Genomic DNA, 72,089 nt, shown 5'->3' with positions numbered 1-72,089 from the left:
TGTTCATGATCCATCAGCAAGAGGAGAGCGATTCTCCTCTCTATTCTTATCAGTTTGTCTAAAGCCATCTTATAGGTGTGTAATGAGATTGGAATGTTTATTTCCCTAATATTTGATGCAATGAGAGTAACTTTCCATTTTACATCGTTGAATGTGAGTCAGTCCAAATATAAACTTACTTTGTAAAACAGATTGCTAATGTCAAAAATGGAAACCTTTCTTTTTATACTAAAATGTTTATATTTTCTTTTTTAACGTGTAAATGGAAAGATTAACTAGAAAAAGCAGAAAAATAAACAGAACTGTTAAAGTCATACATGCGCAAAGAAACTCAAATCAATGTCAGGAAAAGAATATCTTTATTTTTATTTACTGTTTGTCAGATGATAACATGTGTATCTCACAGCCAGCTTCCAGTGCAACTCAACAGGACAGAAAGCACCCCCAGCAAGTCATTAACCTCACAGATAAAAACCTATACACAACTGTACAAAGCCAACTGCAGCTGGGCCTGCTTTTGGTCTCCCATAGTTCTTTCCAGCAAATACCCAGAGTAATATCTAATAATTGCCAGTATATTTAAGGTTGTTGTGCAGATTGCCTTTAATATCCCTGTGCCTGCCATCTGCTTTACCTCTGGGGGAAGAGGTACTGAACATTTGGGAATACTTTTTTTCATAAGCAATAATGTTTTATGGTTCATAAAATAGGAATGAAATAAACCCTTTTAATTTTAATTATGTTTGAAACATTCAACTTATGACAGTTCTGGGAGAAATAACTAAATGTGTCTTCGGGGAGATCAAAGTAGAGACCAAAGCAGGATATATAGGTACCCATAACCAACTATAGCACTTCCGAACATTTTGTACAGGGGTTGGGCTTTCCTCTGAATTTTGTTAAAGAACAAAATTACTTTTAAATCTATGTAACACCAATTCAGGCTGAAGGAAGACAGAATTCCAACTTCTTAGGCAGATGTCAAAAACATTTAAACAGCTGTCAGACCAGTTCAGACTGTCATCAGAAGTGACCTTAAACCGAGTTTGATTTTTAAATGTTATTTTAAAAAAGTGCAAAAAAGCAACACAGTGCCATTATGCAGCTGTCTGAAATATTAAATGAAAGAATGAACATCTGCTTAGTTGTTCTTCAAACATTAATGTTTTGGAAAGAAATTCTGTTGTCTTAGATCTTTAAGACCATCTGAGGCCTATATAGCTTCAACACCTGTGAAGGATCCTCTCAGAATACGGATGCTTCCACTTCAAAGCCCCTGTTATTCTTCTTTGCCAAACATATGGCACCAAACAACAAAAAAATATGAATATTCTTTATGATGTTTAAGATCACCTTTCACTGTATAGTTTAGAGGAAAATAAAAATTTTTGCACTTAAAGGTAAATTTGTTCACAAGAATATAGTTTATGTTATTTCTGACTGAACGCTGTGTTATTGAAGAGTTGATCAACCATTTTGCAAATCTGAATTCAGGTAAAGAGCCCTTACTTCTCTGAATTCATGTGAATATGGTGTAGTACTACTCAAATGCAACACTTGATGATGCTTTCTTCTTTTGTCATTAATGAAGTCATTCCTCAGAACTGCAAAAGAATCTCATAGAGAAGAGTATCAATAATGAAGTAATATTGCTACTTTGCTAGTTTGTGTATATAAAAAGAGTGCTTACAAATATGTGCTTTATGGTGAAAAATGACCTTCATTTCATGTCTTTCCCCATGTGTTTACAAGAGTGAGATTCACTCTAATGAGTCTGCATATAAAAACTTCTGTGAGTGGATAATTCAACAAAAGAAGTTACAAATTTGTACCATGGCTTGGTGCAGTGGATTCAGAACCCCTCTTGTGTGTGCGAGCATGCAGGGATGAGTTAATATAACCCACTGATTTCTGTGTCTTCAAAAAGAGGTTAAGATTAAAATTTAAAATAGAGGGGTTGGGGATTTAGCTCAGTGGTAGAGCGCTTGCCTAGGAAGCGCAAGGCCCTGGGTTCGGACCCCAGCTCCGAAAAAAAGAACCAAAAAAAAAATAGAAATTAATATTTGAATCTTGAAATGTTTTTAAAGATAAGTTTATGTATTGGACTACAACTACACGTAAGTGTTCTAACCGGTAACTAGATCAGCCACATGATATGAAGAATGTATATATTGTATTGTTTCTTTCACTTCATAAATTCTAGATAAGACAAGGGAGGCTTTATGTAGAAACTATTCTAAATTCTGACACTACGTAGATACAATACTTGTGCACACTGAAGTAGAGCAAAACATTAGAGTCCTTCATGTTCAATAAATATCCATCACTGATTTTCAGTCCTAGTTTCATAACAAAAATATCAGGAAAGGTTTTAATTCCTAGCTACATATATTGTGCTCTATATGAATGAATGTCTAGAGTATCTAAGTCCTGAGACAGCCTACGTTATATTAATCTTCCTACAATTCAGGACCTACTGAAAGCATTCTTAAACCTAAATACAAGTTCATTTTATTTTGTTTGGTTATAATCTATGTTCAGCTTATATGTCCTTTTATAACTCTATATGTACAATTTTTACTGCCACTTTTTAATTCTATCCTGTCAGCCAATGAAGTATCAAAATGTTTATAAGATAGCATCACTACTAGTAGCTCCATATTTAAATACAACGATTAGATGATTTGATCAAATTTAAAAACAATATGAACCTGAATGTATATACTGAAAGCATATCTATATTTCACCCATGTACTGTTATGTATATTCATTAATAATACTGCAGTACTCATGGAGTTTAATTTTCAAACATGATTTCCTTCATATCATGTGACTACTCTAGTTTCTGGTTAGAACACTTACACGTAGCTGTAGCCAAATACCTAAGTTTATCTTTAAAAAACATTTTAAGATTTAAATATTAATTTCTATTTTAAATTCTAATCTTAGCTTCCTTTTGAAGATGCAGAAATCAGTGGGGTGTCTTAACTCATCCCTGCATGCTTGTCCATAAAACAGAGGTGTTCTGAACCCACTGCCCCAAGGCAAGATACAAACTCTTAGCTCTTCTTATTCATTGACCCAATCGGTTAAATCAGTTATGTAAGCTTTGATATATAGAATCTTTACACTGAATCCTACACATGTAGACATATGTTGAAAGACACAGGACATTTAGCTATGTATAGGACCTATGTGTGAATGCACAACATGTTGAAATAAATATAAATAAAGGCCAAATTTGTGGGTAAGTCTTCATATCTTTATTTCAGAAGAAAAACTCAATGGTTATTTTAATATATTTAAGTACAGTTTTTAAATTTTAAAATACCTTAAACGTTGGGCATTTTAAAACTTAAAACCTGCAGGTTTTAGTAGATTGAAATCTTGAGTATCAGTTAATGCTGGCAATTTTATTATTGTTTCCAGCATGTAAGGTCATTTAAAAACAGCAAAGGTAAATCACAGATTTATCTCATCCTTTTTTCTGACGTGGATAAAAAGGTTCATTTTATCCACAGTGAAACCGAACAAAGTTCTGGCTTCTATATGACGTTATGGAACAATTTGATGATGGTTAAATATACATTAAATACAAGGCTAGTGTGGGTAGCAACACTATATCTTCCTAAGTAAGTAGAAGATTGCCTTAGTACTGTACAGGGTACTAATGGATGCACAGAAAAGCATTGTCATTACCTTGCCCTTTCGGAACCAGTCAACTTAGGAAAGCAGAAACGACACAAAATGAACTTATTATATACCATATTTGGTTTCTGGTTTGAAAATAATTTTTCTTAAAAATATATTCATGACAATAATGTATAGATTCAAACTTGGGTTATGTTTTACAATAAAATATAATGTGGGAACTGATATCTAGAAGCTGTGACTTTTCTCCACAAATATCTTTAATCCTAAATGCCAATATATTTCAGGGTTTTTCCTATGAGTACTGCAACCAAAACGGTCCTACATCTTAAAAAATAATAATTTATGAAAACTTAAAATATTATGAAATAATTTTCATAATTTTATTTAAGATAATCTGCATAGATATTAAACAAACTAGTTTTCTGATGCTGGAGAGATGGCTTCATGGGTAACATCCCTGTTTTCCCTTTCAGAGTTTCTCGGTTCAGTTGACAGCATATAAGTGTTGGCTCATATTGGCATGTACCAATAACTTAATTTTATTTTCTTCTTGACATCCATGTTAGGAGATCATGTGTGTTAAGCACATATTCTATTATTTACCAAGCTATACAATCAGCTCACCAATTAATTTTCAATTCTAATATTTAAAGTTTAAAATGGGCTTATGATAATGCAACTCAATTATAAATTAGAAAGCATTGCATGTATACATATGTGTGCATGTTTAAATAAAATGCAACAACACACACAACACATGCATAGTTACAAGCAGTCATATGTCATCTGTTGATGGATGTAAACTATTAGGGAAATCTTTATCTCTGAGCATTATAGACTCTACCTAGATAAAGTTAAATAACCATGATGCTAATAAGTAAAATAACATTAAAAGAATAGTGTTATATATGATATAAAACATTTGACATGCATTAATATGGATATATACGGACATACCTTTCATATATATATTCTATATCTGTAATATGCATAATGAATCTCTTATGTAGTAGATTAGTGTGTAAATATTAAAACGTTTTTCATCTCAATCATTTTCTGAAATTCATATGTGTATACTTGTTTGTGTGTTTTCCTATATTTTATTGCTCTCTGAAGATAAATATTTTTGAATGGTACAGGGCTTCCAATTATGGTCATATATATGAAAATGTACATGTAAAAAGAGAAATTTTCTGGGTTCGATCCCCAGCTCCAAAAAAAAAAAAAAGAAAGAAAAGAAAAGAAAAAAGAAAGAGAAATTTTCTTTTCTAACAGAATCACATGTATAATATTTTCAGAAGTGAACACAATAAATACCCTTTTAATTTCATTAATCTCTGTATCTTTGACGAATCCTCTTGAAATATAGAACATTCCCATTATTATTCCTAGTTAAGTTTTTATTTACAGAGCTATTTAAGTAGTTAGAACTGTGATAGCTCATTAGTTGATGATTAACTGTCTGCACATATAAGCCTGGATGGATTTGTTCTTGGCATCTATGATTAAATGCCATTTGGAAGACATTATCACAAGGACACCTTAGAGGAAATGGTCTTGTGTAAATTAAATTCCTGCACAGCTTAAAGAATGTTATGAATTGGAAACATGGGGTGGATGTACAAAAATATGTGGTAATTATTTACAATCTCTGCAAATGTTGTTTAGTTGAAGCCAGGAGAATTTGGCTCTGTGTGTTGTCAGCTATTCTTGTCACTTCATAATTTCTTGGCATATTTTAAGTTTTGAGAGGAAAAACAATGTACAAAACTGTCACATCAAATTGTCCAAACATGATCTAGTGAGAGCAAAAAGTGATGCACTGACTGAACAGTGTAAGAGTCAGCAGCATGGCTTTCCGTCAGTAGAGTTTTACTGTGACCTCAGGCTTGCTCTAAAACCCCATCCACCTCTCACTAGGAAGAGGGGATTTCAGTACAATGTGTACAGGAAGTGAGGCGGAGTGGTCAAGTGATGTAACTATGGGCTGAAGAAATTGCTCTGTGGTAGAGAACTTATATTATTTTGCAGAGGACATTGCCAAGCTGCTTGCAATTTCTGGTAACTGCATTTTAAGAGAATCTGTCTTCCTATTTACATTTAGAGTACCTTCATAAATGTGATTGCATAGACACGTGTAGGCTCACATAAATATAAATAAAAAAAATTGAAAAAATATATAACACTAATATAGCATTTCAGTTTTAAAACAAAGGGATGTAATTGATTAATAATATTCTAGGAACTTTTTGCTATGGAAGTAGACAGGGAGAGGCATATAAACTCATTTATATCATTCTGGAATAAAAATGAGATAATAGCTGTGAGTAGGAAATATTGTGAGCCTTGAGTCATTCACAGAAAAGGGAACTGAGAGGAGTCTGGAGAGTACACTTTTATCTTCAGATAAGAATTCTTATGAAAGATGACTTGAACCCAGCCTTGAAGTTTGCAGGTGATTTTCCAAGATATTCTGTATGAATCTGCTGAGAGAGAATACACAGAATCTTGGATGAAGAATGAGGGCAATAGTTTTAAATGAGAACAAGGATCAGCTCCCAAAATCAAAAAGTTAATTTTGTCAGCTAAGGTATACTGAAAGAGAATTCCTTCACAACAGCTTTCAAATTCAGTGGAGGGAAAAAAATCAAAAGAAAGATGAAAGAAAACAAAACAGTGAACAGCAAAACCAACCCAGATGGGTGGGTGCGGCGGGGTAGACCTGTACTTCTAGCAACAAAAGACTGAAGTGGGAAAACATGAAGACTAAGCCAGACTGAGGTACCCTGGTATACCTTGTTTGAGAATCAGTCTCAAAAAATGGAGTACAAGCTAATCTCCTGGCAGCAGTACAGAGTTTTATTTATTGTCTTTATTACATTTTTGATTCAGTTCAAGCAATGATCTAAAATATGACCTCGCATGAATGTGTCTTCAATAAATGGGTTGAAAAAGACAAGGAACATTCTAATTTGGTCCTACAATATTTATATTTGTCAATTTTTTATTATATTTATAGACATTTTATGTCTATAATAATTAGCTATTTTGTTGCACTATTTAGAGACATTTTCTGTGTCAGGATAAAGGTGACTTGCACATATATTTGTGTTTTCTCTGTTTAGGCATGTATGTATTGGACCAAATGTGATATTTAATATTCTTTTGGAGTATTGCTATTATGGACACTCGTAACTCAACAATATTGGCTCAGATATTTGCTGGCAAATTCCCAGAAATTTTTATTAATTCACATATGTAGTTCCTAGTTTTAGATTCCATTATTAAAATACTTTTCTCATTTCAAAAAAAAACATAAATTCAGTGGAAGAATTTGGAAGGTCTGGAAGAGTGAGAGGAAATTGGCAGTTTCAAGGTCATCACTTAGGTTTTAGTAGAGATGATTAGACACAAGCATTGGGGATGTCACACATAAGCTTATAAGAGGAAGAGAATTGCTTCAGAAAATTGATCACATAAATGCATGAAGGTTTATGGTCACTTAATATAAATAAGGAAAAAGACCACATCTACAAGTATAAATCAGTATTAGACATGAGTCTGAGGAGAAAAAATATAAATTTGTTAGGCTTCTGTTAATTTTTAAAATTGAACACAAGAAATCAGAGTATCAAACACAGACAGATTGTTTATACAGAGAAAGGGCAAATACCCTGACATTGTGTAAAACAGTCAAGGAAAAAAAATAAAGCACAATACCAATGGAGAGAAGGGTAACAATATTTTAAGTGAGATCAGCTTCAATGTAGAGGAAAACAAATCACAAATTCAAATATTCGTGACAATTTACATATCTATTACATATCTTTTATTACAGCCAGTAAATCTGGGACAATGTGAAAAGTGAGAACTTAAGAATAATAGGAAAACGAGAAGATTTCTAGTTCAAATGTACAAAAATATTTTCAAATAGTCATAGAAAAATATTTCCTAACACAGAGAAAAGGATGCTTATAAAAATCCAAGAAACTTAGAGAATTCTAAAGAGTTTGGTACAAAGTACTCAAGCTTTAGAAAAGACCTATTACCGCAGCTTAAATCAAGTATCAATTCTCATTCATTAACAGTGGGAGACTTTAATATTCCATTGTCTATAAAGGGACATATCATCCAAACTAAAACTAAACAAAGAAATAACTGAGCTTATAGATATTATGACTCAAATGGACCTAAGAAATATATAAAGAACATTTTCCTCAAACATAAAAAAAAAATATTCCTTCTAAGCATCTCACAGAACTTACTTGCAAAATTGGCCATGTACTTAGTAACAAAGCCATCTCAACAGATAAATAGCATTATGCCACCTGTTAACCTTAAGACCTAAAGATGGATTTCAACAATGGAAACAACCAAAAGCCTACAAACTCAGGGAAACTGAAAAACATGATTAAGACTACTAGATTAAGACAGAAATTAAAAAAAAAACAAATTGAAGACTACCTCTAAATTCAATAAAACCCAGTACACAACATACCCAGACTTAAGGGACATGATGAAAGTTCTGAGAAGAGGAAAGTTCTTAGCATTAAGAGCCACTTACCAGAACACTTGAAAACTCTAGAACAAAAAGAAGCAAACATCCCCAAGAGGAGGAAACAGTAGGAAATAATCACATTTTGGTCTGAATTCATCAAACTATGTGGAAAAGGAAAGAACAATACAAAACATCATAGAATTGTTGTTAGTTCTTAGAAAAAGTTCATAGAGTTAGTTCTTAGAAAAAAATCAACAGTATAGACATACTTATCTCAGCAAAAAGAAAATGGGAGAATACACAATCACAAACAAAATAGGGACCTGTAATACAGACACAGAGGAAATCCAAGGAATCTTTAGAAAATCTTAATCTGCAAACTTAAAATAAGTAGACAATGTTCTCAATCGATACCATTTTTCAAAGTTAAATCAAGATCATATAAACCTATAAATATAACTGTTCAGAAGTGGAAGGAGTCATTAAAAGTCTACCAAACAAGAAATGCCCAGAACCAAATGCTTTTCTTGCAGAATTCCATGAGACTTTCAAAAGCTCATGGCAATACTGTTCAAATTATTTACAAAATAGAAACAAAAGGAGCAATTACAAATTATTCTTATGAGGCCCCAAGTCATTCTAATACCCAAACCATACACAGACTCAACAAAGAGAGTTACAGACCAATTACCTTCATGAACATTGATACAAAATTACTCCATAAAATATTTCAAAACTGTATCTAAAATCCAAAACTGAATCAAAAATATCAAACACTGTGATCGAGTTGGCTTTATCCTAGAGATGCAGTAATAGTTCAACACAGGAAACGATGCTCACCAAACCAAAAAAAAAAAAAAATGAACAAACTAATACACATACAATCTTCTCAGTAGATGCTGAAAAGACTAATAAAATACAAAAATCCCTTCATTATAAAAGCCATGGAGGGATCAAGGATACAAGGGGTATACTTAAATAGAATAATAAACATAAATTTAAATCAAAAGACAATCAAAACAATTCTATTAAAATCAAGAATAAGACAAGGCTGCCCACTCACCCCATACCTATTCATTATAGTACTTCGACTTTTAGCTAAAGCAATAAAGTACTAAAGGAGATTAAGAGAATATCAATTAAAACGGAAGAATTCAATGCATCATTATTTACAAATGATAAGAAAGTATGTGTAAGTGACCCCAAATTCTACTATGGAATACCTACAGCTGGTAAACACCTTCAGCAGAATGTCTGAGTACAAGATTAACCCAAAAACATCAGTAGCCCTCCTGTAAAAACAGGACTCAATGGAATTGATAAGAAATCAGAGAAATATTTGAAATGTAAATAAAGAACTATATCCCATAAGAGAGAGAGAGAGAGAGAGAGAGAGAGAGAGAGAGAGAGAGAGAGAGAGAGAGAGGAGAGGAGAGAGGAGAGAGATGGGGCGGGGGAGAAAGAAAATGGAAGGAAAGAGAGATAGAAATGGACTGATAATGACTACTGGACGCTCACTAATTCCATGCTTCCTCAGAGGTCAGAAATAGGAATGTGCATTCGAACCTCTTAGTCTTCAGTCTGCAATGCACACTATTTTTTTTTATTTTTTATTTTATTAACTTGAGTATTTCTTTTTTTTTTTTTTTTTGTTAACTTGAGTATTTCTTATATACATTTCAAGTGTTATTCCCTTTCCCGGTTTCCGGGCAAACATCCCCCTCCCCCCTCCCCTTCCTTATGGGTGTTCCCCTCCCAACACTCCCCCCATTGCCGCCCTCCTCCCATAGTCTAGTTCACTGGGGGTTCAGTCTTAGCAGGACCCAGGGCTTCCCCTTCCACTGGTGCTCTTACTAGGATATTCATTGCTACCTATGGGGTCAGAGTCCAGGGTCAGTCCATGTATAGTATTTAGGTAGTGGCTTAGTCCCTGGAAGCTCTGGTTGCTTGACATTGTTGTACTTTTGGGGTCTCGAGCCCCTTCAAGCTCTTCCAGTTCTTTCTCTGATTCCTTCAACGGGGGACCTATTCTCAGTTCAGTGGTTTGCTGCTGGCATTCGCCTCTGTGTTTGCTGTATTCTGGCTGTGTCTCTCAGGAGCGATCTACATCCGGCTCCTGTTGGTCTGCACTTCTTTGCTTCATCCATCTTGTCTAATTGGGTGGCTGTATATGTATGGGCCACTTGTGGGGCAGGCTCTGAATGGGTGTTCCTTCAGTCTCTGTTTTAATCTTTCCTCTCCCTTCCCTGCCAAGGGTATTCTTTTTCCTCATTTAAAGAAGGAGTGAAGCATTCACATTTTAATCATCCATCTTGAGTTTCGTTTGTTCTAGGGATCTAGGGTAATTCAAGCATTTGGGCTAATAGCCACTTATCAATGAGTGCATACCATGTATGTCTTTCTGTGATTGGGTTAGCTCACTCAGGATGATATTTTCCAGTTCCAACCATTTGCCTACGAATTTCATAAAGTCGTTATTGTGATAGCTGAGTAATATTCCATTGTGTAGATGTACCACATTTTCTGTATCCATTCCTCTGTTGAAGGGCATCTGGGTTCTTTCCAGCTTCTGGCTATTATAAATAAGGCTGTGATGAACATAGTGGAGCACGTGTCTCTTTTATATGCTGAGGCATCTTTTGGGTATATGCCCAAGAGAGGTATAGCTGGATCCTCAGGCAGTTCAATGTCCAATTTTCTGAGGAACCTCCAGACTGATTTCCAGAATGGTTTTACCAGTCTGCAATCCCACCAACAATGGAGGAGTGTTCCTCTTTCTCTACATCCTCACCAGCATCTGCTGTCACCTGAGTTTTTGATCTTAGCCATTCTCACTGGTGTGAGGTGAAATCTCAGTGTTGTTTTGATTTGCATTTCTCTTATGACTAAAAATTTTGAACATTTCTTTAGGTGTTTCTCAGCCATTCGGCATTCCTCAGCTGTGAATTCTTTGTTTAGCTCTGAACCCCATTTTTTAATAGGGTTATTTGTTTCCCTGCGGTCTAACTTCTTGAGTTCTTTGTATATTTTGGATATAAGGCCTCTATCTGTTGTAGGATTGGTAAAGATCTTTTCCCAATCTGTTGGTTGCCGTTTTGTCCTAACCACTGTGTCCTTTGCCTTACAGAAGCTTTGCAGTTTTATGAGATCCCATTTGTCGATTCTTGATCTTAGAGCATAAGCCATTGGTGTTTTGTTGAGGAAATTTTTTCCAGTGCCCATGTGTTCCAGATGCTTCCCTAGTTTTTCTTCTATTAGTTTGAGTGTGTCTGGTTTGATGTGGAGGTCCTTGATCCACTTGGACTTCAGCTTTGTACAGGGTGATAAGGATGGATCGATCTGCATTCTTCTACATGTTGCCCTCCAGTTGAACCACCACCATTTGCTGAAAATGCTATCTTTTTTCCATTGGATGGTTTTGGCTCCTTTGTCAAAAATCAAGTGACCATAGGTGTGAGGGTTCATTTCTGGGTCTTCAATTCTATTCCATTGGTCTATCTGTCTGTCTTTGTACCAATACCATGAAGTTTTTATCACTATTGCTCTGTAATACTGCTTGAGTTCAGGGATAGAGATTCCCCCCTGAAGTCCTTTTATTGCTGAGGATAGTTTTAGCTATACTGGGTTTTTTGTTATTCCAGATGAATTTGCAAATTGTTCTGTCTAACTCTTTGAAGAATTGGACTGGTATTTTGATGGGGATTGCATTGAATCTCTAGATCGCTTTTGGTAAAATGGCCATTTTTACTATATTAATCCTGCCAATCCATGAGCATGGGAGATCTTTCCATCTTCTGAGGTCTTCTTCAATTTCTTTCCTCAGTGTCTTGAAGTTCTTATTGTACAGATCTTTTACTTGCTTGGTTAAAGTCACACCGAGGTACTTTATATTATTTGGGTCTATTATCAAGGGTGTCGTTTCCCTAATTTCTTTCTCGGCTTGTTTCTCTTTTGTATAGAGGAAGGCAACTGATTTATTTGAGTTAATTTTATACCCAGCCACTTTGCTGAATTTGTCTATCAGCTTTAGTAGTTCTCTGGTGGAACTTTTCGGATCACTTGAATATACTATCATATCATCTGCAAATTGTGATATTTTGACTTCTTCTTTTCCGATCTGTATCCCCTTGAACTCCTTTTGTTGTCTGATTGCTCTGGCTAGAACTTCAAGAACTATATTGAGTAAGTAGGGAGAGAATGGGCAGCCTTGTCTAGTCCCTGATTTTAGTGGGATTGCTTCAAGTTTCTCTCCATTTTGTTAAGGGAACTCCAAACTTTCTCAAGTTCATCTCTTCTTCCTCAGTTTATCAATCACTGCTATGTTCAGGTATAATAGATTGTTTGTTGCTAATCATATCTGTTTGGGATTTCTCCTTATCCTGGAATATTTTTTGACTAAGTAAAAGACTGTATGCATGATTCTAGAAGTCAGACTATACAAAGGCACTTATATACCTTTATGTACAACAGAGGATCTCATTCCCTCCTTCTCTATTATTTCCATCCCCTTCTTCTCTCTCTCCCATGTACCGATCTCATCCATCCTGTGCTATGCATCTGTATGTTGTGAATCTGTACCTGTTATTTGCATATCTTTGTTACATGAAATATGCCCATACAGTAAAAAACAAACAAACAAACAAATAAAAACAAATAAAAAAACTACATACACTGAACCTGATAGAAGAGAACTTGGGAAATAAGCTTGAATGTATTGGCACAGGCAACAACTTTCTTAATAGAACACCAATTGTCCAGACTCTAACAGCAGCAATTAATAAATGGAACCTCTGCATGGCCTTTCCTTCAGTCTCTGCTCAAACTTTGGATCCAGCCCCTATACAGTCACCAAACCCAGACAATATTGCTGATGCCAATGAATATAAGCTCACAGGAGCCCAACATAGCTGTCTTCTGAGAGACTCTGCCAGAACAAGACAAATATGGAGGCAGATGGTTGCAGCCAACCATTGAACTGAGAAGGGATTCTCAATAGAGGAGTTAGAGAAAGGACTGAAGGAGCTGAAGGGGTTTGCCACCCCATAAGAACAACAATGCCAACAAATCAGAGCTCCCAGGGACAAAACAACCATCCAAAGTCTACACATAGACAGATCCATTGCTCCAGCTTCATGTGTAGCAGAGGATGGCCTTGTTGGGCACCAATGGGAGGAAAACCCTTTGGCCCTGCCAAGGCTCAATACCCCAATGTAGGAACATGTCAGGGCGAAGAGACAGGAAGGATTGGGCGAGTGGGTGGGAGAACACTCTCATAGAAACAGAGGAAGGGGGGATGGGATAGAGAATTTATGGACATGGACGGGAAGTCTGGAAAGGGGATAACATTTGAAATGTAAATAAAAACATATCCAATAAAAAATGGGACCTCACGTATTCATGCAACTAAAATAAATTGTACAAGGCACAGGACAACATCAGTAGGACAGAATGGCAACCTAAAGAATGGGAAATGATTTTTACCCAATCTACATCTTGTCCAAAGCTAGTTTGCAAAATATATATCTTAAACAACTGAAGAAACTAGATATAAACAAACTGCATAATCCAGATGCAGACCTCAACAAAGAATTCTCAACAGAGGAATTTCTAAAGGCCAAGAAGCACTTGATTAAATGTTCAGCATTCTTAGCCATCAGAAAAATGCAAATCAAAATAACTCTTAGATTCCATCTCATACCTGTCAGAATGGCTACAATCAAAAGCTCAGGGACAGTTCATATTGGTGAGAATGTAAAGCAGGGGAGCATTCTTCTTTTATGGTGTGAGTACAAATTCGGGCAAAAAATCCATCAGGCAGTTTCTCATAAAACTGTAAATTTTTGTCACTCTTAAGGTCCATCTCTACCACTCCTAGGTACATACCCAAAATATGCTCCTTCCTACTACAAAGACAGTTGTTCAACTGTGTTCATGACATCTTGGAACAACTGAGATGTCCCTTAACTGAAAGATTGATAAAGAGAAAAAGGAATGCAGTATATTTACACAATAGGTTATTACTCAGCTGTTTAAAAAAACAAAGAACTTTGAATGTTTTTACTGAGCTGCAGAGCTAAGGATACCCTTTTCTGTTTTAGAGCCATGATAGAACAACTCTATAATGCTCATCTCTTCACAAAGATACTTAGTTAAGATTTATTTAGTTGTGAAAAAAGATTTACTGTTTCATGAAATTGTCATTCCTCCACGATGGAGAGAGAAATGAATAAATATGAAGCTGAAGAAGTTTTGGTAAATTTGACCCAAGATGTTTTATAATTGCACTACCACTGAAATTTTTTTCAAAATAAACTACTCATTCAAAATACCAACCAGATCACCCTTCTGGGGACTAAGTTGCCAACCAAAGAGTACACATGGGGTGACCCATGGCTCCAGTTGCATATGTAGCAGATGATGGCATTGTCTGGTGTCAATAGGAGAAGACCATGGTCCTATGAAAGCTCCTTTCCCCAGGTAAGGAAAATGCTAGGGTGTTGAAGTGGGAGTGGGTGGGTGAGAAAGGGAGCCTCTTCATAGAAGTTGGGGAAAGGGGAAGGGGATGGAAGAGAGATAAGGGATAAGATTTGAAGTGTAAATACATTAAATATCACATATGAAAAAACATACTAACAAAAATGAAAGCAAAGATATAAAATTGGAGGTTGACCATGTATTTTTAATATATTTATTCAAATCCTTCTGTCTGAAAATAGCCTGATATATCTATTGCATATGAATTGAATTCATTTTTAATTAATGGTATTATTTTGAATGTAACTGTTATTATATAAAGGGCAGAAATTGAACTGGCAAGCCGAAAAGCTAGTTTTGAGACTTGAATAAAAGTGCTACCCATATGCTCATTAGCTATGAATGAATCAGCTGGTGAATGCTGCCTAGTTGTTGGCCCAGTGTCTGAGAGATCTCCACAGCTCCCTCAAGCTTTTCCCTAATTCAACCATAGGGGTCAGAGTCTACATGACCTCTGACCAGGCTCTTCTGGCTTTCATACTCTCTGTTGAGAAGTCTGGTGTAATTCTGATAGGTCTATCTTTGAATGTTACTTGACCCTTTTCTCTTGCAGCTTTTAATATTCTTTCTTTGTTCTGTGCGTTTAGTGTTTTGATTATTATGTGACAAGAAGATTTTTTCTTGGTCCCATTTACTTGGTGTTCTATAGACTTTTTGTACTTTTATGGCCATCACTCTATTTAGGTTGGGGACATTTTCTTCTTTGATTATGTTGAAGACATATTCAGGTCCTTTAAGCTGGGAATCTTCATTCTCCCCTATTCCAATTATTCCTAGATTTGGTCTTTATTGTGTCCTGAATTTTCCTGAATTTTTTAAGTAAGGTACTTTTAAATTTTACATTGAAGTAAAAATTTACCTCCTGGTTCTTTTGCTACCACAGTGAAATCAATTTGAATTTCAAGTCAGAGTCTGATATCATAATTGAATGAGGCTTTAGGAGGAGACAACTTTGTGGAAGAACTGTTTTTATTACATGTGTGATAGGTATGCAAATGTCATTCAGAAGATTTCATCTTTCCTAGAAATAAAAGCAGTATTTATTTCTCAAACTATTGCCCTGAGAATTAACACTTTATTATTTAGAACTAGAGAAGAAATCATCTTCCCTTGATCCTAAATGGACATTTGTGAGAACAGTAACAAAGAAACCATGAGAGAATTTTATAATGTGGCATTTAAGGTGAGACAAAAATAAGAAAATGAACCATAGATTTGCTGCATTCTCATAAAATGTGGATGCTGGTGTTTAGACTTGGATGCTATAACTTTTATAAATGTGTGTACCCTAGAAAGTCAAATTTAAATTATTGTCACCTATTTCTGGCTCAAACTTCAAGTGGAAATGTTAGCACAAATTTCTTACACACTGCAAGTTCCAGGGTAAGTCAGGTCAGTTTCGCACCATCCACATCAGGCACACCTGCCACGCTATCCCAGAGAGCCTGGGACACTGAAAATGCCCAACAATTTGCTTGATTAACCTTTGAAATCTACTTACTGTTCTCAGGTTTTACATATTCTTTTTCATTTTTAGTGATATCATATCCAACAAATTTATATTCATTTAATATGTACTATATAACATAATATAAATGTAAACATTATATATAATATAGTAGCCAGATAACCCTCTCTCTGTCTCTGTCTCTGTCTCTGTCTCTCTCTCTCTGTCTCTCTCTCTCTGTCTCTCTCTCTCTCTTAATTCTTGGAACTTTGTAAGTTTTATAGAAAAGCTCAGTTTAAATGAATATATTAACAATACTAAAGAAACATAACTACATATTAAATTTTCAGAGAGTAAGATATTCATATTTAACCATACTATGTGAGGCTAGAAAGCATGATGTCCAATGCTGTATAATTTAAAGGTCATTATTTAATATCTAGATTCTATTATCTGGAAAATAATCTAAGACTTTCATTCAATTTGCTCAGAAAAAACAAGTATGCTTATACCATTCGTGATTGAAATACCTAGGAAAATATCTCTGATATGTTTCCCAGTATGTGACAAAATATATATGCAAACTCAAAATAAAATCCTCCAAAATGTGCATGGAAGTTTCAAAATTACAATTGTAAACTTGTCTTTCCAATATATTTAAATGAACATAAAGTAAAAGGAAATTTAAAATATCTGGTGTAGGATGATGCCTCAGTATTCAAAAGCACTTGTTGACCACAGTTCAGTTTCCTGAGCAGACATTGTTGTCTGCATTCATTAGTTCCAGGGTATCAGATAGACTTTTCTGACCATGATAGACACTCAACATACAGATTTCACTCAGGTAAAATTTGTACACACAGTAAACAACAAATAAATGATTTCTTAAAAGTTAGCATAAGCACTTTTACTGAAACTGTACTAGTACATATTACTGTAAAATGACTTTTAAAAATAAGTATAGTATAGGCTTAGAAATTATTTATAACTCATTGATTTGCATTTGCCAGAATATACAGAATTGGATATTTTCAAGGTATCATCTAGGAGCATCTATCTTTCTATTTCTTTGAACAGAGAAAATTGGAGTTTTATAATTCTGTGTTTTAAATTAAAGGGAAGTCCCCATTTCACATGAACTCCAATCATATGGACTATGCAAACAGTATATTTTTACATATTTTATTATTGGCCTGTAAGCCACAAAACTATAATTTTACTTAATAAAACAAAATACAGTGTTGCTAAAATGCAGCGGGTGGTTGCGCTGAGCTGTCTTGCTAAGTGTCATGTACGTGACAGCTGTAGACTCTGTTGACAGGCTACCCGTGATTACAATCAGAGCTCTGGTTCTTATTTTAACTTGCTACATCTGTCTTGGCAAATGCATTTCTGATCTCCTATCACTTTTGATATCAACGCAAACTAGTCTATAATTCTGAAAAAAGATTAGCTTATCCACAGATTAACTCGATATAAATGACTCACAGAATTAACCATATCCTATTTTGGAAGGATTGGGGTGCATTTACTGCTCACATTCTCTGAAGTATTTTATGAAAATTTTTCAAAAAAATATAGCTTCTACAGTTAGAGGCTAGTGGACGTATGAACTGTTCCTGCTGATGGTACATCTATACTTAATGCATCATTATTTTCTATTTTGATATTTTGACACCTAATACAAGAGATATTTGACACCTTTACTTAAGAGATGTTTATTTAGTTTTGTTCTATGAAAGTATTGTGAAATAAACAGGTCCATATTCTAATTCCTTTATTCTGTTAGTTGTCACTGTACAATCATGTAGACAAAGAATGTGGCTTCTAATCAATCATTGCTGTATACAACACTAATTCTTTTTAAAGCTCATTTGATCATTGAATGCCAACATCTGAACTTCACCATTCAAGAATTACCTTGTTCTCAAAACAAATAAAGGTTATATAAATGGCTGTCAAATTCAAAATCTGTCTTTCTGAAATAATGTATTATGTACCTACTAAAAATACACTGTTGGAAATAAATTCATCTTTGTAATCATGGAATGAAAAGCTTTGAAAGGAGTAATTTGGCATGAGAGATGATGACTAGTAGTTCAAGAGATCAGGCATGAGTTTCCACTTCCCATAACTGGACAATTCAGTCTAGAACAACCACATGCTTATATAAATGGGACCCCTCTCCACTTGTAAAAGGACAATTAGCTAAACTTGTGGTTAAGTGGTCAATACATAGCCTCTTCCAGCTTGTAAAATGACATTACCCAAGCTTACAGCCAAGGGATCAAGAACCATCCCTCCTTGACAAGAAACAATAGATTTAGTCGGAATTATAGCATCACCCAGACCCCAGAGATAGAACCCACCAATCAAGATATAGATCACTCACACCTCCCTAATATTCCGCTTAAAACCAAATATGAGAATCCAGTCTGGGTACTTCTATCCTAATGGAATTGGGCCCCTACATGCAGAAATAAATGTGTTGCTTTTGCATTCTACTTGAGTCCAGGGTACTGGAGTATTATTCTTCAGTGATTCTTGAACCCTAACAGCTTTACCTTGACAAAACTGTGAAAAAGGGAATGTCAACATACAGCTTCCAGAAGATAAACCTTAAATGTAAACACTCTCTATAAACATAATTTCAAAACAGAAAGCCCTTTGGAGTGCTGGATTCATATAGAAAGGTGGAGTTTGATGTGTTTTTACATTGGTGCTGCCAGAAACATAAATGTGTGTATCTTATTTAAATGATCAACATATAAACATTCCACTAATATTTAAAACACTAAAATATTGTTCTAAAATATGAAGTAAAATATTTCATAAATATTTTCAGCTTCTCGTGGATATTAGAAATCTTGTGTACCTATTCTTAGATTCTCCTGGATAGCTAAGGCTCTACTAATCCAAAGTCAGGGCAATTTCCATGGACAAAGTCATTAGTATCCTCAATATAGCAAATTGTGTTTTCTTTCATGATTGTCACAAGTCATCAAATGATCACAACATGTAAACTAAGGTTCAAGGCCCACTATGTTATCCACTATACCATCCCCCATATACAATGTTCTGCCTTGTACTGACATGCTAGAGTTTCACATTACCTAAGACATGACAAACACGTCTTCATATCACAGCCTATAACACTGATTATCTTTTAAAGCTGTTTCTGAAATTATAATTGCAATATATTCTTTTTCTTTCCTTCCTCCTAACATTCTCCCATTCCTTTGGTCTGACTTGTTTTCCAATTTCTGTCCTCTATTTTCTTTAATTGTTTGATACAGACACAGACAGACAGACAGACACATAGCATCTCATCACACAGATATACTCCTATAAAAATATTGTACCATCAGAATCAAATGAATATTCAAATAAAACATAATACCTTCATCATGTAGTTATATATAAGACACTTTCCAATAAAACATTAGCAACTTAGAGTATAAGTATGTAATTAGAATTTTCACTATTGTTATAGTTACATATTTCTTAGCATTTTTATTATTGACATTTTCCATTATGTAAGCTAGTATGCAACATTAAAATTTTTAGCTCCTTTGTCAAAGATCAAGTGACCATAAGTACATGGGTTCATTTTTGGGTCTTCTATTCCATTGATCAACCTGCCTGTCTCTGTTCCATATAGATTTTATCACTATTGCTTTGTAATACAGCTTGAGGTCAAGGACGGTGATTCCTCAGGAGTTCTTTTATTGTTGAGGATACTTTTTGATATCCTGGTTTTAGGATATTCCAAATGAATTTGCAAATTGCTCTTTCTAACTCTATGAAGAATGCAATTGGAATTCTGGTGGGGATTGCAATGAATTTGTAGATTGCTTTTGGCAAGACGGCCATTTTTACAATATTAATCCCGCCAATCCATGAGCATGGAACATCTTTCCATCTTCTGCAATCTTCACTTTCTTTCTTCAGAGACTTGAAGTTCTTTTCATACAGATTTTTACTTCCTTTGTTAGAGTCATACCAAGGTATTTTATATTATTTGTGATTATTGTGAAGGGCGTCATTTCCTAATTTTTTTCTCAGCCTTTGAGTAGAGGAAGGATCCTGATTTCTTTGACTTAATTTTATATTCAACCACTTTGCTGAAGTTGTTTATCAGGTTTAGGAGTTCATTGGTGGAATCTTTGGGGTCACTCAAGTATACTAGCATATCATCTGCAAACAGTGGTATTTTGAGTTCTTCCTTTGTAATTTGTATCCCTTTGACCTCCTTTTATTGTCTAATTTTTCTGATTAAGACTTCGAGTACTATATTGAATAGGTAGGGAGAGAGTGGGGATCCTTGTCTAGTCTCTGATTTTAGTGGGATTGCTTCAAATTTCTGTCCATTTAGTTTGATGTTTGCTACTGGTTTGCTGTATATTGCTTTCACTATGTTTAGTTATGGTCCTTGAATTCCTGATATTTCCAAGACTTTTAGCTCCCAGAGACTAAACCGTCATTTATAGAGTATACACGGACAGCCCCATTGCTTCAGCTACATATGTAGTCGAGGATGGCCTTGTTGGGCACCAACGGGAAGAGAGCCTTGTTTCTGCCAAGATTCGACCCCCAAATGAAGGAGAATGTCACAGCGAGGAGGCAGGAAGGGTTGGGTGAATGGGTTGGGGAACGCCTTTGTAGAAGAAGGGGGTGGGGAGACAGGATAGGGTGGTTTTAGATGGGAAACGGGGAAAGGGGATAATTTGGAAATGTAAATAAAAATATTCGATTAAAAAAAAAGAAAATCGAAAAATGGAAGAAATTTAAATATCAGGTTTATAATTAATTTTAAAACAAATTCTTAAGCTGTGTGTGTGTGTGTGTGTGTGTGTGTGTGCATATCTATGTATAATGTGTATTGTGAGACAGAGTGAGGTAAAGAAAAGAGAGAGATTGAGATGGAGACAGAAACAGAGAATTAGTAATGGTACTCTGTTATCCTTGCAGACAGGAGCATGTTGTCCTCTGACAGGTTTCACCCAACAGCTGACTCAAACAGATAAAGACATCCATAGTGGATGTTGCTTGGGACTCCTAATCACAAATAAGAGGAAGGATTGTGGGCCCATAAGGGGATAGGAACCCCACACAAGGCCAATAGTTTCAACTATCCTGGACCCTTGGGGCTCTCAGAATCTGAAGCACCAACCAAAGAACACACACAGGCTGGAACTAGGGGTCCACATAGTTATGTAGCAGATGTACAGTTTGACCATCAGGTTGATTCTGACAACTCGAGCAAAGGCTATCCCAAAAGCTGTTGTCAGTTTGTGGGATATGTTCTTCTAGCTGGGCTGCCTTGTCTGGCCTAAGTGGGAGTGATAGGAACTAGCACAGCAGAGATTAGAAGAGCCAGGGTGATGGGCATACTGGGAAGGGGTGTCATCAGGTCAGATGAGAAGGGAAAGGGAAATGGTGAAAGGATTGTGGGAAGGAGTAACTTGGAAGGAGGCAGTGAACTGAATGTAAAATGAATAAGTAAAAAAATAAATTAACCAAACAAGACTGGAAGAAGGAAGGAGAGAGGAAGAGGGGGAGAGAGGGAGAGAGGAAGAGAAGGAGAGAGGGAGAGAGGGAGAGAAAGAGAGAATGCAACCATCAATAAAACATTATAGAAACTTATACTTGCAATCTTATAGAAGATAAAATACCCCTTAAAATTAGCATGAAAGTTATATAATAAATAATTTTGAAAGAGATTCTTTTGAAAATGTGGGGTTATTTTACCTGATTATATAACATTTGAGTATGAACCATGACATATGTTTTCATTTATATTTTATATATTTCAGATATATAGGAATACATTTGTATAATATGTATGGAGTGTTTGCATATATGACTGCATTCAGTTTAATTTTTTCACATATTAGCTTGATTCTGATGTGTTTATATAAGTATATTTTATATATGTATATTATATAAATATATTCATATAAATTTATACAAACAATAAATACATAATGAATACAAATTAGATTATATATATGTATATATGGAGAGAGAGAGAGAGAGAGAGCAACAGAGAGAGATCATTTTGCCCTCTCTCTTTGTATGATTTTGTCTGTGTTACTATAGATTGAATACTGTCTGTAGCACTTCCTGGACCATATTTTATCATCGAATGAAGCTTCAAATTAGTTTCTATATATATTTTGTAGTAGTGAGTTTCTAACCCACCTTTGACCATTTAGTTCCAGGATTAAAGGCACATACAACCTTTATATTTATTATAAGCCTTAATCTGTACTAAAGGTAGGCAGATATCTACCATCTATGCTATTCAAATCTATTTCCTCTAAATAGTCCCAGTTTATTACTTAGTATCTGAGCTGCTCTTAAATTCAGCTAGCCAGCCCTCAGGGCTATGTTTTCTTGACTTCTAACCATGGAGACTTTCTCTTCCTCCTAAGCTTTTTTATCTCCTGAAAACCCTGAGGATGGGGAACACTAATACCTGCCTTTTTCCAGCTATTTGCTGTTGGCATCTTTATTCACCACTCAGAAATAATTTAGATGTAAAGACACATAGCGTACTTGAGTCTATATTCTCGAGTCTCTGGGGCAACCAGGTTTTAGGGGCCTATAATTATCATTAAAATACACAGCAAAAGACCAAACCTCAACAGAGGAGAGCAAATGCAATGCATACTGTATCCTAAAATTGAAGTAAGCTTTCAATTTTAAAATAATGTTTATAATTAATTCCTCATCATAATCCTAACGAATTTAAAAATTAAAGCCTCAATTTTCATTGTAAGTACATATATAATCGTTTACATGTATTTATATGTATATTTGTGTTTAAGTATAAAATGTTCTTGATTTTTATACTGTCCATATGTTTATGTAAAAATGAAATAACTGTGATTCAGACAATTGTATTCATCCATCCCCATTTTCTCTTAATTTATAATAATAACTGCAAGGTTGTTTGATGTATTTAGTATTTTTACCATTTACCAGAATAGATAAAAGAAGTAATCAATTTACTCTCTTTTAACTTATATAAAATATGGTGTATTTAAAATGCAGTAGTAGCAAGTAAAAATTATAATAATTTCTCATTACTTTTAACACATTTTTAATGATTATGTTATATAAATTAGCATTTTAATTATTTCATTTTTACTGGAAATATGTACCATACTGTATTTAAGATTAAATTATACTTAAGTTTAATTTCCTCATTTAAATGAATAAAACTTTTACTAAAGTATAACAAATTCATAAATATGTTTAAGAAAGAGCAGAAATTTCCAGCCTTTGGTCTTTGAATGCCTCTCTTGTCAGAGCACAATTATTACCTGTAGTACAAATACATGTTTCTACCAATCAGAACAACAAACACCATCATCATGTTAGACACAGTAAGACATCACACTTACTAAACAAAGTACATTATCGTAGTCAACTAAGCAAATGTTAAATTTTAAAATCGAAGTGTTTATCTAAAAATGATCATCATAAATAAAATCGTTGTGAATTTTATTAGTTGAGTTGGAATTTTCTGAAGGGTAACATATTTCTATAATAAATATTCAATACAAATTAGAAAAGACAGAAAATAAAATTCTGTCTTCTTTCTAATATATGATAATCATTCATTAAAATGGAAACTTTGTAATCCTACAGTATTTGTAACATTTTGTCTTCTAAAATAAATTCTTGGGACTGTTGTCCTGGTATGTTTCTACAGTTGGGGATTCCAGGAATAAAATTATATCTATATCTATATCTATATCTATATATCTAGATATATTTCTCATATATATTTCTCATATAGCAGATAAAGTCATGTGTAAAAACATTTTGAGAAAAAGAAGCCATGAGATTGAAATTGAAGGAGTACATTGAACTGTTTGGAGGAAGAAAATGAGAAAATGATGTAATTACTTTATAATCTAAACAGCATGAAAATACTTTTAGAAAATAATAAAAATTATTTTAAATGACTATCACTATGTTGAAAGATATGTCTGTGAAACATTTGTTTTTCAATATTTATTATTTAAGATTTGTTTATATTTCTAGGCAAATAAACACAGAACACTCAACAAAATGGACATAATAGCTTTTTTTTTCAGCTTTGATTACATGGTATACTTTGACGTCAGGCAAAATGAAAAAAATATGATAAAAAAATTGTGCTTAGATATTGAAGTTGGTCATGTATCTATAATTCACATGGAGAGAAGTGGAGAGTATCTAAGGTGAAGTGACATTGCTTAGTTTATATGCACTCATTTAAGGGAAGAAACATAACCACTGAAGACCCAGACATTAAAATAAAGATACACAATTAAAATAAGTAGTAAGAATATTCAAATACATACTCCACGTTTAAGCACATTCTAGTGATTCTTTCTTTTCTTTTTAATTCATTTTTAAAGATTTATTTACTTATTATATATAAGTACACTCTAGCTGTCATCAGACACACGAGAAGAGGGCATCAGATCTCATTACAGATGGTTGTGAGCCACCATGTGGTTGCTGGGATTTGAACTCAGGATCTCTGCAAGAGCAGTCAGTGCTCTTAACCACTGAGTCATCTCTCTAGCCCCTATTCATTTCATTTATATGTTTCTTATTTGGTAGTGAACAGGTATGCATTATTCCCTCTCATGTTTTTTCCACTTATAGCACCTGATTAGCAACAGAGTCTATATCAAATCAAATTTTCATAGTTTTCTTTAAAGCCTGTATTTATAACACTTCAATTTTAATCTTTATATAGTACATAAAAATATATGCTCAAGAATAATAAAAATATGTCACATATTGTTTTATTTGTATACATTGTACAATGTCTATGACTTTTGCAAACATTCAGACATAATTATTTAAATATGTACTTCAGTGTCCACAAAGAAAATTTATTTTAATACTCTTGCTTCTTAATTAAAGAAACCACACACACACACACACACACACACACACACACACACACACACACACCCCATACATTTCCTCTTTGGTGAGAGATTCTTCCTGTGAAGAAAGAGCAAGCATCCAGCCACACCTGTGCTCACCACTGTTGACCGCATTTCATGATTTCTTGGATCACGTCCTTACTTGTTACTTTTGTTGTAACTTTGATAAAGTTCATCTGTTTGAATTAAAACTACTTTTGGGACCCGCGGATCCCGGCCCGCAGCAGCTCTCTGCTCCCAGACCCGGTGAGAGAGAGACCCAACCGCCTGGTCAGGTGGGCACTCCTGAGGCTGCAGAGCGGAAGAGACCACCAACACTGCTCACCCCTGCCCACATCCCTGGCCCAAGAGGAAACTGTATAAGGCCTCTGGGCTCCCGTGGGGGAGGGCCCAGGGGCGGGAGGACCCCTGCCTGAGACACCACCGGAACCTGATAGAAACAGAAGGGATAAACAGTTCTCTGCACCCAAATCCCGTGGGAGGGAGAGCTAAACCTACAGAGAGGCAGACAAGCCTGGGAAACCAGAAGAGACTGCTCCCTGCACACACATCTCAGACGCCAGAGGAAAAAGCCAAAGACCATCTGGAACCCTGGTGCACTGAAGCTCCCGGAAGGGGCAGCACAGGTCTTCCTGGTTGCTGCCGCTGCAGAGAGCCCCTGGGCAGCACCCCACGAGTGAACTTGAGCCTCAGGACCACAGGTAAGACCAAATTTTCTGCTGCAAGAAAGCTGCCTGGAAAACTCAAGACACAGGCCCACAGGAACAGCTGAAGACCTGTAGAGAGGAAAAACTACACGCCCGAAAGCAGAACACTCTGTCCCCATAACTGACTGAAAGAGAGGAAAACAGGTCTACAGCACTCCTGACACACAGGCTTACAGGACAGTCTAGCCACTGTCAGAAATAGCAGAACAAAGTAACACTAGAGATAATCTGATGGCGAGAGGCAAGCACAGGAACACAAGCAACAGAAACCAAGACTACATGGCACCATCAGAGCCCAATTCTCCCATCAAAACAAACATGGAATATCCAAACACACCAGAAAAGCAAGATCTAGTTGCAAAATCATTTTTGATCATGATGCTGGAGGACTTCAAGAAAGACATGAAGAACTCCCTTAGAGAAAAAGTAGAAGCCTACAGAGAGGAACCGCAAAAATGCCTGAAAGAATCGCAAAAATCCCTGAAAGAATTCCAGGAAAACACAATCAAACAGTTGAAGGAATTAAAAATGGAAATAGAAGCAATCAAGAAAGAACACATGGAAACAACCCTGGATATAGAAAACCAAAAGAAGAGACAAGGAGCTGTAGATACAAGCTTCACCAACAGAATACAAGAGATGGAAGAGAGAATCTCAGGAGCAGAAGATTCCATAGAAATCATCGACTCAACTATCAAAGATAATGTAAAGCGGAAAAAGCTACTGGTCCAAAACATACAGGAAATCCAGGACTCAATGAGAAGATCAAACCTAAGGATAATAGGCATAGAAGAGAGTGAAGACTCCCAGCTCAAAGGACCAGTAAATATCTTCAACAAAATCATAGAAGAAAACTTCCCTAACCTAAAAAAAGAGATACCCATAGACATACAAGAAGCCTACAGAACTCCAAATAGATTGGACCAGAAAAGAAACACCTCATGTCACCACCAAATTGACCAATTGTCAAAACACCAAACGCACAAAATAAAGAAAGAATATTAAAAGCAGTAAGGGAAAAAGGTCAAGTAACATATAAAGTGAGACCTATCAGAATCACACCAGACTTCTCGCCAGAAACTATGAAGGCCAGAAGATCCTGGACTGATGTCATACAGACCCTAAGAGAACACAAATGCCAGCCCAGGTTACTGTATCCAGCAAAACTCTCAATTAACATTGATGGAGAAACCAAGATATTCCATGACAAAACCAAATTTACACAATATCTTTCTACAAATCCAGCACTACAAAGGATAATAAATGGTAAAGCCCAACATAAGGAGGCAAGCTATACCCTAGAAGAAGCAAGAAACTAATTGTCTTGGCAACAAAACAAAGAGAACGAAAGCACACAAACATAACCTCACATCCAAATATGAATATAAAGGGAAACAATAATCACTATTCCTTAATATCTCTCAATATCAATGGCCTCAACTCCCCAATAAAAAGACATAGATTAACAAACTGGATACGCAACGAGGACCCTGCATTCTGCTGCCTACAGGAAACACACCTCAGAGACAAAGACAGACACTACCTCAGAGTGAAAGGCTGGAAAACAACTTTCCAAGCAAATGGTCAGAAGAAGCAAGCTGGAGTAGCCATTCTAATATCAAATAAAATCAATTTCCAACTAAAAGTCATCAAAAAAGATAAGGAAGGACACTTCATATTCATCAAAGGAAAAATCCACCAAGATGAACTCTCAATCCTAAATATCTATGCCCCAAATACAAGGGCACCTACATACGTAAAAGAAACCTTACTAAAGCTCAAAACACACATTGCACCTCACACAATAATAGTGGGAGATTTCAACACCCCACTCTCATCAATGGACAGATCATGGAAACAGAAATTAAACAGTGATGTCGACAGACTAAGAGAAGTCATGAGCCAAATGGACTTAACGGATATTTATAGAACATTCTATCCTAAAGCAAAAAGATATAACTTCTTCTCAGCTCCTCATGGTACTTTCTCCAAAATTGACCATATAATTGGTCAAAAAACGGGCCTCAACAGGTACAGAAAGATAGAAATTATCCCATGCGTGCTATCGGACCACCACGGCCTAAAACTGGTCTTCAATAACAGTAAGGGAAGAATGCCCACATATACGTGGAAATTGAACAATGCTCTACTCAATGATAACGTGGTCAAGGAAGAAATAAAGAAAGAAATTAAAAACTTTTTAGAATTTAATGAAAATGAAGATACAAAATACCCAAACTTATGGGACACAATGAAAGCTGTGCTAAGAGGAAAACTCATAGTGCTGAGTGCCTGCAGAAAGAAACAGGAAAGAGCATATGTCAGCAGCTTGACAGCACACTTAAAAGCTCTAGAACAAAAAGAAGCAAATACACCCAGGAGGAGTAGAAGGCAGGAAATAATCAAACTCAGAGCTGAAATCAACCAAGTAGAAACAAAAAGGACCATAGAAAGAATCAACAGAACCAAAAGTTGGTTCTTTGAGAAGATCAACAAGATAGATAAACCCTTAGCCAGACAAACGAGAGGACACAGAGAGTGTGTCCAAATTAACAAAATCAGAAATGAAAAGGGAGACATAACAACAGATTCAGAGGAAATTAAAAAAATCATCAGATCTTACTATAAAAACCTATATTCAACAAAACTTGAAAATCTTCAGGAAATGGACAATTTCCTAGACAGATACCAGGTATCGAAGTTAAATCAGGAACAGATAAACCAGTTAAACAACCCCATAACTGCTAAGGAAATAGAAGCAGTCATTAAAGGTCTCCCAACCAAAAAGAGCCCAGGTCCAGACGGGTTTAGTGCAGAATTCTATCAAACCTTCATAGAAGACCTCATACCAATATTATCCAAACTATTCCACAAAATTGAAACAGATGGAGCCCTACCGAATTCCTTCTATGAAGCCACAATTACTCTTATACCTAAACCACACAAAGACACAACAAAGAAAGAGAACTTCAGACCAATTTCCCTTATGAATATCGACGCAAAAATACTCAATAAAATTCTGGCAAACCGAATTCAAGAGCACATCAAAACAATCATCCACCATGATCAAGTAGGCTTCATTCCAGGCATGCAGGGATGGTTTAATATACGGAAAGCCATCAATGTGATCCATTATATAAACAAACTGAAAGAACAGAACCACATGATCATTTTATTAGATGCTGAGAAAGCGTTTGACAAAATTCAACACCCCTTCATGATAAAAGTCCTGGAAAGAATAGGAATTCAAGGCCCATACCTAAACATAGTAAAAGCCATATACAGCAAACCAGTTGCTAACATTAAAATGAAATGGAGAGAAACTTGAAGCAATCCCACTAAAATCAGGGACTAGACAAGGCTGCCCACTCTCTCCCTACTTATTCAATATAGTTCTTGAAGTTCTAGCCAGAGCAATCAGACAACAAAAGGAGATCAAGGGGATACAGATCAGAAAAGAAGAGGTCAAAATATCACTATTTGCAGATGACATGATAGTATATTTAAGTGATCCCAAAAGTTCCACCAGAGAACTACTAAAGCTGATAAACAACTTCAGCAAAGTGGCTGGGTATAAAATTAACTCAAATAAATCAGTTGCCTTCCTCTATACAAAAGAGAAACAAGCCGAGAAAGAAATTAGGAAAACGACACCCTTCATAATAGACCCAAATAATATAAAGTACCTCGGTGTGACTTTAACCAAGCAAGTAAAAGATCTGTAAAATAAGAACTTCAAGACACTGAGGAAAGAAATTGAAAAAGACCTCAGAAGATGGAAAGATCTCCCATGCTCATGGATTGGCAGGATTAATATAGTAAAAATGGCCATTTTACCAAAAGCAATCTACAGATTCAATGCAATCCCCATCAAAATACCATTCCAATTCTTCAAAGAGTTAGACAGAACAATTTGCAAATTCATCTGGAATAACAAAAAACCCAGGATAGCTAAAGCTATCCTCAACAATAAAAGGACTTCAGGGGGAATCACTATCCCTGAAATCAAGCAGTATTACAGAGCAATAGTGATAAAAACTGCATGGTATTGGTACAGAGACAGACAGAAAGACCAATGGAATAGAATTGAAGACCCAGAAATGAACCCACACACCTATGGGCACTTGATTTTTGACAAAGGAGCCAAAACCATCCAATGGAAAAAAGATAGCATTTTCAGCAAATGGTGCTGGTTCAACTGGAGGGCAACATGTAGAAGAATGCAGTTCGATCCATGCTTATCACCCTGTACAAAGCTTAAGTCCAAGTGGATCAAGGACCTCCACATCAAACCAGACACACTCAAACTAATAGAAGAAAAACTAGGGAAGCATCTGGAACACATAGGCACTGGAAAAAATTTCCTGAACAAAACACCAATGGCTTATGCTCTAAGATCAAGAATCGACAAATGGGATCTCATAAAACTCCAAAGCTTCTGTAAGGCAAAGGACACTGTGGTTAGGACAAAAAGGCAACCAACAGATTGGAAAAAGATCTTTACCAATCCTACAACAGATAGAGGCCTTATATCCAAAATATACAAAGAAGTCAAGAAGTTAGACCGCAAGGAAACAAAACACCCTATTAAAAAATGGGGTTCAGAGCTAAACAAAGAATTCACAATTGAGGAATGCCGAATGGCTGAGAAACACCTAAAGAAATGTTCAACATCTTTAGTCATAAGGGAAATGCAAATCAAAACAACCCTGAGATTTCACCTCACACCAGTGAGAATGGCTAAGATCAAAAACTCAGGTGACAGCAGATGCTGGCGAGGATGTGGAGAAAGAGGAACACTCCTCCATTGTTGGTGGGATTGCAGACTGGTAAAACCATTCTGGAAATCAGTCTGGAGGTTCCTCAGAAAATTGGACATTGAACTGCCTGAGGATCCAGCTATACCTCTCTTGGGCATATACCCAAAAGATGCCTCAACATATAAAAGAGACACGTGCTCCACTATGTTCATCGCAGCCTTATTTATAATAGCCAGAAAATGGAAAGAACCCAGATGCCCTTCAACAGAGGAATGGATACAGAAAATGTGGTACATCTACACAATGGAATATTACTCAGCTATCAAAAACAACGAGTTTATGAAATTCGTAGGCAAATGGTTGGAACTGGAAAATATCATCCTGAGTGAGCTAACCCAATCACAGAAAGACATACATGGTATGCACTCATTGATAAGTGGCTATTAGCCCAAATGCTTGAGTTACCCTAGATCCCTAGAACAAACGAAACTCAAGACGGATGATCAAAATGTGAATGCTTCACTCCTTCTCCAAATGAGGAAAAAGAATACCCTTGGCAGGGAAGGGAGAGGCAAAGATTAAAACAGAGACTGAAGGAACACCCATTCAGAGCCTGCCCCACATGTGGCCCATACATGTACAGCCACCCAATTAGACAAGATGGATGAAGCAAAGAAGTGCAGACCGACAGGAGCCGGATGTAGATCGCTCCTGAGAGACACAGCCAGAATACAGCAAATATAGAGGCGAATGCCAGCAGCAAACCACTGAACTGAGAATAGGTCCCCTGTTGAAGGAATCAGAGAAAGAACTGGAAGAGCTTGAAGGTGCTCGAGACCCCAAAAGTACTACAATGCCAAGCAACCAGAGCTTCCAGGGACTAAGCCACTACCTAAAGACTATACTGGACTGACCCTGGACTCTGACCCCATAGGTAGCAATGAATATCCTAGTAAGAGCACCAGTGGAAAGGGAAGCCCTGGGTCCTGCTAAGACTGAACCCCCAGTGAACTAGTCTATGGGGGGAGGGCGGCAATGGGGGGAGGGTTGGGAAGGGAACACCCATAAGGAAGGGGAGGGGGGAGGGGGATGTTTGCCCGGAAACCGGGAAAGGGAATAACATTCGAAATGTATATAAGAAATACTCAAGTTAATAAAAAAAAACTACTTTTGGTATGTTTATTAAAGATTTATATACTTTAATCTTCAATTCACAAAAGAGAATTAATAAACATCAATTCTTTAATTCTATTTAAGATTAAGGAAAATCAGAAGAAAATTGGATTATGAGCTGTTAGGAAACCAGTACTCACTGACCTTGGACTTGCATTACCTGAATTGGCATTCCTTAATTTCCTGGAAGATGTGTGAAGGTCATTTAATTCTTCTCATTTTAACCTTTCTATGCAATTGACTTTGATGCTTGCCTTGAGAGCGTCCATGATCCCCCAACCTTCCACTCAACTTCATGACGCTGTGAGGAAATTACAATGTTTTTCTGCAGCTCACAGATCTTTCTGACTAATTTTCAAAATTTACCAAGGCAAAATGTAAAATTTAATGACATTTCTAAGTAAGGAACATACAACAAAGCTCATACTCCTCATAGTTTGCTGATTTTTCTTCTTATACTTTTAAATTCAATAAATATGTAACTAGTATTTGCAATTCTAATGTTTACTCTGATAAATTATGCTGTAAAAACACAAATATATTTCATAGATGAGTAGAACCAAGCTTCGACTAATTAGACACGTTCCCTTTATTGAAGGTTTTCTTTTGTATTTATGTATTATTTTTCTCTCACACATTACATTTCTACTTCAATTTCCTCCTTCTCCACTACTATGGGTGGACTCCAGCGAGTGGAAATAGAAACAGGAGGGATCAGGCAGGGAATAGGAAGGACAGAGAGAGTACTAAGAGAGATGTTCTATTTTCAAGTTGTACCTTTCTGATATTTTTAATTGTTCTTTACTTGCTAATGTAATTACACACTTAGTTTTTTCCCTTTATTATATTGTATAATTTATAATTATTTGGCCTTCATATAAGAATATGTGCTGTGTGCATAACTAATACCTGTGGAAGTCAGAAGAATACAAAAGATCATGACAACTATATTTATAGATGGTTGTAAGCCACCATGTGGATACTTGGAACTAAACTCAGACCCTCTGTCAGAAAAGAAAGTTCTCTTATCTATCTATCCATCCATCTATCTATCTATCTATCTATCTATCTATCTATCTATCTATCTATCTATCTATCTATCTATCTATCTACATCCCAATGGCTGCCCCATCCAGGTCTCATCTTCACAAAGTCCCTCCCACCATCTCCCCTCTCCTTCTCCTCTGAGAGGGTGAAGCCCCCCCCCTTTTTGGTATCTCCCAATGACAACCTTAGCCCATCAAGTCTGCATAGGATTAGGCACATCCTCTCTCACTAAAGCCAGACAACTCAGTCTTGCTGGGGATTCCACAGTCAGGTTACAGCTTTAGAGACAGCCCCTATTCTGCTGTTGGGGTAGCCACATGAAGACCAAACTGCATATTTGTTACATATGTGCCAGGAGTTCTGGCATAGCCCTTATATGCTCTTTGGTTGGTGGCTGAATCTCTGAGAGCTCACAGGGATCTAGGTTAGTTGATTCTGTTGGTCTCCTTGAAAAGTCCCATCTCCTTCAGTGCCTTCAAGCCTTCTGCCAACTCTTCCATAAGACTGCTAATTTTTTCAATCCCAAATATTTACTTTTTTGCAGTTCATTCATCTTGTCAAACATCCTCACATTTTCTCCAATCCTTATGTAAGCTTTACATACATTAAATAAGCACAGTTTCTCATTAAATCACAGCAGTATACATTCTATTAAGATATTAAAAATGCAATAACCTGAGATTTCAAAGATCACACATTCTGAGTAATTTGTATAAACGGTATAATCAAATATATATGCATATATGTAAAATCAAATTTGGAGAAAAATATACCAAAATATTTGATCTTACATGGATAAAAATTCAGTATGTATGCATATGTATTGCCGTTTTCTTCTGTTACAAATAGCATATTCAGTAAAGACTACTGTAAAAGAGAATTTCAATTATCTCCACAGAAAATGAATCAATTCCAAAGCTCAAATTTTAATAAAGTGAAATAAACTGTGAAAGTTTTATTGGACCAGAAATTCTGATTTTCTGCCTTCCTATTATGTCTGACATGTACATTAGTTTTATATCAACAATATTTTACTTTTCATGGTTCCTGCTTTATGTATCCAATCTGATCACATGCTAGAGAACTAATCAGAGTCTACTTTTAAAAGGACTGGGCATATACATCCAAGTGTTACGTAGTTGACAGTTTGAGATGTTTTGATCAGATAGGTGGATGAAATTTCCCATTTCAAGGAAAATAGTCAAAAGAATGTTTAGATTTATTCACATGAGAAAATATGTGCTCACACTGAGATTTCTCTTTTATGCCTGTCTGTGCTGTCTAATAATTGAAACAAACCATTTTAGCTTCAATTATTCAATGTTTTACTTTTTAACATTTTACTCTTCTTAAATATATCACAAAAATTATAGATTATCTGCATTACTTGTAGAATATATCTTTTATAAGAATATACCTTTAAAAATCTTTTTTCATCAGAAAGTTTGTTTAACATAGGCACTTACTAATGTTTCCTGAGCACTTGTTTCATAAATTAGGACAGGACCGAACTCCTTCTCCAATCTCTAAAACTATCCTACCCCTATTTTTCAACAATCTTCAATTCAAATTTCTTTTAATAAACTATCCCACTGAAAGAATTGTTAAGAATTTCATTTAAAATTTTGTATTGTCCTGAGTGATGTGTGTACATATATAATTAGAGAAACCTATTTAGTGTTTGTAGTCATTTATTCATCTTATACGATTTTATCTTTTTTTCTTTTATTGTGTAGTTTATATATTTACATTTGAAATGTTATCCTCTTTCCTTGTTCTCCCTCTCCCATCCACCTCCCTATGCTTCTATGAGGATGCTCTGGCTCCCATCCACTCACTCCCACCTATCCACCCTGGAAAAGAGAGGCCTCACAGGACCAATGACTTCTCCTCCAATTGATACCAGAAAATGCCATCCTCTGCTACATATGCAGAGTACATATGTGTACTCTTTTGTTGGTGCTTTAGTCCTTGGGAGCTCTGTGGTATCTGCTTAGTTGATATTGTTGGTCTTCCTGTGGAGTTGCAAAACCCTTCAGCTCCTTCAGACCTTTCTCTAACTCCTCCATAGAGGTACCCGTGATAGTTAGCTGCAAGCATCCTCATTTGGATTAGTAATGATCTGGCAGAGCCTCTCAGGAGAAATTCATATCAGGCTTCTGACAGCAAGCACTTCTTGGCATGAGCAATTGTGACTGGGTTTGGTGACTGTATATGGGATGGATCCCCAGGTGGATCAGTCTCTGGATGTCCTTTTCTTCCGTCTCTGTTCCACTCATTGTCCCTGTATTTCCTCCCATGAGTATTTGTTTCCCCTTCTAAGAAGGACTGATGCACACATATTGTGGTCTTGCTTCTTGTTGAGCTTAATATGGTCTGTGAATTGTATCCTGGGAATCCAAGATTTGGGGGTAAGTATTCTACTTACCAGTGCTTGCATACCATGCCTGTTCTTTTGTGCCTGGGTTACTTTACTCAGGATATTATTTTCTAGCTCCATCCATTTGTCTAAGAATTTCATGAAGTCATTGTTTTTTTAATTTTTTATTAGATATAATTTTTACTTATATTCAAACATTATTTCCCTTCAAAGTTTCTTGTCTATAAACCCCCATTCCCTTACAACCCCCTCCCCCATAGGGGTATTCCCCCTATACATACCCCTTATTCCCCCCCCCAATTCCCCTGCACTGGGAGTCCAACCTTGGCAGGACCAAGGGCTTCCCCTTCACCGGTGCCCTAACAAGGCTACTCTCTGCTATGCATGCAGTTGGAGCCCTGGGTTAGTCCACGTATAGTCTTTCGGTAGTGGTTTAGTCCCTGGAAGATCTGTTTGGTTGAAACTGTTGTTTTTAATCGGGTTTCAAGCTCCTTTAATTCTTTCAATTCTTCCTCTAAGTCCTCCAAAGAGAGTCCTATTCTCAGTTCGGTGGTTTGCTGTTAGCATTGAACTCTGTATTGGACATGCTCTGGATGTGTCTCTCAGTAGAGATCTATATCCGATCCCTTTCAGAATGCATTTTATAGCGTCATTAGTCTTATCTAATTTTGGTATATATATATATATATATATATATATATATATATATATATATATATATATATATATATGGGCCACATGTGGGTCAGACTCTGAGTGGCCATTCTTTGAGTCACTCCTCTAAACTTTGTTCCCATATCCCCTTCTATGGATATTTCCCCCACCCCTTTTAAGAAGAAGTGGGAACATCTGCATTTTGGCCATCCTTCTTCTTGAGCTTCCTGTATCTGTGGATTGCATCTTGGGTAATTTGAGCTTTTTGGCAAATATCCACTTATCAATGAGTGCATACAAAGTGTGTTTTTCTGTGATTGAGTAACCTCACTCAGGATGATATTTTCTAGTTCATTCAATTTGCCTATGAATTTCATGAAGTCATTGTTTTTGACAGCTGAGTAGTACTCCATTTTGTAGATGTACCACATTTTTTTGAATCCATTCCTCTATTGAAGGGCATCTGGGTTCTTTCCAGCATCTGGCTATTATAACTAAGGCTGCTATGAACATAGTGGAGCATGTGTCTTTGTTATATGTTGGAGCATCTTTTGGGTATATGCCCTGGAGAGGTATAGCTGGGTCTTCAGGCAGTACAATGTCCACTTTTCTTAGGAAGCACCAGACTGATTTCCAGAGTGGTTGTAACAGTTTACAATCCCACCAACAATAGAGGAGTGTTCCTCTTTCTCCACATCCTCGCCTGCATCTAATGTCACCTGAGTTTTTTATCTTAGCTATTCTGACTGGTGTGAGTTGAAATCTCAGGGTTGTTTAGATTTGCATTTCCCTGATGACTAGGGATGTTGAACATTTCCTTAGATGCTTTTTTGGCCATTCAATAATCCTCAGCTGAGAATGTTATGTTTAGCTCTGTACCCCATTTTTAATAGGGCTATTTGGCTCTCTGGAGTCTAACTTCCTGAGTTCTTTGTATATTTTGGATATTATCCCTCTATCAGATATAGGATTAATAAAAAAACTTTTCCCAATCTGTTGGTTGCGATTTTGTCCTAATGACAGTGTCTTTTGCTTTCCAAAAGCTTTGCAGTTTTATGAGGTCCCATTTGTTGATTATTGACGTTAGAGCATGAGCCATTTGTGTTTTGTTCAGGAAATGTTCCCCAGTGCCAATGTGTTCGAGACACTTCCCCACTTTTTTTTCTATCAGTTTGAGTGTATCTGGTTTGATGTGGAGGTCCTTGACCCACTTGAACTTAAGCTTTGTACATGGTGATAAGAATGGATCAATTAGCATTCTTCTACATGCTGACTTCCAGTTGAACCAGCACCAATTTTTGAAAATGCTATCTTTGTTCTATTGGATGGTTTTAGCTCATTTGTCAAAGTTCAAGTGACCATAGTGTGTGGGTTCAATTTCTGGGTCTTCAATTCTGTTCCACTGATCTATCTCCCTGTCTCTATACAAATACTATACAGCTTTGATGACTATTGCTCTGTAATACTGCTTGAAGTCAGGGGTGGTGATTCCCCCAGAAGTCCTTTTATTGTTGAGTATAGTTTTCGCTATCCTAGGTTTTTTTTTGTTATTCCAAATGAATTTGCAAATTGCTCTTTCTATATCTATAAAGAATCGAGTAGGAATTTTGCATTGAATCTGTAGATCGCCTTTGGTAAAATGCCATCTTTACTATATAAATCCTGCCAATCCATGAGCATGGAAGATCTTTCAATCTTCTGAGATCTTCCTCAATTTCTTTGTTCATAGACTTTAATTTCCTGTCATACAGATCTTTCACTTACTTGGTTAACGTCACACCTAAATATTTTATATTATTTTGGACTATTGTGAAGTGTGTCATTTCCTTAATTTCCTTCTCAGAATGTTCATCTTTTGAGTAGAGGAAGGTACTGATTTGTTTGAGTTAATTTTATACCAAGACAGACACTTTGCTGAAGTTGTTTATCAGGGTACGTAGTTCTCTGGTGGAACTTTTGGGGTCACTTAAGTACACTATCATATCATCTTCAAATAGTGATATTTTGATTTCTTCCTTTCCAATTTGTATCCCTTTGACTTCCTTTTGCTGTCTGATTGCTCTGACTATGACTCCAAGTACTATCTTGAATAAACAGGGAGAGAGTGGGCAGCCTTGTCTAGTCCCTGATGTTAGTGGGATTGTTTCACGTTTCTCTCCATTTATTTTGATGTTAGCTATTGGTTTGCTGTGTATTGCTTTTACTATGTTTAGATATGGGCCTCGAATTTCTGATCTTTCCAGGACGTTTATAATGAAGGGGTGTTAAATTTTGTCAAATGCTTTCGCAACATCTAGTGAAATGACCATGTTGTTCTTATATTTGAGTTGTTTATATAGTGAATTAAATTGATTGATTTTCATATATTAAACCATCCCTGCATCCCTAGGATGAAGCATACTTGATCATGATGGATGATCATTTTGATGTGTTCTTGGATTTGACTTGCAGGAATATTTTTGAGTGTTTTTGCGTCAATATTCATATGAGAAATTGGTCTGAAGTTCTCTTTCTTTGTTGGGCCTTTGTGTTGTTTCGGTATAAGAGTAATTGTGGCTTCATAGAAGGTATTCGGTAGTGCTCCATCTGTTTCTATTTTGTGGAATAGTTTGGAAAATATTTGTATGAGGCCTTCTATGAAGGTCTGATAGAATTCTTCATTGAATCCATCTGGACCTGAGCTCTTTTTGGTTGGGAGATATTTAATAACTGCTTCTATTTCTTTAGGAGTTATGGGGTTGTTTAGATTGTTTATTTTTTTTCCTGATTTAACTTTGTTACCTGGTATCTGTCTAGGAAATTGTCCATTTCCTCCAGATTTTCCAGTTTTGTTCAATATAGGCTTTAGTGGAAGGATCAGATGATTTTTTTTAATTTCTTCAGATTCTCTTGTTATGTCTTCCTTTTATTTTCTGATTTTGTTAATTTGGATACACACTCAGTGACCTCTGGTTAATCTGACTAAGGGTTTATGTATCTTGCTAATTTTCTCAAAGAACCAGCTCCTGGTTTTATTGATTCTTTGTATAGTCCTTTTCATTTCTACTCAGTTGATTTCAGCTCTGAGTTTGATTATTTCCTGCCTTTTACTCCTCCTGGGTTTATTTATTTCTTTTTGCTCTAGAGCTTTTAGGTGTGCTGTCAAGCTACTGACATATGCTCTCTCCTGTTTCTTTTGCAGGCACTCAGAGCTATGAGTTTTCCTCTTAGTACAGCTTTCATTGTGTCCTATGAGTTTGGGAATGTTGTATCTTCATTTTCATTAAATTAAAGAAGTCTTTAATTTCTTTCTTTATTTCTTCTTTGACCAAGTTGTCATTGAGTAGAGCATTGTTGAACTTCCTGTATATGTGTGCTTTCTGTCATTATTGTTGTTATTGAAGACCAGTCTTAGTGCATGGTGATCTGACAGGATGTATGGGATTATTTCTATCTTCCTGTATCTGTTGAGGCCTGTTTTGTGACCGATTATATGGTCAATTTTGGAGAAGGTTCCAAGAGGTGCTAAGAAGAAGGTATATCCTTTTGTTTTAGGTTGGAATGTTCTATAAAAATCTGTTAAATCCATATTATTCATAACTTCTGTGAGTTTCACTACATCTCTTTAATTTCTGTTTCCATGATCTGTCCACTGACGACAGTTGGGTGTTGAAATCTCCTACTATTATCATGTGAGGTGCAATGTGTTCTTTGAACTTTATTAAGGTTTCTTTTATGAATATAGGTGCCCTTGCATTTGAGGCATAGATATTTAGGATTCAGAGTTCATCTTGGTAGATTTTTTCTTGAATGTATATGAAGTGTCCTTCCTTATCTTTTTTAATAAAATCAATTTTATTTGATATTATAATGGCAACTCCAGCTTGTTTTTTCAGGCGATTTGTTGGAAAGTTGTTTTCCAGCCATTTACTCTGAGGTAGTGTATGTCTTTGTCTCTGAGGTGTGTTTCCTGAATGCAGCAAAATGCTGGGTCCTCTTTACGTATCCATTTTGTTAGTCTGTGTTTTTTATTGGGGAATTGACTGTTGACGTTAAGAGATATTAAGGAATTGTGATTGTCGCTTCCTATTTTTTTCGTTGTCACAGGTGGAATTATGTTTGTTTGCCTCTCTTTTTGTTTCACTGCAAGAAAATTATAGTCTTGCTTTCTCTTCGGTGTAGTTTCTCTCCTTATGTTGGAGTTTTCCATCTATTATCCTTTGTAGGGCTGGATTGGTAGAAAGATATTGCAAAATTTGGTTTTGTCATGGAATATCTTGGTCTCTCCATCTATGTTAATTGAAAGTTTTGCTGGATACAGCAACTTGGACTGGCATTTGCGTTATCTTAGGCTCTGTATGACATGTGTCCAGGATCTTCTGGCTTTCATAGTCTCTGTTGAAAAGCCTGGTGTAATTCTTACAGGTCTGCCTTTGTATGTCATTTGACATTTCTCCCTTACTGCTTTTAATATTCTTTCTTTCTTTTGTGCACTTGGTGTTTTAACTATTATGTGACAGGAGGAAATTCTCTTCTGCTTGCATCTATTTGGAGTTCTGTAGGCTTCTTGTATGTTTATGGGCATCTTTTTCTTTAGGTCAGGAATTTTCTTATATAATTTTGTTGAATATATTTACTGGCCCTTTAAGTTGGGAATCTTCACTTTCTCCTATACTTATTAGCCTTAGGTTTGATCTTCTCATTATGTCCTGGATTTCCTGTATGTGTTGGGCTAGGAGTTTTTTGCATTTTACATTATCTTTTACAGTTGTTTCATTGTTTTCTATGGTATCTTCTGACCCTGAGATTCTCTCTTCTATCTCTTGTATTCTGTTGATGATGCTTGCATTTACCACTTCTTGTCTCTTCCTTTGGTTTTCTATATCCAGGGTTGTCTCCCTTTGTGCTTTCTTTATTGTTTCTATTTCCATTTTCAATTCCTTCCCTTGTTTGATTGTATTTTCCTCTAATTCTTTCAGGGATTTCTGTGTTTCCTCTCTAAGGGCTTCTACTTGTTTACTTGTATTTTCCTGCATTTCTCTTAGGGAGTTCTTTATGTCTTTCTTAAAGTCCTCCATAATTATAAAAAATGTGATTTTAAATATAAATCTTGCTTTTCTGGTGTGTTTGGATATCCAGTATTTCCTTTGGTGGGAGAACTGGGCTCTGATGATACCATGTTGTCTTGGTTTCTGTTGCTTAGGTTCCTGCACTTGCCTCTAGCCATTGGGTTGTCTCTGGTGTTTGCTTGTCTTGCTGTTTCTGAGAGTGACTTGATCCTGCTATATGCCTCTGTGTCAGCACTCCTGTAGAACTGTTTTCCTGCTTTCTTTCAGCCTTTCCCGAGAACAGGTGCTCTGATTTCAGGTCTGTTGGTGTTTCTGGAAACTGTCTTCCAGCTCTAGGTGCAGGCAGGAATCAAAGGTTCCTGCCCGTGATTGCTCATGTAGGTCCTTTCCCCCCACAGGCCCAGTTGGCACTATGCAATTCTCTCTTGAGTTTGGACTGTGGGCAGAGGGTAGTCTCCTCTGACTTCTCAGGAGTATCCACATTTCTGCGGGTCCAGCTCTCTCCCCCTCGGATTTGGGTGCAGGGAGCTATCTGGCTGGTTCAGTTTGGTCCTGGGCGTAGACTAGAACTGCAGGTACAGGTGGCTCTGTGTTCCTATATCCCTGTGTCCAGAGGCACTGTGCAGTTTCCTCTTGGACCAGGGATGTGGACCCAGATGTGCAGAGGTGGCAGTCTGTCCTGAGGTCTCAGGATATCTGCACTCCTGGGTAGTCTGCTCTTTTCCCCACAGGATTTCGGTGCAGGGAACCAGAAGTCATTGTTTTTATAGCTGAGTAGTATGCTCCATTGTCTAAATGTACTAAATTTTTCTGTATCTATTCCTCTGTTGAAGGACATCTGAGTTATTTCTAGCTTCTGGCTATTATAAATAAGGCTACTATGAACACATTGGAGCATGTGTCCTTGTTATTTGTGGGGCATCTTTTGGGTATATGCTGAAGAGTTGTATAGTTTGGTCCTCTGGTAGCAGTATGTCCAGTTTTCTGAGAAACCTCTAGATTGATATCCAGAGTTGTTGTATCAGCTTGCAATCCCATCAACAATGGAGGAGTGTTCATCTTTCTCTACATCCTTGCCAACGTCTGCTGTCACTTGTGTTTTTGATCTTTGCCTTTCTGACTGGTGTGAGGTGGAATATAAGGGCTGTTTTGATTTGCATTTCCCTGATGACTAAGGATGTTGAACATTTCTTTAGGTGCTTCTTGGCCATTCAATAACCTTCAGTTGAGAATTCTTTTGATCTCTGTAATCCCAGTTTTTAATAGGATTATTTTCTTTTCTGGAGTCTAATTTCTTGAGTTCTTTGTATATATTAGATATTAGCCCTTTATTGGATGTAGGATTAGTAAAGATCTTTTTCCAATATACTCATTGCTATTTTGTCCTATTGAGAGTATCCTTTGCCTTACAGAAGCTTTGCAATTTTATGAGGTCCCATTTAGTGATTATTGTTCTAAGGATCGCATAAACCTTCTAAACTACCACATAACTCCTAAAGAAATTGAAACAGTCATAAAAAGTCTCACAACAACAACAACAACAACAGAAAAGCCCAGGTCAAGCTGGGTTTACTACAGAATTCTATCAGACATTTAAAGAAGACCTAATACCAATACTCTTCAACCTATTCCACAAATAGAAACAGATAGAGCACTACTCAATTGGCTCTTTGAAATCACAATGACACTTACGCCTAAACCACAGAAAGATTCTACAAAGAAAGAGTCCTTCGAACCAATTTCCCCAATGAATATCAATGCAAATAAATTCAATAAAATTCTCACATATTGAATCCAAGAACACAACAAAATGACCATTCACCATGATCAAGTAGGCTTCAGCAATGGTTCAATATATGGAAATCCATCAAGATAATCCACTACATAAACAAACTCAAAAAAAAAGACCACATGGTCCTCTCAGCTTATACTCTTTACTGTTCTGTTTCCACCTGGTTCCCTGAGCAATTGAGGGGATTTGATGTTGGTCAATAAGCCCTTTATGGCTAAGAGTTCTTATGTCTTGCCTTGATAGATACTGTCTGGTTGTTAGTCTCTGTCTTTCTTCTCATTTGCTGCAGGAGAAATATTTTTCTGAGGATTGCTGAGAAAGGCATTAATCTATAAGTATATCAATGTCATTAAGAGTCACTTTATTGCTAAGCTGCTGTTATTGTTACTGTTGCTAATTTGTTTATTTTAAAACAATATTATTTGACATTATCCAAAGTCCCTGGACTACCCATTCTTAGGTTCTTCATTCCATAAACAGTATTGGATATGGGTTCTATATCCTGCAGTGGGGTCTAATTCAAATCAGAGATGGTCAGTTACTTCCACAAGCTTTGTGCGACCATTGGGCTAATACATCTTATTAGCCATACACCAAGGTAAACCAAAGATTTTGTGGCTGTGTTGTTGTTCACATTTCTTCTTTGGTTGAATGGAGAGTACCTTCCTATATGAAAGACACAATTATACATGGGTGAGGTTCTGTGTAGATATGAGCTCAATTTCTCTAGGCTAAATGAGTTTTATATGTATTGTCATCAGCAATGGACCCTTGCTTTAAGTTTGAGAAGAAGAAACCTATGGCAACAGTCTGCATGTGTGTGTGTGTGTGTGTGTGTGTGTGTTTGTGTTTTGTTGTTTGTTTGTTTTTGTTTTTGTGATGCCTATGGATATTATTTGGACAAGAACTCCATTAGATGTAGCCAAATCCTAGGTCAGAGAGCATCCTGTGGAAGAAAAAGAGGTCTAATACTAGATATTCTTCTGGGATCATGATAGGCATGACCACATGTAGTTCCTGTAAAATGTTATTCTAGGGGTGGGAGCAGACAATTTGGAATGAGAATTGACTAAAAATAATAGGGGGTGAGAGTATGTCACAGACAAGGTATTATACCAGGATCAACTGTGTACCCCAAGAATCAGATCGGGGAGTGAGGAGATGTCATAGCAGTTGTTCTGCTACCAGACCTAGAAGAAGAGCAGATGATTTCATTTGAAAGATAAGAGGGAAAGATACAGATCTGAGGTTTTCTTCCATATTTCCCTGGCAGAATATGCCAGTTTATCCCAGGAAATGCCTGTCAGGGTTAGGGGCTTAGATAATACAATCATCTGAGGGGTGGGAAGGTGAAGTCCTGTATGATTGGGTAGAAATGGTGGTTAGGAGGAGTGTAATACTGCAGTGAGTGGTCTGCTACAGAAGTAGAGATGAGACTTGCTAGTTGATTTGGAGAAGGGAGAAAACAGGCCAAAATCTGCTGTCAGTCTTATCTGCTTCCCTGGCTACAGTGGTCTTTGACTTCTCAAGGAATCTTGTGTTTCTTTCTTTAAAAACTTTTGCTTCATCGCTTCTCGGCCTTTTGGCTAAGATCAAGTGTAAAAACTTTTGCTTCTAATGTACATGTAGTACTTTCTTCCACATCCTTTGCTGGAGACATGCTTCACAATACATTAACGCTGGGGGAAGTAGTAGAAATATGTGCATGACCATGGCAGAGATACTGGCACGTATTACTACAAACTGCTAGGAATTGTGTTAGAAAGTACCAGACTAAGAGAAATAGTGTAAGAAAAAACTAGGTTCTCCAATGACCAGATATCAGATATCAAGGATTTTTGAACAACTATACTTCATCTGAAGGCATACATATTTGAATGTTAGCACTTAATTGTGTCTGCCCCCTTTAAAACTATTTTACCTTCATTAATTATTATACATATTTATTTGTAAAAAATGTACAATTTTCAATTTGTTTGTATAAGGATCAGAATTTGGTAATAGAAAGGCAAAGTATTTTCCCATAATGTAGGAAAAAATAAATTCCAATGATAAAATTAAAGTTACCACTTGTTAGAAGAATTACCTAAACGCTAACTTAAGTGCTGCTGCTTCTTTTGACCCTGTACTTTCTAGTGTTTTCTTCCCTTTTTCTCATGATTAACCTCCTTGCTCACCTACCTAAAGGTTTAAGCAAGTGCTAATTACTTCTAACAGTGGCTAAAACAATTTTTCCTTTCTTGCTTCTCAAATAATAGAGAGTATAGCTTTATTTCATAAAGAATAAAATCTGGCTTACTTTGAATCATTTATAAAAGTTAAATAACGCTACACAAAATAGAATCTCTTCTAAACAAGCAGACATGCATATTTATGAATTAAAATGTCATTCTATTTAGATACATAACAACACTGTCTTAAAATGCGAGCATCTTAGTCATGCTTTATGAACAGTATGATTAAAGGCTTTTAAAGTGCTCATTACTTCATTAAAATATGTATCTCCTTATGAAGCTATTCGTTTCAGAAACAGTATTTCATCATTTCAATGAGTTAAAATATTTTTCACTTTCAATTTCAATAATAGATATCTCCCAATGAATTTAAAGAATTAGCCAGAGTGATCAAATCTTCTTGGACTGTAACAAAATTTACATTTTCCAAATGTTATGAAGGACTGCTGTCTTTAGTATATTCATTCAGTATGGTATATTCCGTGTGACACTCTTCAAGTTACTACTTTTATTAACTTATAATGTGTAAATTGTATATAGGTACTGTAGTCTTTGATATAAGAAATGTCCATAAGTAAAATCATAGTTTAGATTTTTTTCAAGAAACAGTTAAAACACAAAAGTGCCATTAATAAAAATGCCATCCAACTTTAGTACAGTGTCCAGTAAAGTTAAATTTGTGAATTAAATTTTTCCATATGACTACTGTGAGGCTTCTCCCAGACCACAGAGAATTATTAGAAACAGGAATATCATGAAAAAAATGTCTTTGACAATTTTAAGACCACGAAGTGACTGAGGATAGTGGATTGTCATACCTGGTCATAGCAAACATGGTGGGAGAAAGGGTATTTAAAGAGCTGGGGAAATTAACATTAGTAGTATATGCTGGGGACACAAGATTCCTTATTTTATATCCACCATTTCTTTGTGACTTTTCCCTCTGCCTTCCTTTGTAGGAGACTACGAGAGACAAACATCAGGTGAAGTTAAAATTTGTAGCAGTAGGGGTTTGAAAGAAAATGGCTTTGAAGGCTCATATTTTGAATGTTTGCCCCACTAGTGGATCTATTTAGGAAGCATTAGGCAGTGTCATACTTTTGGAGGAAATGTATTATTGGGGGATTCTTTGAGGTTTCAAAAGCACAGCCCACGACCATTCTTTATCCATGCCTGAAAATTGCAGATCAGATTTAATCTGTTTGGTCCTGCACATTTTTCCTACCATGATCCCCGCCATGATTATCATGGACTAACCCTCTGAAAATATAGTTAAGCCCCAAATTAAATGCTGCATTTTATAAGTTGTCTTGGACACTGTGTTCATCACAGTAATTAAACAGGAACAAAGATGCCAGCACATCATGTCCTCTTCACTGATTCCAAATAAAGACATAACATTATTCATTTCTTCCATCCTTTTCGGAGGGCATCAGACTATACATGCTTTTGCAACATCTACCTTTCTGTGTTAAGAACCATCCTATACATGGAAGAGACTAGATAACTTTGTTCAGAAAGAACATCTCATGGGTGTAACTGTGGAATCCACATGGGAATGTTAGGACACAGGGTCTGTTTCCAGGAGAGCATTCTACCTTGATCATCTTCATACGAGGCATTATCATTCTTGTTGAGCTCTATCAGGAAAGATTTTCCTGAAAAGGGGGATATAGTTTACTAATAATAAAAGAAGGAAGATGGCAACTATAGTAACATGACTTTCCATAACCTTCTGCATCCTAGGGATATAGAACAATTGAAGAAATATCTTGGACTACCAGCAACTGAAAAAGCAAGAAATACACTGCTCTAGAACCTTCAGGGAAAATTGGCCCAGCTGAATGTCCTAACTTCTAATATCTAGTTTTTGCAATGTTATAGGATCATTTGAAATGGTTTTAACACAAATATTTTGAGTAAGCTTGTGACAATAATATTAAAGAAGGTAGCAGGAAAATTTAATTTAAATTAAGTTTGACTTTGGAAATAATTCATTAAATTTTTGGAAACACATTATAATGTATGCATTTTGTTATTCCTAAGCAGTAAAATATAAATGTGTGCAATGTACATGATATAATAAGTAGAAATTAAATAGTATATGACTGCAAAAATGAAGTCAAACGTCTCTAACATTTGTTTAAAAGCTGGGATATAAATAGTATAATTTATCAAACATAGCTGATATACTGATCATGTTTCCACTTTATTGCTAGACCAGTTATGATGATCCACTATCATCGTTCACTTCATGGTCTTAGAATCATTATAGAGACTATTACATGACATTCCTGATTCCTGGAATTCCCTGTGATCTTGGAGAAGCCTCTTGGCACCACGAATCTAACTTTATAAGAATAAAACCAAATGGCAAGAAATTTGTGGAGGCAAACACCAACACAAATGATCAGTTACTTTTTGTTGTAGTAATAGTATCAAAGATATGTGCTTTTTACTATTGTTTAATTTTCTGATGATTTTATGCTTTTTTGAGAATTGCACATAATGACTTTTGATCAAATTCATTGCTAACCCCCACTCTTCTATATCCTTGTCCTGATTCGTGTTGATCCAATTTTTAACAACAACAACAACACAAAACATTAAGTGCATGATGTCTTGCCCTTATGTTACAGGCTGTGGAGTTTTCTGTTAGCTTATGGTCAATTGAGCAGGACTTCTGTTCTTAGAAAAACATTAAGTTTTTTTTTTTGTTTTTTTGTTTTTTTGTTTTTTGTTTTTTGTTTTTTGTTTTTTTTTAACCAGCAGTTAAGAGTTGTCCTTCAGGAGTTGGACTTCATGCCCCACTTTTCTCCATGCTGAGATACCTGGATTGAGTTTACATGTTTGGCACTGCTGCTCTATCCACTATGAGCTCATATGTGTACCTGCCCCGCTATGTCTGTAATAGAATTTTCCTTGCAGTTATTCACCTCATCTGGCTCAGGCACTATTTTCACCTCTCTTCAGCAATGATTCTCACACATAGGAGCAAGGGTTATGACTTGTATTCCAAAGTCCCTTATTCTCTAAACTTTGAACAGGTGCAGGTCTCTACATTAATTGTTATTGTGTGCAAATAGAAGCTTCGATGAAGGGGGCTAAAAAATCTTCTGATATGTAGATTCACCAATTAATGATCAGGGGACAGTTTAATATTGTGTACATTTAGGGATGTAACAGTAGCCGATTCTCCTGAAGGGCCAAAATAACTATAGATTCTTGGCCCAAAAATGTGGTTATATCTGGATTGTTCTTGTGAAATAGGACATGTGGCAAACACAGGCATGTGACGACATAATGATGCTCACATCACTGTTCTACAGGTGTGGATGTCTTGCCAGACCAGTCTCCAGTGTACCTGACTGCTTCCCAGGTGATTCCTTCTTCCTAATACTGAACACAGCACCTTCTACCATTTATGAAAGCTTTCCAGGGTCTTTTTATTTATATTATACACAAACAAAATCTTATACAATAATTATATAATGTAAAATTTAATTAATTACTCAGTGACTTTTTTCATTACTGAAAATAAATGTATTTTGTACAATATATTCTGGTAATCTTTTCTCTACCCCAGTTCCCGAAATATCTTCTCCACCACGTTCCCTTCCAAATTCACCTTCTTTTTCAGATAGAAACAAACAAGCATGTAAAGAATAAAAATAAAATAAAATAGAAGCAAAATACTGAAATAGGATAAAACAAAACAAAAATACCAAACAAAAAGGAGAAAAAGAACAAGAAAGCATGAGAAGCACAGAAACGCATAGATTCACACTCCCAAGAATATAAATAAAAACCCCCAAAAAACAAGGAGCCATGATATATATGCAAAAGATCTCTAAATCAAAAACAAAACCAAACAAAACCAAATAATATCAACAATCACAAAACAAATATTCAACCAAACCAACCAGCCAAACAAACAAACAAATAAAACAACAAAAAACAGCTACCTTTACAAGATCATGAGATAAAAAGTCTCCAAAAGATGCTGTTGAGTTTGTTTTATGTTGGCCATCTACTGCTGGGTATTTGATTAACCTAAAAATTGTTTTGTGGTCCCAGTGAGACTTTCTTGGAGAAAACTAATTTTTCATGTGCAAGTGGTTATCAGTTGGGAATAAATTCTCAGAGTTTTTTTTTCTTTGTGTGAGTGTGTGTGTGTGTGTGTGTGTGTGTGTGTGTGTGTGTGTCCTTCTTTTAGCTCTAGAACCCTATACAGATACCATGCAAGCTTTCACTGAGAGTTCTTACGAACTTTATTGATATTGATTCAGACAGTTTTGTTTTCTTGGTGTTCTACATCTCCTCAGGCTCTTACAATCTAGTTACTGAGCACTGACCAGAGAGATTTGATGGGGATGTCTATTTATACAAAGAGTTCTTAGTTTCATACCCTACACAATGTCTGGCTATGTGTCTCTGTATTTGTTTCTGTCTACTGCAGGATAAAGCTTCTGTGACAAAGGATGAGATAGAAACTTTTAACAATATGTATTTCTGTTTGGATGAAAATTAATGCAGAACTGAAGGAGTTTGCAACCCCATAGGAAGAGTAACAATATCAACCAACCAGACTCCCCAGAGTTCCCAGCGACTAAACCACCAAACAAACAGTACACATGCAGGGACCCATGGCTCCAGCTGCATATGGTAGCAGAGGATGGGCCTTATTGGCATCAATAGGAGGAGAGACCCTTGGTCTTGTGAGGTCTTGATGCCCCAGTATAGGGGAATGCCAGAGCAGGGAGGAGGAGGGAGTGGGTGGGTGAGTGGGGGAGTACCCTAATAGAAGCAGGTAGAGGGGGGATGGGATGAGAGGGGTCGGGAAAGGGGATAACATTTGAAATGCAAATAAAGAAAATATCCAGTGAAAGAAAAGAAAAAAGAAAGAAAGAATTATTTCTCATATTAAAAATTAAGACTCATATCGAAGAAGTCCCATTTTATTAAAATATCTTGAACCATAAGTGCAAACAAAATATAATATAAAATTTTCTATTGTTGTTCTGTCTTGAAAACCTCAAGTATATTTCAGTTTTAAGAGATTTAAAGCTTGATTTAATGAATTTTTAATGTTATACTTTGTAACACAGCGCTTTCTGCATAGAAGCATAGTATGAAAGAGAGTAATTGGAATACATGGTCCAGTTCATCTCCAATTAGTAATATACCATTTCATATGGAAACTTGTGATGGTGCTACATAATTTCATTTTGGAAACTTTCTTATAATTGGATTTTATAATGATAATTCAGAGATAAGGGATGGCAAAAGAATCTCAGAGTTGATTTTATTTCTCCTTAGAGAGGGGTAATTAATTACTGCATCCATCAACTTCTAAGCTGTTCAAAATCTCATTACATTAATGATTTGGTAATTACAAAGATTTACCTTGAGATGATTATTATTCTTTTATAAAGAAAACATTTTGAATATACACATAATATATTATGAATGATTATGACACTAAAACCTATCTTTGAAGGCATCAACAATATTAATATCTGAGTAGTTTTACATGAATAAAAAAATTCAGTGTTCGCAGTCTTGAAAGGTCAATTTGTATAAAATTGTTTATATAATACATTGGTAAGATGAATGCCTGAAATGTTTTAACTATTTTAAATTAAAAATAAAATATGAAAGCTGAAGTATATTTATGTAAACCATTTTAGTATCCATAGAGTTATATGTGACATATATACATATGACATGTGCAATTACACATCTCAGCAGAACACTGAACATTTATTCTCTGATTTTATAAATAGGGTGTTTATTGAATAAAATATTGACTGTTTAAACTATATATTAATTATGTAAATAAAAAAACATGAATGTCAATTACTTACTAATAATTTCTTATGTAGAACTAATTACACTATGTTAAAAGAATTGAAATTAGAGGATATTTTAATTTTTAAATAGACTAATGTATTAAGATACCAAAAAATTTATTATGATATTTAGTTCTAAAATAAATATTTTTAATAGTTTTTAAATAAATATGTCTTTTAAATAATATTTAATGGCATTAATAATATCAATAAATGTTTAATAAATAAGATTAAAGCATTTGCAAAGAAATGAAATAGGAAATTATTAAATAAAGTATAGCATAAAATACTTAACCATAAAGAACTGATCATAGGTAAAATAGTGTTGCTCAGCTTTAAAACAACTTCAATGTACTCAATGCATTATTGTATATCAGTGTATACAACTATTAATGATACTGTGAATTATATGACATTTCAAAATATTAATTTAAAGTAGTCTGTGTAAAGTATCCAACTATACCTATAAAATTAAAAACTCTCTATACACTCACTCTCTGACATAACTTAGTAAGTTACTGCAATTTTATGTAAAATAATATAAATTAATTAAAAACAGAAATGGATGACTCCTGAGAGGAAATGAGGATGTTGCAGCTAACCATCATACTGATCAAAAGGACCCCAATGGAGGAGTTAAAGAAGTGAAGGAGCTGAAGGGATTTGCAACCCCATAGGAAGAAAAACATCAACCAACCAGATCCCCTAGATCTCCCAGGGACTAAACCACCAACCAAATAATTCACATGGACAGACCCATGGCTCCATTGGCATATGTACCAGAGGATGGCATTGTCTGGAATCAATAGGAGAAGAAACACTTAATCCAATGAAGGCTGTTTTCCCCAGTGAAGGGGACATAGCTGCTATAGAGTTGAGATGGGAGTGGGTGGGTAGGAGAGAGACCTTCCTCATAGAAGTAGGGAGAGGGGTAATAGGAGAGGAGGAACTGGGAAAGGGGAAAACATTTGAAATGTAAATACATAAAATATCTAAAAATAATAACTGAAACAAAACAGAAAAGATATCAGCTTAAATATATTTTAAAAAAGATGTTTTCAATAATGTACTGCAAAATGGAGTTATACAAAATACATGTAAAAACAATTCCTATTTGAAGAAAATGTACCATTGCACTTTTTCTCTATTTAAAAAACAGGAGTTTCCTATATTCTCAGCTGTCCTTAAATTTGCTGTATCTGAGTATCACCTTGATTCTCCTATATTCATCAATGGAGTGCAAAGGTTACAGGTGTGTGACATTATACCCATACTTCATGGGTTTATAACAGTGTAACCATTATTCTTTCAGGCTGAACAAGCATTTTCACAACTGGGCTACAGTACCTTGATTTCAATTTTGTTTTAGAGTATTAATATTAATCATGAGTCAACAAATATACATATCATAATGCACTGTTAAGTTTTCCTTTGTCCTGGTGCAATAGCATTCTGATGATGCATTGACAATTTCTTAATAATTGCTTGTGCTTAAGTGGTTGCTTCTGTCATCATGGTTATGATGATGAATGTTAATTGCAAATTTTCTTCAAATCTGTGAAAGTATACTTTTACTTTAAAAAAGTATGGCTTTATAAATAAGAGGGATGAAAAGCTCTGTAACGGACAATCTAAAAGGAAATATTACACAGTAATAGAACACAAAATAGTCATGTTCATCATGGATCTCACACTTTCGTTTTCCCACTTAGGTGGTGTGATACCTCTTTAAATTTTTTTTTCTGATCACTCCGTGCTTTATTTTTTTTTTTATTAACTTGAGTATTTCTTATATACATTTCAAGTGTTATTCCCTTTCCCGGTTTCCGGGCAAACATCCCCCTCCCCCCTCCCCTTCCTTATGGGTGTCCCCCTCCCAACCCTCCCCCCATTGCCGCCCTCCCCCCCATAGTCTAGTTCACTGGGGGTTCAGTCTTAGCAGGACCCAGGGCTTCCCCTTCCACTGGTGCTCTTACTAGGATATTCATTGCTACCTATGGGGTCAGAGTCCAGGGTCAGTCCATGTATAGTCTTTAGGTAGTGGCTTAGTCCCTGGAAGCTCTGGTTGCTTGACATTGTTGTACTTTTGCGGTCTCGAGCCCCTTCAAGCTCTTCCAGTTCCTTCTCTGATTCCTTCAACGGGGGACCTATTCTCAGTTCAGTGGTTTGCTGCTGGCATTCGCCTCTGTATTTGCTGCATTCTGGCTGTGTCTCTCAGGAGCGATCTACATCCGGCTCCTGTCGGTCTGCACTTCTTTGCTTCATCCATCTTGTCTAATTGGGTGGCTGTATATGTATGGGCCACATGTGGGGCAGGCTCTAAATGGGGGTTCCTTCAGTCTCTGTTTTAATCTTTGCCTCTCCCTTCCCTGTCAAGGGTATTCTTTTTCCTCATTTAAAGAAGGAGGAGGGGGGGAATAAAGAAGGAGTGAAGCTTTCACATTTTGATCATCCGTCTTGAGTTTCGTTTGTTCTAGGGATCTAGGGTAATTCAAGCATTTGGGCTAATAGCCACTTATCAATGAGTGCATACCATGTATGTCTTTCTGTGATTGGGTTAGCTCACTCAGGATGATATTTTCCAGTTCCAACCATTTGCCTACGAATTTCATAAACTCGTTGTTTTTGATAGCTGAGTAATATTCCATTGTGTAGATGTACCACATTTTCTGTATCCATTCCTCTGTTGAAGGGCATCTGGGTTCTTTCCATTTTCTGGCTATTATAAATAAGGCTGCGATGAACATAGTGGAGCACGTGTCTCTTTTGTATGTTGAGGAATCTTTTGGGTATATGCCCGAGATAGGTATAGCTGGATCCTCAGGCAGTTCAACTCTTTAAATTTTGAACAAAGAAAAGTGTGTGTGTGTGTGTGTGTGTGTGTGTGTGTGTGTGTGTGTGTGTGTGTGTGTTTGAGTGTTTAAAGTTGTCATATAAGACTATTCTGGGTAGTTTGATGTAGAAAAAACAAGTGACCCAGATATATTACAGGGAGTCATCTGAGTTGCCTTTAGCCCTTCTTTCATGAAACAAAATTGCAAATAAAGAAAGCAGCTGGCAGAGGGCTGTCACCATTGAAGAGCATGGAAAAGGATTTAAAATGGAGAATTGTTACAGATAAATTACAGATTAGGGAGGATAAAATATTTTATTGATGCATGAGTTTATTTTGATCATTTCATTGTTAAATATAGAGAGTAACCTAACTATCTATAGCATGGATCACATGAATGTAATTTATTAGTATTGAGAAAACACTGAAGCCTGGACTATATATTTGCATGTTAAAATACAATTAACACAGACTCATTACTTAATTAGTGCAGCAAACTCTACAACTGTTTGCTTCACAGTGTCAAACTATGTCAATCCCTTGTTCAAGAGTATTATAAATGTTCCTTTTGTTCCTTTTATTTGTAGGAATTATTTCTGTATGACATAATATATATTTTTATATTCTTATTATGAAATATTTTCTGTGAGCAAATGTACTTTCTTTTGATGAACCAGATGACCTAAGTTCCATCCCAGAGACAGCCATGCTGGAAGGAAAGATTGATCCTGTTTGATACCCTTTAGCTGTTTTATGACTGCCATAGAGGCAACATAATATCAATATCCCTGTTCTCTCTCTGTCTCTCTCTACCTTCACCCCTCCCTCCTTTTCTATTTCTCTTACACACACACACACACACACACACACACACACACACACACACACACACACAGTTAAACAGCCGCAGAATCTTATAGTCACATACATACACACAGAAGCACAGGTACAAAGAGAAACTCAGACACAAACACTGATAGATACCCACTGAAGCATGCACACAGAGAAAAAGGAAGGAAAAAAGAAAGAAAAAAGAAAGAGAGAGAGAGAGAGAGAGAGAGAGAGAGAGAGAGAGAGAGAGAGAGAAAGAGAGAGAGAAGAAGGAAGAAAGGGAGGAAGGAAGGAAGGAAGGAAGGAAGGAAGGAAAAAGGAAGGAAGGAAAGAAAAATGCTCTTACTATTACTGAATTTTTTTCTGAGTATCTGAGGCATTGGAAAACAAAGTGTTCCTCTGAAGGTCAATGAACCAATTTCTATAGAATCAGTATTCCAACCATCCCAATCATCCAAAATATCTGAGAATTCTAGTTTCATTTATTCACTGAATAATGATTTAGCTTTCTCAATATATTTCATATTCTTAATACATGACAAGAAATCTTTTTATTCTCAAAGTGACTAAAAGTGCTGGCTTCTGAGTGTGCCTATCATTAATATTAGTTTTCCTGTAATGTCTATTCAGATTTTGGGTGTTAGTACTCAGACATTCTAGGCAAGCTGGAAATTAATATAATCAATATGAACATAAATGTGATTTCTATATTAATGATTTTAGTTTGAAATTAGTTCATATTTCTAATGGTGGTTTATTAACTGTACTATGATGAATTTAAAAGTTCATGCATATAATCAGAGGCAAAATGAGTTTATGAATATTGAAAGATAATTCTTTTAATACTTTTATTTACTCATAGTAAAACTTGAGATTGTTGTTTCCTTAGTAACTTAAAAAAATTCTATTTAAAAGGATTCAAGACCAATATTAAAACTTGAGATATATCATTAGCTCATTAGTCATTATTATTTCATAATCAACTTTTAAATATCAAAGCCATAAATTTAAAGATTTTATAAATATATATAATGTATTCTCCATTATCTTTAGGATAAAGTTATTTCAATATAAATATATTACATATTTTACTACTGTCTTCCCAGAAAAATATTTTAATAAGTAACAAGCAATATTTAATCCATTTTTATTTCATATAATTTTACACATATGGATTATAAGAAATCATCCCATGATATTGTAAATGTGTGTGCGTGTGTGTGTGTGTGTGTGTTTGTGTGTGTGTGTGTGTGTGTGTGCATATACAGCTTCCATAGCTCATCTGTGGAGAATGAAGAAAAATTCAAGTGTTCATTTTTGTTATTAGACATGATTCTATAAAGGAATAAATTATACAATGAATACGTATTCAAATATATGTATATGAAATTTATTTTAGTGGCTTAGAAATGTCTAACAATGTGTGTCTAAAAAAATAAAGATTCAAGAATCCATGAGTCTTGATGTATTAGGTGGTCTTCAGTATTTCTCAGAATCTTCAAGAATTAAGCTTTGTGTAGGTAAAAGAATAGACCTACCAGCAAGAATAAGGGCAAGCAGTAAAGGAGAGAACAAGCGTATTTCTTCCATGTCCTTTAAATAGGCTACAAGCAGAAGGTGTGGACCAGATTAAAGGCAGATATTTCCACCTTTCAAAATAATTGAGATAAAAGTGGTTTTTACCTGAGGGTGTCTCACTTCCCAGGTCTCTGGTACATTCTAGAGCATTCTCTCAACTCCTTCCTTCTGAAGTTGCCTGTTTCCATTCATTCTGCTGGCTCTCTGGGCTTCAGTATTTTCCCCCACCCAATACTAGATCATGTTTCCCTCCAAAATTTCCCTGTTTTTTTTTTTCCGGAACCCCCTTCCCCATTGTGGTTGCTTTCTTCTCCCTCCCAAGGGGGACTGAGGTATCCTCACTTGTGCCCTTCAGCTTGTTGACTTTTTTGATTTCTGTGGACTGTATCTTGGCTATTCTGTACTTTTTTTGGTTAGTATCCACTTATTTGTGACAACATACTGTGCATGTCCTTTGGGTCTGTATTACCTCACTCAGGATAATATTTTCTAGTTCCATCCATTTGCCCGCAAAACTCAGAATGTCATAATTTTTAACAACCAAGTAGTACTCCATTGTGTAAATGAATCACTTTTTCTGAATCCATTCTTCTGTTTTGGGACAACTGGGTTGTTCCTACTTTCTGGCTAAAGGGAGGACTCTGGATAAAATGACCTACAGTGGGGAGAGGGAACTTATTCAACCCACCTCCAGCAGAAAAGCAGGGTGTCAAGTGAGGGATGGGGTTGCTATCCCACAGTGAAAACTCTGACCCATAATTCTTCCTGTCTGAAAAAAAATGCAGGGATGGAAATGTAGAAGAGCCCGAGGAAAAGAAGGTCCAGTGACAGACCCCAAGGGATCTAGCTCAAGAGGAGACCCCAAGACTTGACACCATTACTAAGTCTATAGAATGCTCACAAAAGAGACCAATCATGACTGCCTTCCAAAAAAACCCAACAAGCACCTGAAAGAGTCAGACGCAGATATGTGCACTCAAGAATGAACAGAAGCTGCTGACCCCTCTGGTTTAATTAAGGAGAAGCTACAGGAAGCTGAGGAGGAAGGCAACCCTGTAGGAGGACCATCAGTATCAATTAACCAGGACTCCTGAGATATCGCAGACACTGGATCACCAACCAGGCAGCATACACCAGGTGAGATGAGGCCTCCAACACATGTACAGCAGGGGAATGCCAGATCTGGGTTCAGTAAGAGAAGATGAACATAACCCTCAAGAGATTGGAGGCCCCAAAGTCTTTAGAGGTCTGATGCAATTGGGACATTCTCCCTTATGGGGATAGGAAGTTAGGGAGGAGGTATGGGATATGGGAAAGGAAGGGGAATAAAATCTGGAGTGTAAAAATAAATACATATATTTTTTTAAAACAACGTGATTTTACCATCTCAAATATTCAGATTAGAAGGAGGTCTTCCCACTTCAAATATTTAAGAGAAAACCCTTAGGTGTGCTGAGCGATTTGGGTTTTAGTTAATTCCCAATATTGTCAAGTTGACAACCAAGATTAGCATCAGAGAGTTCAAATTCAACCTTCCTTGTGTCTTCTGTTTCTCACTAGCTTTCCTTCAAGCTTCTGGATATTCTTCAATCTCCATCTTCCTTCTTTCCACAGTTAACACTGCCAATTGCTACCAGGTATTGTTCTATATTGATCCAGGAGGTTCAATCTCAAGTTCTTACAGGACAAATACTTTGTTGACTAAGACATTTTCAAATTTAGAAAAGGGATGATTTTGTCATAGAAATAATGAATATATGACTTAATATCTGACATCTTGAATGTTTTTTTTATATTTTCCTATATTTTATCTTTCATATATTGCATCCCAACCAAAGTTTTCTTCCTCTCCTCTCCTCCCAGAGTTTAAAACTTACGAGATCATATTTTAATGCCAACATTTCTCCCTTTCCTTTTTGAACTCACACTCTATCATGTATCCTTCCCTCCTGATAATTCATGGCCTTACTTTACAAGAATTGTCATCTTATGCTTATATATACATTTCTATATACATATAGGTTTTTATAGCTTTGTAAAGTCCTAAATATAGCATGTTTAGTCTTTAAGATGGCACTTTTGTGCATGTTTCCACTACAGATTTGCTTGGCACTTGCCAGGCCACATGGCATTGTACTTAGTTGCCGATAATTCTTTGTGTGGGGTTGAACCCTTCTGGGCATTTCCCTGTCCAGTTTGTCATGTTTATTGCTTTCATCCTCAAATTTGGACAGCCAGGCTCATTATAATTTATGGGTATGCTTCTGGTGTTACAAAGAAACACAATGTTACAGCAAACTCTCTGATTGTCTCTTACAATCCTTCTGCACTTCCATCTACAATGTCCCTTCAGGCTTAGCTGTGGTAATGCCTGGGTTAAACCATGGACTAGGCTCTACTGCTTTGTGCTTTGGTTGCTTGTGTTTTTCTGTAGTGATCTTTTTCGGTTGCAAAGAGAAATTTTCTCAATAAGAACTGAAGACCAAACTTCTATGTGGGTATAAGTCTATAAACAAAAATATATAGACTGCACTTAGGGATAATGCTCATGTACCTTATGATTTTATTCTCAGTTTTTGTAGCCATTCCAAATATTCCAATCATTTATCATCCCCACACACATACATTGTCCATATTAAGCTGTAATTCTTCTCTGCCCTCTATAAGAATATGTACCTCATCAATCCATTTCTCATGTCTATTAGGTTGTCTCTTTTAAATATTTTATGATATAATATGTTGTTGAGTCTAATTTACTTTACTAAACCTATTTTTTTTTTGCAGAAAACAATGCTGTAATTTTCATGATAATTTGTGCCATTTATGATTGAATAACCCATGCCTAACAAGTATGTGGATGTTTTATGCATTGCTTTTTCTTGTGTTGTCTTTAAACAAGCATTTTAAAGTCATTTTACATGTTATGAATTATCATGTACTAAACACTTTATATATTTTAACACTGTTTTGAATAATTTATATATCTATAATTAAAATGATTGTATTATACAGAAATTCTATGTGCGTTTTATTTCCACCTGATCAAAACATACTAATGTTGAATGTGAGGATGATTCCTGCTACTCTAGTATGTAGAGATCATTTGTCTATGTATAGTTTTGGTTTGCATCCTTCTAATGAATAATTATGCTAAGCAATTTTGTTCATACCTTTCATATTTATGTGTCTTTTGGGATATAATTATACAGATACTTTATTCATTTTCTTCTTATAATATATTTTTAAAGTTTACTTTAAAAATTCTTGATGTAAAGCATTTATCACCTATGTGGCATGCAAATATTTTTTCTTCTACTCTACATTATATATTCCCATAGTGTTTTAATACTTTTTATTCTATAAAATAAGACACAGGAGGCTTTTCTTTAAAGGGGCATTAGCAGGAGAAACAAGATGGTTAAGTGAGTTTATGAACTTGACACACTAGGCAGTTGAGGTGAGTTTATCCTCCACATTCCAGATAGCAAGGAGAGAGACTCCTCAAAACAGTTGTCCTCTGACCTCCACAGGTTCACTGCAGCAAACACAACTGCACTCACATCATTCATACATACACACACATATACATTCCATGTAATAACAGTAAAAAAATTAAAAAAGAATGTACAAGACAATAAGTAGGCCAATTATTAAACTTATAAATTATTTTAGAATTTATTGTAAATATCAATGGGAATACAGGTCATATTTGACTATTCTTAAAAGGCAGATATGCTCACCAATGGCATACTTTACTCTTCTTAGGAGAAGAAAGATAACAATACCCAGCTCTTCGCATATTGTAATCCATGCTCTTATCAAATATAAAACACAAGATGCTATTTAATGAAAATAATATTTAATAAACATACATTATTTGGCTAGAAAACACTGACAGAATTTTTAGCAGATTATGCATATTTTTTTTTCTTAACACCATAATTAATATGTCAGAAAATACCATAAAATCTTATGCTAAATGAAATACAGTTAAAAAATATAAGTATTTTAAATATTTCTGTTAAATAAAGCAATTTTATGGTGACCAATTGTCTGGTAACTATTTAGAAAACATAGCTGAAAATAAACTAAAAATGTAAAGATAAGAAAAGATGAAACAAAATATTACTTTCTGTAAATTAGATGACTCCACAGAAAAATCTAGAGAATTTATGGAATAATAACTAGAACTCATAATTGAGTTCAGTCTTTCTGCATGATAAAAGCCAGTATTGAAATCAATTATATTCCCACATTAGCTATAAAAAATAGAAAAGTTAATTACAAATATAAATCTATTATTTATAATAGAATGGGAATCATAAACTACATAATAATAAGTTCAGCAAGTAAAAGCAATAATTTCATGAGCAAATAATTAACTTTACTAAAAAAAGAAACAGAATACATTAATAGAATATATATTCAGGAGTCCTTTAGGAAGACTGACACAAAATTAAAAACTGTAGGTTTTAGAAATTAATTATTTGACACAGAAAATAAATTCTCAATGGTTTTCATTACATAAACTTATATTTGCCAGGGTTCTATGCATTGTCTTAGTTCCAGTTTGATAATTGCTTTTGTTCTTTTATGTTACGCAGCTGAAGTCATGCCAAAAGTGCCAATCATCACCAAAAGTACAATCCATTTGATTTAATAAATAATGTAAATTCCAAGATGTGTAGAATACTAATTCAAATTATTTTTCCTGAAATCTTGTACCCATGATGTTACTTGGTAGAGAATCAAGGAGAAATCTTGAGTTTTATATAGTCTTGACTCTCTTATGAGGTACAAAGACAATGAGAAACTAGTAGGAAATATTTTCCTTCAGAAGGAAATACTATGAGCAGTTCCCAACTATACTTAGTGTGAAATTTATGAGCGTGGTGGATCAAAAATTAAGAAACACAATGAATGTTGATATCTTCACTGCTCTATAGTATTTGGTCTGATGTGATTTCAGTAAAAGTTCGCTCATAGTTCTGATTTTAAGCAATGATAATCAATCATGCCAGAAAAACTAATTATGATGAAACTAAAGTTAAGCATCAGCATAAAATGGCAATGCTGTCTGAAAGACGCACTGTCCAGTGGGCCATCTCCATCTGCAGCCATCCCACTGCTGTAGACTGAACATTGTGGTAAGACAGCACTATGCTTCAGAGCATTTCCAAAGTCTGGACGACATAACTTCCTTCTGCTCATTCAAATCAGGAAAAGTTATTAAGATTAACTCTGACTTTTGTTTTAGCTCAGAAAACATTCTGAGTTTATTGAGAAGACAGCATAACTATTTGAATTACAGTAATTCCTTCTATTCAGAATATATATTTGATTTACGTGTTTGCTCCTGACTTAAATGTTCTTTGATTTCTTAGACTTTAATACATTCCATCTAATGATGTCCTAAGAATGCAATAGATAAGCTCGAACCAAGAAAATGTGTTAAATAGAATTATTTATAAAACATTTCAAGTGGGAGGGATAATTCTGAAAAAGTGTCTTTAAATTTTTTTAACAACAAGAAAACTAACACCCCATGCTATTCTTTAGCTCATTGTGTTTTCTTGAAACTTTATCTAAATTTGTGGTTGAAAATATAGGTATTTTTAAAAAATGAAGTAAAAATAATAGCCAAACTATCAAAAAATGCTGAACTGAAAAACAAGCCCATTGTTCAAAATTATGACAAGATGAATGGGTTTCTAAAGGGATCATGTTTGCAGTGTGGGTCAGCAAGTCAACATTCCTGTGAGCTCAAACATCCTAAATCCAGCCTTTCTCCAGACACATTGCTTAACATGTGGTTAAATGCATCTTTGCATTTATGATTAAGAATTTCTTATGAAATTATTTCACTTAAAATGATGCTTCCTATTCTAAAATGTCTCTAACACTGTATTTTATAATTTTCTTAGATTTTCATGAAAAAACTTCATTGTGTAATAAGAGATTCCATTACAACCATTTGTCTATAAACTGCACGATAGATCTTTTGTAATAAAAATTAAAAAGAAAGTAAGGTGATATTGAAATTACATTTTATATTTCTCCAGGCATTCAGGTTTTACCGTGTTTGTCAAAGTTTAACATGGAAAGAGAAACATATAAGACCTCTACATTAAAGTGTTTAATAATATATTTCCCCTTTTATTAATTATTTTATTTATTTACATTTCAAATGTTGCCCCCTTCCTCCTCTCCCCTCCACAAGTTCTTCAGCCTAAATGCCTCCTCTCCCTTACTTCAGAGACTGTCCTCCCCCACCATCCCACCCATTTCCTCTTCACACTTCATCCTTCTTCCCTGCAGCATCAAGTCTGTAGGGGATTAAGGGCATCTTTTCCTACTGAGGACATACATGGCAGTCTTCTGTATGTAATGGGGAACACTAATAATAAGATAAAAAGGGCAACCTACAGATTGGGAATCTTTACTAATCCTACATCCAAAATAGACAAAGCACTCAAGAAGTTAGACTACAGAAAACCAAACAATCAAATTAAAAGTGGGGTGCATGCAGTCAGAGCTCCCAGAGACTAAAACACTACCAAAAACTATACCTGGACAGACCCATGGCTCCAGCTGCATATGTAGCAGAGGATGGCCTTGTTGGGCACCAATGGGAGGAGAAGCCCTTGGTCCTGCCAAGGTTGGACCCCCAGTGTAGGAAAATGTCGAAGGGGGTTATAAGGGGGGTTGGATAAGGAGAGGAACACCCTTATAGAAGAAGGGGAGGGGAGGGAATAAGTGACTTAAGGACAGGAAATCAGGAAAGGGAATAATATTTGAAATATAAATTAAAAAGTAATAAAAAGAAAAAAGTCTATTAAACGAAAAACAAGTGAGGTGCAGAGTTAAATGGAGAATTCTCAACTGAGGAATCTGGAATGACCAAAACTCACTTAAAGAAATGTTCAAAGTCCTTAGTCATCAGGGAAATGCAAATCATAACAATCCTGAGATTGTATATTACACCAGTTATAATGGCTAATGATATATTTTAAAAGTATCTATTCTAATATTTATATATGTTTGGACAGGTCTGTCTGTGTGAATAAAAAACCAGCCATTTGACTTAACTACAAAAACACAATTTGTTGCCCTTGGGAAAAAAAACATAACTCTACATCCATAACAACAACAGTTCGCTAATATTTTACTTGATATTTGAGGAATGAGAGTATGTAGAGGAAAGTAAGCATCTAAATATAAAGACAGAAAAACATACTGGCTGCTTATTAGTATAAATGCTCTCCATATAGTAAGGAGTCCCTGCAGGAGGCATTTCATAATGTCATGAAGTATTTATAATATGTATAACATGAGAGTTATTTCTGGCTTGTAGAAGATGAACACTTACAACATACAGAAAAGATTTCTCCAATTATATAACAATTACTTGATCAAAAATATCAGTAAACAAAAAAAACCCATTGATCAAAAACAGTATACCAAAAGTAAAGGGCTTAAGGGAAAGGAGGAGTGGAAGATAGCTATCTCAGCAGGTAAAGATTCTTGCCATCAAGAACAACAAGTGGAGTTCATGATTGATAGAGAGAATTGACTCAGAACGCCACTATTCAGCATAAAAAACTCATTCACTCTTTTTCTCTCGGTCTCTTCTCTTACTTATTTTTCTGTACAAATGTAAACACATATACACAATCCCATCAAGAACTAAGTAACAACAACAGTTTGCTAATATTTTCCTTGATATTTGAGGAATGAGAGTATGTAAAGGAAAGTAAGCATCTAAATATAAAGACAGAAAAACATACTTACTGTCTGCTTATTAGTATAAATGCTCTCCATATAGTAAGGAGGAAAAATGTATTGAAACAGTATACGTAACATGTCAAATGGTTGTTAAATATTGGTAAAAATATTGTTCAATGTTCTATTCTGTTTGTGCAAGGAATATTCTTTCAGATTTATCTAGTTGAGGTAAATAGTACACAGCTTGATTGACATATTTGTTCGATAGTGAAATAAAACTATAGTGTGGCATTGAAAACTCTCAACTCCTACTTAGAAATTATCATAGAAATCTTGAATTTAAATGGCAGGAAGTCTTGAAACACCATTAAGCTTTTTAATATTTGGTAGCCAGACATTTAATTAATTGATAAATATAATGACTGAAGTTGGTGAGTCTGAAATGCAAAATAACAGGAGCCAAAAGTGTGGACCAAGACCCATGTATAATACGATGGCGTCTGCTCAATACCTTTACAAATTTAAGTGGCCATCTTTAGCTTTTCACAGATTTTAAATAAATCAAAGTTATAGAATAGTTATGAATATAATTAAGTGCATTTACATAAATTATTTGCAAGAGGAGATACATTTATCATTGAAATTACTGAATTATATTAAGATTGAGAAAATGTATAAATAACCCACATCTGTATGCAAATGGATTAGAGGATGGATGGATGTTGTGAATAGGTTTTAGGTGACTTTTGATCTCTTCCATTTCTGGATTAAGAATATTAATTTATTTTTGACAATCATATTTTTATAAAAGTGAGCCTTCATCCAGATTTAAAACTCACAACTTTAATTTCAGAATGTACTCCTCATTCAATAGCAAGAAAGAGTAATGAGATGGAAAAGTACAATAATGAAAAATATATATTCATCCAATGAACAATGCAGTAAGCTCAGAGTGGTAGTAAAGGAAACTCAATTAATTTTTATGAGTATTTTAAAATTTCAATTTTACATGATTATTTTCAGAGCAATGAGTAAATGTTGTTATAACACAACATACAGTAGCAGATGGAGTCTTTTAAAATATAAAATCTGCATATATATTTAATATGATTTTACTCCTATTCACATAAAAATCTTTGTAAGAATTGGCAATCTAAATATACTTAAAATAGAAGCAGAAAGAAATACCTGTAACAAACAATTTATGCAAAAATTTCATCCCTTTAGCTGATAAATCACTGATACACAGTTCAGTCAGTTATCACATATAACACTCAAAATAGAACGCAACTTAGATTGTTTTTACTTACTTTGTGCATAAACAATAATCACTTATTGTCATTAGTACTGAAGAAAAAGTTACAAACACCAAATCTATTAACCCTTCATATACTAATGAAGACATTTAATTTCTGTAAATCTAAGACTCTAAATTTGATGCCTTTTAAATCATTGCTGAAGAAAAATATAAAACCACATAGTCAGTGACCTGCATTATGTATTTGGAACACATTTTTTGAGTATCTTAGTGAAGTTCAATTATCACCTTGATTATTTGTACATATCACATGATAGTTTTGACTTCCCTTTACAGAAAAATGTGATGAATTATTTAAGCAAGGTATATTTTAATGATATTTTCAGGAAATTGTGTCTTCAATAATTAACCTTTCAGTCCTTCCAGCTTAGACAACTTCTGGGGTTCCATGCACATAAGCATCACATAGTTTTAAATACTGCATCCTACATGCTGGATCATGTGTGATTGTATTGCACATCCACATGACAAACAGGACAGCTTGGTTGAGGATCTATGGGCATAGTTCTCTTGTTTAATCTTTTGTGTAGTGTTGGGAGAAGTCCTCGAACAAATAATTTGTCTTCTCATGCTTTTAGTTCCAAATGTGACATGCACAGAGCTCACCTCTGTGCTGTCTCTCAGTGCACCTTGTGTTCATAGATGTCAAGGCAGAAATGATAGTTTTTTGCCCTATACACATGAGGACATTGGCCCTGAATACAGATTTTTATTTAATAGACTATGCTATGATTTGGGTGAGAGATGAATGCAAATGTTTTTGTATTAACAAAGGTATTGAAAAGTATTTCTTAGCCAGTTACTATGATTGCAGAACATAAACACAATAGGTGCAATTAAATAATAATTATTGAACTCTTTATTTTGCGTGTGGGGTTGGTTCTCCCTTCATTTTCTTTCTCTGTTACTCTCCATTATATTTCAGTGTTACTTCGCTCTACTTTACTTAGATCAGAAGATGCTTTTTTAAAACATTGCTGAAAAACCACATAGAATCTCACGACAAAATCTCTTCCTCCTAAAGATTCTTGTGAGACTCTCCTAGTCTCTTTGTGTTTCTCTCAGGCATTTCCAGCACAGAACCTTGTGGTGTTTTCTATAAGTTTTTCCTTAAATTGTGAAGGTGTTTTCACAATAAACTTATCTCTGGTTCTTGGAGACTGTGTTTCTGATTGATTGTTGATGCCATGATTCCCAGTTCTTTTCAAATATGGAATTGATGGCATACATGAACTGATTGCAAAAACCCCAACTATATTAAGTGGATGTTGTAGTAATGAAAATTAGAATTCCAATTAACCTAGCCATTATTGAAGAAAGAAAGACAAAGACAAAGAGAGAGAGAGAGAGACAGAGAGAGAGAGAGAGACAGAGAGAGAGAGAGAGAGAGAGAGAGAGAGAGAGAGAGAGAGAGAGAGAGAATAAAGCATAGATGAACCAAAAAACATTTAAGGTAAACTTGTTCTTATGTTATAAAATCATATTTCTTTCACTGAATTGTATTTCCCTATTGAAAATAAGTTTCCAGAAACTTTGAACCTCTTTTTGATAAACTGTGACTATCTATAATCATTTTTCAGAATGCCATTAATGAAAGTTGAAAACTATTAAAGGTCCACTTTGGTTTTCAATAGTGTTTAATATAAGAAGCTACTCAAATTAAAATATTCAGGAAAATTCATGCAGAAAGAAATGTGTATTTTCACTTTACTATATTATAGAATGCCATATAAAGTTCTGAGAAAATTGTGTTGTTTTAGAATATGAACTAGTGATATGAAAATTGAGTTTTCTGAAATTGTTGCCTTTACATCTTTTCTGTATATCTTCTATTTGCACCCACTCAAGCAATGTCAGACATTTGTCTTCTTCCAAGGCACTAACTCTATCACACCTACAGAACGTGCTCTTTTCTTTCTTCCTGTCTCGTAAGTACGTTTCTCAATAGGTTTCAGAGGTTAAGACTTAGACATCTTCTTAGATTCAATTATATACTATGTTGTCCTTTTGCTATCTTTCAGTGGTGTCTACACACTCTTGGAAAAACATTTTGCCCTTTTAGGATCTTCTTGAAACAGTTATCATAAATTGTTTAATAGACTCCTCTCTATAAAAATTGGAGGTCAAGAAAAGTCTTAGACTTTGATATGACAGCTGATCTATCTAATAATTAATAGTTGTGGCTTAATACCTTTATTTCCTTAAATGAGATATATTATAAGTGTTTTCTTCCCATGATACATTCATTAGAGAGATATTTGATGTCCACAGTAATTTGGCTATTTTTAAATTTGAAGACTTTTTTTTTTTAATCTCTGACTTGTTCACGAAAGATTTTGCTGATACTTCCCCTTTGTAAAGCAAAATACTTGTGATTTCTGATCTCTGATTTCAATTTTTTATAGGTTGAATACCGATTAAATTTTTAAAAAACTTTTTTACAATAATCTATCTATTGAAAGAATTTTTTGTAATATGAATTACAGATGGCATTTATTCACTAACACTTTCATCTATAATGTTCACATTTAAGGACTTGATTTCAGTGTTTTTGGCTAAATATAAATATGAATGAAAAGAATGAAAAATATCTACTAGTTTGCCAAGTTCAAAGAAATTCAACTTCCTTATTTTGCTTTCATTGCTAGTTAACTGTTTTAGAATCACATTTTTATGTCATCAAAAATTATTAAAATTAAATTATCTCATATGCTAAGGTGTTTAGATAAATATTTCTGTTAATATACTGAGGTCATATGCATTTCACTTTGAAATATTGCAGCCACTCTAGTTTATTTATCATTACAGAATTATATGTGAATGTAAAGAGACATTTTGAAAGAGTTGGTTATCTCTTCTTTTTCTGCCCCTATATCCTCCAGTATCCAGGGTTGGATATAGCTGAGAGTCCCATCCCATACAACTCTTTGTCTATATAACTCCTAACATCTGTAATTTTATAATTATAGCATATCTCAACATATTAAGGCAAGGCAAAGGAATAAAGAAATAGTGTTTACCTCTATTAACTTTATTACATTATCTACATTTAGTAATATTAGTATAAACAAAGAAAAGCATAAAGTCAACAGTGGTCTTTCAGAAGGACAGCATTATAATGTGCTGTATACCACGGAGCTGTGTTTACATTACTCTCCACACACCTAAGATATGATAAATTAAATATGAAGTATGGGAAGTGCTCTCCTCTTGGAGTGACAATAGGGAAGACATGTGCCCTTGGCTCTGTCATAACCCTTGGATTAGAATCATTTACTCAGGAATATATGAAGCAACAACTTTTCCTTCTGCTGAGATGTCATAACACTAGCCTGGTAGAATCAGGTTCCTGAATACCAGTCAATTGTCTACTGCAGACAGGACTTGTGGTGCACTGGTAAGTGTCTCCTGGCTATTTCCACAGTCTAGTATAGTCTTGTGTAAAACAGTAATTAAATACACAGAGTATACAAAAAATGGAGAAAAAGGATTAGGTCAATGTTTGAAAGAATTGCTTTCAGCGAAAGACTTTAGGATTTTGGTCCATGAACTAAATTTAATGAACTTAGATATACCAGATATACTAAATAGTAAAACCAAGACTGAAAGAGCAAAGGGACATCCAGACGAACCTCAGACCAAAACCATTTCCATCTGAGTGAGCAGTACTTCATTTAATACAATAAATTAATTGCCTATATACCTTAACTTGGAAGTATATAACAATGTAGCAAATGATAAAATGTAAATGTAGAACTAAGACAAAACCAAGAGAAAAATAAGAGGTTATGTTTTAGCAATGCAGAGGTTATACTTAAAAATATTTACTTTATTAAACCCAAAGCTATTACTTCTAAAATTGAATGATGAACAGATAGTTTAGAATAAGTTATAAAAAATAAGTAAATTAACAAATAATTAAATGTCAGAGACTATAATTTAAATTAAGTTCACTGAAATCTGAGAAGAGAATAGCATTAAGTTAAGAGGCTTAAAAACAGGTAACACAGATTTACATGTCTTGTCTGTATTCTAACTGGTCAAATGGCTCACTTTGTTTGAAAGTTCATAAAAACATCAGTCTCTACAGAGAATTTTATTTTCTCTGAGTATTTAAAATTGGTTATGTGCTAGCAGACTAGCAAATTATAGCTACATAACCATTCACTAGAATAATGAAGTCAGAGACCAAAAAAAAAAAAATGAAAGAAAAAAATCAGTTCATAGAATAGGTTACCCAGAATATATAGATGTGAAAAACAAGAATTACCTTACCAGAGCCAATGCAGCCACCAGGATTGGCACCTGAGATTATCCTCTGACCTCTATAAGTCCACAAATCCACTATGATGGGTGAACTGATACCTAAACTCAGGAACACCCTACATACATACATACATACATACATACATACATACATACATACATACTACATAAAAACAAACACATACAAATAGTGAAGTACAACTTCTTACTTTTAAAGTACATAAAGTAAATCAAAATAATAAAATTAAACATACCAACTATTAAAGTGGAAATAAACCCACAGAACCTGTAATATTTGATAGCAGACTAGCAAAAGGTTTAGAAAATTAGTTCCACAGGCTGTGGTAGAGCTAATTATGGTTATCATTTGATGCAAAATAGAGCCTTTTGGTATTTTAGTAAATCCTAATTTACATACACACATGCATGCATACATACATACATACATGCACACAAACTGCATGTGAATATTATTACCTCTTTTTCTTCTAACATACAAACAAAAAGATAAACTTCATCACTTTCATTCCAGGGGATGTTCTTTGTTAAATGAAAGAAAGAACTACAGAGTCATGTAAATATTTTAAGGCAAATGTCTCAGCAGAAGAAGGTTATCTGAAAAAGCAACTGTATATTTTCTATTTTCCAAATTATTCCACTGATTTGACATTCTCCAAGGACAAAACTGTAGAAATAGTGACAAATTTAGAGATTTAGAAGTGGGGAAGACAATACATTTGGCTGCAACTATTCTGAGTGGTGTAACTACTCTGCAGTAGGCCTTGGAAAATACTCCACACTGTGATTCTGTCAACACACAAGTAACTGCACATCTCAAAGAATGATTCAAATTTTGTACAATCCAAAGAAGCATTTAAAGCTTCAAGGAATTCCAGATGAAATTCTGACAGATATAACATAGGTTATTATAAATTTATGAATAACCCTTTCAACTAGCACAATTATATGCTGATCTAAGTGATATTAGACTTGCACAACAACTGAAATTCAGGAAAAAATAGTGCAATATAATCTTACATTATTCTTCAAAATAACTATGGGTTATTCACTCTGTGGGCACTGAATTTATAGTCTGGAGTTTAATACTGAAGCAATGAATGCTATTGTTTCATCCATTTACTGGGTTTTTTAAGCAAAGTTAGAATGTGCAATGTGTTCAATAATTGCTATTGATAACATCTGTAATAGCTGATGTGTCATCTGGTACAGACATAAATATACAGATTCTGGGTAGATAGGCTTCCTTGCATAAAAATTTGTTACATGTTCTCCAAACTGAAAAGGCAGTTCCCATATTTCTGTAGCACTGCACATACACAGTTTTAAAGGCTGGTTTCTTACGCCACTTTAGAATTAAATGACTCAGAGTTCCATCAGGAAATTGTTGTGTCAAAAATGTAGACCGTAAGTACAAAAGATGAATCTGTAATGTGTCATGGTTTAAAAAACTGTCATTAAATAGTTGGACAAGTCATAAAACACTGTATTATAATAAATGGCCTCTTAATGACCAAATCTGAAATGATTTGAGGTTAACAAAAGAAAAACAGGTAAGTTCCTATGGAAATAAAAAATTAGTATTTCCTTCTAACACCTTAGTATTTATGATTGTATATCAATTAATAAATAAGAATTAAAGGGGAAGCCACTCATTTCTACAGAATGTTAATAGTGCCTGACAGATAAAAATAACTGAAGGCACTCTATAAAACACATGGCCACTCCTTCTTAGAACTAGTAAGGGCATTAACAAAAAAAATGACAGCCAATCATTATGTAAAGTGTCATAAGGATTAAACAGAATATGGGATATGGGGATGCGCAAAAGACATTGAGTTAAAACATTTAAGACATTTAAATAAATATTCTTAAAAATTAGAGAGCATTATTGAATTATTAATTCTAAAATTATAAAACATTAATGATTATTAATCATGAATAGTTACCAAGTCATGGTATTAATAAAAGCTAAATAAAATATATAGGGGGACTTTACAGTCTCCCAATTATTTGTTCAAATTTTATCTTAATTGTATAATATGTTTAGGATTAGAAGAAACTACATGCTTTTAACTGGAAACAGTGCTTTAACAATCATATAGAAAACATACCACATTCATTAAATTGAGGAAAGAAAATGAGGTAGGGGCTAAGGGATAACTCAGTGTACATAGTGGTTGATATGTAGTTATGAGAAGCTTAGTTCTGATGCCCAGCAATTAATAAAAAGTTTAGAGTTGTAGTCTATTTCCATAACTTCAAAACTCGATGGTAAAAACCGGGATTCTCTGGGCAACCAGTCTAGGCAATTGTTGAGTTTCACATTCAGTTGAGTCCCAGGGACAATAAATATAATGTGATCGAGGAAGAAAATACCTTGACATCTGACCTTCACAGCCACATATACGTGAATGCAAACATGAACTGTATACACAAACACATGCTTGTGCGAATGCACACACACACTGGGCAGGGGGAATATATACACATATACACAAACACCTGAACAGACACATACACAAAGACACACAGACACACAGACACACACACACACACACACATAATTAAAGAAATTTTAACAAGAAAGTTCTGTGTCATATGTAAAATTAATCTATTTGTGGTTCACCTCCATAAAATTTAGAGCTTTAAATTAATGTATTAATGAGTAAAAACTGATGGAAGTGTGTACTTGAGGAGTGAACATAAAGGATTATTGAAGTAAGAATGAACTGAAATTAATCAAAGATATATTGAAAGAATCATGAAGTATCGCAAAC

The sequence above is a fragment of the Rattus norvegicus genome, chromosome 2 (genome assembly GCF_036323735.1).
Source record: "Rattus norvegicus strain BN/NHsdMcwi chromosome 2, GRCr8, whole genome shotgun sequence".
Taxonomy (NCBI): domain Eukaryota; kingdom Metazoa; phylum Chordata; class Mammalia; order Rodentia; family Muridae; genus Rattus; species Rattus norvegicus.
The sequence above is the reverse complement of the archived record's forward strand: the minus strand, read 5'-3'. Positions refer to the sequence as shown.